We start from the raw sequence: 69,245 nt of genomic DNA on the forward strand, positions 1-69,245 counted from the left end.
TAAGCCATCCAAGTTGCCTTTCACTTTCCGCTCGGCTCGCAGCAAACAGCAGCAAACCAGCCGACAAACAAACAAACATCTCCGACTGGCTAGCCAGTCACGAAAGTGTCGTCTTTACTTGTGCTCTTTTTGCGCGTTTTTTGTTTATGGCATTATTAACCCGTTTTCCTAGTTTCTCAGGGCGATTACGTCGCCGCTCGCAGTCTAGCATAATATTGCAATTTACCTGGTCGAGGAAGCGCCTCAGATGCATTCGGCAATTCGAGTTCACTCATGGGGATGGGTTCGAAAGTTGGGGGCACTCGGAATGTGGAAAGTGAATGGACAGGGGAAGATTTATATTTCAGGTGTCTGCTTTCCGCTTGGTAATAGAATTTCCATTACAAAATTGTATTTCTGCTACTTAAGGGAAAGTAAAAAATAAATATCCTATATAAAATATTGTAGATCATTCAAAATAGGTTAGATTCAATAACAAATAATTCAAAAACATACTATTTTAAAATTAATATTTAGTTATTTTAATACTAAGGCAAATGTTTTCAACAAGGGTCAAATATTTTATAGCATACTTTTTGACTAATAAATTCATTTTTAGTTTCCTGTTTTTAAAATATAGTTTTATTAAAGATTACTTTTTTATACTCATTAAGAAATTATTAAAAACATTGTAATACTGCTGCTGCTGCTACTGATTTCTTTCTATATATATAAATAATCCTTTTTAAATTAATTTCTCTACATTTTGGAAACTTAAAAAAATGCTCAACTTCAATTGGGATGCACTTGAGCGATTACCCCTTTTTCAGAAGGATATAATACTCATCCCCAAGAAGTCAAAACAAATTCGAGCTCATCATCAAAATACAGCATAATCAGCGGGAAAATGGGTGCCAAAATCTTATCAAATGCCTCCAGACGGCTGTCTAAACAACAAAGGATAAGGTGGAAATAAAAATCCTTGGGATGGGAGGAGCCTGCCTTATTAATTTTCATGGCACACACACACTTCCAGCTCAGGCGACAAAAACCCCATTTTATGTAAATTTCTGCGAGGCATCAGAAAGTCAAAATGCCAAGAAAAACAAAAATATTAATGATTTACCCATGTATAATCCATACAAATGGCACAGCAGTGGGTGGAAGATCTCGTCCTTGAGCTTAATGTCAGTTCGGTTCAGTTTCCTCGCTGGGTACACAGACTTTACCACCCAAAAGCTGCCTTTGTCTTTTGTCTTTTGGGGATTTTTGAATTTTCAGCAGGGGGAATGGAACGTGACATATGCAAAAGGGTTAAGCGATTAATTTCAATAGACAATATGTGTTTGAGATATATATTTGTGTTCGGTTATTTCTGTGTATTCCATTCTGTGTGTTTTTGTGTAAATATCTGCATGCTAATATGAATTTATGTCGCCAGCCTTATTGGCAGTCATCCGACGAGTGAGTTTGAATTTTTATAATCTGGCAAATCGAAAGATCCCCTGGGAGTGAAAGTGAGACACAGATTCTAAATCAGAATGTGTGAGTAAGGAATTCTTGTTCCTTTTAGATTTTACTTAAACTGAATTAAAGGTTAACCATAAATTAGTAAAATACATACAATATTATAGCAAGTTATTATTATTTTAAAAACTGTGTGGAACGACGATAACAAAAAATGTTCTTTAAGGATTATTTTGATTAATTTATTAAATGCAATTGGTTCCCCCAAAAAAAACAATTTTTTAAATATTATTTAGGGACTTGGAGCCATTATCCTATTTTAATATATTATTTCTAGTTTAATATAATTACTTTTAAGCCAATATTTATTATATTTGTTTGAAGAGGATTTTATTAGGATTATATTCTTGTTCTACTTCGTATTCTTCAAAATTCAAGTAATACATAGAGAATTTAGAAACATATTATAAGGCTTGACAACTTGTTCCACTTGTCAAAGGTCGAAAACCCACTTGTAACGGTATTTGCATTTGAAATACGCAAATGGAGGTTTGCGCATGCGCAAAGGGGATGAGAGCAGAGAAGAGAGAGTTCTCTCCCAGAGTAAAACCACCCCCTAAAAGAGAGGAAGAACCAAAGAGAAGGAAGCCAAAGGGTAACAAAATACGGAAATGCGCGACAAAAAGAAGAAGAAAAGTTACTTCATCCAAAAAAGGAAAGACAACAAAAAAACAGAGAATGAGGGGAGGAAAACAACCCGAAACAGACACAAAACAGACAACTGGCTAAAAAAGTTCAGTCTGTCGAACGAAACGGGAAACGAAAGTCGCCGCGTTGTAGCAACTAACCAAATGATAAATTAATTAATTAAATAACTCGATGTTAACAAATTACACATAGTTAATCATATATATTTTTGTACACACGCCTTGTACAAACTAATCTAGCAAAACACCAAAACCAAAAACACCAAAGTGCATTTAAAACCAACAACAAATATGTGAAAACGCAAGCAATAGTCAAAAATCATACATCCATTACTCATAAAAGAAGTGATAAAATAACGTGTTCACATCGTATTTTTAGTGTAAGCAAAATGTGCAACTAATCAATGTTAAGGCATTTGCATTTGTTTGTGTTTGCGTTTGAGTTTGCATTTAGCATTCTGCATTTTGCACTTGGGAAGTTTGTTTGTTAAAAATCGAAGGCAGACAAACAAAGTCGAAAGGGGCGCGTGCCGAAAGCAAAAACAACAGGGGTGCCACATAGATATGTAGTATGTTGATATACAGTGGTCGGCATAAGTATTTTGACAAAATAAAAGTTAAGTATACTCATAACTTGAATTTACTTCTTGTAAACTATAGGCATCAATGGAAAGGTCATTTCAATGCCGTTTGAATGATACAATACATTTCTTTACCCATTCAGTACTTATTGAAAAGGACGAATTTGTGTAAATCAACTTTGAAATTTAAAAAAAAAACTTTTTTCCTCGTCTTGAAAACTTAAATTTTTTGATGCAAAAAGTTTCTTCAAACAAAAATAATAGTAACTGCAAAAAGAATTTTTCAAATATCATTTTGCTTATATTTTTTATGATTTTTTGAAAGTGACAATGTCGGAAAAAATTTGTATGAAAAAGACAAAAATATGGCTCAAATGCCTGTTTTTAAGCATTTTCAAAAATTCATAAAAAATATAAGAAAAATGATTTTTGAAAAATTCTTTTTGCAGTTACTATTGTTTTTGTTTGAAGAAACTTTTTGCATCAAAAAATTTAAGTTTTCAAGACGAGGAAAAAAGTTTTTTTTTTAAATTTCAAAGTTGATTTACACAAATTCGTCCTTTTCAATAAGTACTGAATGGGTAAAGAAATGTATTGTATCATTCAAACGGCATTGAAATTACCTTTCCATTGATGCCTATAGTTTACAAGAAGTAAATTCAAGTTATGAGTATACTTAACTTTTATTTTGTCAAAATACTTATGCCGACCACTGTATGTATTTACAAGTATTTCGGATGAAGCAGCTGATGGACAGTTTGTTATGAAGCCCCATGGGAAAAGAGCGAGAGAGAGAGAGAGCCGGGGTTACCCATCCAAAGTTTTGGCCACCGTTAATCGCGGGAGAGCGCCACCCTTACCTCAAAATTATAGAATTTCAGAGAGAATGTGAGAGAAAGGGTGTTACAGTGAGAGAATCCGAGGGAGAGAGCACCAAGGCCGGCTTCGCAAGTGCAACAAACCCAAAAAGAAAGAGAGCTTAGCCCCTAAGAAAAATATTGGAATACTCCTAGTACCTAAAAACCCTCATTATTAGCTATATTCGTATGACAAAGGAAATCATTTCAAGTTTATACAGTAGTTAAAAGATATGCATATTTAGATACAAAGATATATCAATATAAGTTCTGTGTGTATAAAAATAGTTTAGAATTTTGCTTTTAATTTAAAACATGTTAAAGCCCTAGGATTAAGAGGAAATTATTTCAAGTTAATGCAGTAGTTAAAAGACGCAAATATTTAGATACAAAGATACATTATTATAAGCTCTATGTGCATAAAGATACAATTTTCAACCTTTATGTCAATATGGTAAAATACATCATGTCTAGAAGCACCTGTCAAATAAATCAAAAGTTAGATTCACATAGATGTGTTAAGCAATAAACATTAAGCAACATCTAGATATAATTAAGTATCATTTGATTATCATAAATAATAATCAACTTCTGTCTTGGAAATACAATACAAATATGTGTGATTTAATAACTATTAAGCCATCAGTCTTTCCATAACAAACATACAAACTAATCGGCTTACATTAATACCTTAAAATTCATTATGACTTAAATTCTAGGCTCAAGTACGGACCACTTGCATTACTCAGCCTAATTTCATCAGGGAACTCTTTTATCTTACCTACCACATACTTAAGTCCTCTTCAAACGGCAATAAATCTCGTCCTTGCACGCCCACACAAAAACATATTGCTTAATTCCGTTTATCAGATCCTTTCGCAACGTCTTTCATCAGGACATAAAGCACACGCACTCGGAATCTTCAGATATCCACCTGTTTTCACCACCCCACTTTATCTTCCCCCATTTGACAATTACCATCCCATCCACTTGATATAAATTGCAACGAATTTCGGCGGTTGCAAGCAAGACTTCCTGCAGCACTCTTCACAAATGAAGTGACTAATGCAATTATGCATTAATTTGCGGCAGCATCACGCCTCCTTACAATATTTTCAACATTTCCGCCGGGTGGCATAAAGGCGAGGAAACTGACAGCGAGAACAGGAAACTTTTGCGCCAGCATTTGACAAAATACATTTACACTTTGATTTCTATAAGGCAGAGGGTGTGAAAGAAAGGGGAATAAAAAGAGATGCACTGAAAACAAAAATATTAGCACAGAAGTGCTTCAATGATCCGAAAAAGCACATTAACATTGGATTCTTTTCCATTAATATTTCAATATCTAATTCAGAAACTTAAAATGCTAGTTTACTTTTATTCGAAAACCCAAATTTAAGAAAAAATTTTGTTTATTTTGGCGTTTTGAATTTAATTTCGGTCACAAAAAACTCTAGAGCTTTGAGAAAAGGGTTTGAAAATTGAGGCTTAAAATATTTTGTATGCTTAGAAAATAATTTTCTCAGAACTATTTTCCAGCCGCGAAGTCTGGGCTTCTAGAAAAATGTTTGACAAAATATATCTTGAATAAAGGTTCTATACCCGCCTGCAGAGTTCAAGAACATTTAATGGATTTAAAAATAAGAATTTGCATGACTTGGAAATTAAACAAATGTGTGTTGACAAGCCTACACAGAGAGAATTCTAACGTTCAAATCTGAGTTCAGAATGTTCTTGAAAATATAACAACATTTTTGAAATGTTGAAAATGTTTTCATTGTGCTTAAATCAAGTTGAATTGGCGGTACTTAAATTGTATATCTCAACAACTAAATTATTAGTCCAGTCAGTAGTGTATACTTATTGAAAAGTTGTTAACTTCATTTAACTTTTCTCTTCTCACCATTTCGTTCTAAGGTTGAGATAATTGATACCAAAATGTACTTACACGGTATTTAAGAACAAATGTTCGCAAATCAAGAACATTGTACTTGGATGTTTCTCTCTGCGTAAGAGTTAATAAACCACGTAGAACTATTTTTTAAAATCTTCTACGCCCTTGTTTCTCTAAGTGTTTACTCACATATCGACTGGGGGAAACAAGATGACAGTTAAATGTGCAATGCAGTTGAGATTCAGCTGCCTTCAACACTGAGGTGAGGCACCCACGAACGTGTACACACACCCACCCACACTTCAGTGGCAAATGGTGTGCAATCAAATGGATGTGGATGTGGCCAGGCAGCCATAAAAACCGAGAAGAGGAAGAAGAGGGTGGCATCGGGAGCAAAAGGACTCGAGTCAGTAGCTAAAATGGCGGCAAGGGGAGGCGCAGCAGCACCATCTCAAGGAAGCTGCAACTCATGCAACATTTAGCCAACTTTTAATTATCGTACTTGAACTGAAAGTCGATTCGAGACATGGATGTGGCTGCGAAAATCAGAAAGTGTTGGGTGCAGCCACTTGGAACTGGTTCCTAAAACATTCGAAAGATACATTTCACAAAATAGATTTTCTTTTTTTAAAGTTACAAATATGGTGCTAAGACTATATATCTTAGTTTAACATTTTTATCATTTAAGATTCCATATTTAAAGATCCGAACTCATAAATATTATGGCAATCTTTATATATTTTGAGCAGTTAGAATTGGTTCCAATAAGGATTGTAGGCAGGCAGCTTAAAATATTTTGTAGTTAAGTGGAATATAAGAAATATTGACAGTTTAGTATGGGACAGTAGATATTGAAAAAGTTTTTAAAAAGAAAAAGACTTCAATATCTACAAATTTATTACAATTTGCCATAAATGTTATAATATTTTAGTTTTTGAAGAATTTTAAGTTCAAGAATTGTTTGTTCAACCTTAGGATCCATTAATAATGATCTAGATCCTAATGAGAATAAAGCCAGCACAGCTGCCGTCTGCAGCTTTTGCCAACTTTAAGTTAATTGTCTGAGTGGTAGAAGAGCAATGATGCGTTTGTGCAAATATATGTACGTCTGTTCCTATATGTGGCATGCAACTCCGGCTAACGGTATCCGAGTCCCACATACATATGCAACCCAATCTGTCAGTTTCTGCTGTTAGTTGGGTTTTCTTAACTTTTTCCTCGATGCTAAATGCTCTAATTACGCCTAATGGAAAACCCGCACGCACACAGCCAAACGTAGATACTGTGCACTTGTATTTGTGTAATTATTCGAGAATTCTTCAGTTCCCTACCCACCGCCCGATGGATGTGTGCATATTCATGACTTTGTTGCCTGTTCGTTGGGTTTTTAAGCCAATTTAAATGGGGCGGAGTGGGGCGGAGGATCTGGAAGAATAACCCACTTGTCCATCCTTCCTCTACTATCCTACATCCCTTTTTGGACTGCCCCACATACGCTATTTATAAATAAAGCACATATTTTTTTGCAGCAGCTGCATGTGAGAGAGATGGAAAAAGAAAAAGACAATCCAGCCAACTGACCATTGTTGCCCGGTAAAAGTTGCAAATATGCATAATTCAATTTGTTACTGCAATCTAAATGAATATTTCATTAGATGCATTTAAAAAACCAAGCCGAGAGAATTGGATTAAAAGCGAAAAAGCCATATAAAATAAACTTTGCTTAATTTTAATAATGCAAAAAGTAAGCGAGCCCACATCCATAAATTGGAGTTTGCAAAATGTTTTATTTATGCTAAAACAAACAAAAACTGTACAACCAACAACTTTTGAAATATTAATTATTTGAAATAGTAGCTTTGAAACTATAAAGTCATTGATTTAAAGCATAAAGCCAATGATTTAAATTATTAATTGTGGTAAAGTGTTAATTTTATACTAATTAACTCAGTTTTAAAATTCAAATTAAAAACTACGCTTTATTTTTATTGAAGTGATATGTGATGTATGTAAAGTCACACTTGTTATCGTAAAAGCAATCATAAATAAAATATGTTTACGCATAAATTAAATTTAATATTTTTGCCTGCAATTAAGGATTTTTCTTATGTAGAAATGCCTTATGCAGATAGCAAAAGTATTATAATCAAGGTTTTTGATATGCTAAAATGTTTTGAGTCCGCGCATTATAAATTTATGAATATAATGCACAACAAGCAAACACTTGATATCCAAAGAGTGCTAATTTAAATGCACAAAATAAAACTAAAAGCAAACCGCGTATTCTGCTTGCTTTCGATCAACTTTACCTACGTTCCACTAGAAGAATTACACTTAAAAAAATTAGACTCTTTTTAAATGATAATCCATTCTTGATAAAATGTTGCATTTGTTTTGATTTTAATACAAATACCAGTCACTACATTAATATATTCAATATAAGAAATAAAATCATTTCAAATTCCTATAAAGGTTAAATTCCTGATCATATATTTTTCTGGTCCACCAAAAAATTGCTGGATCCAAATAAGTTTCGATTGATTACCATTTTCTCCGTGCACCACAAGACAAAAGCTGTCTTAAACTTGGCTGCAAAAGCCCTCTTCTGACCAAACAAAAACAAAAGTCGTAATTTAATCAAGTCGGCGAAGAAGATATAGAAGATGGGGCGGTTCGAACAAGTTGCGTTGGGGCCTCGAACCGCCTCGAACGCAACTCTTATACGAGGGTTCCCTCAATGGGGCAGCATATAATAAAATATAGCCAACCACTGCGCTTTTGGCCATTTGTCGATGCGACGCCGTTTGCCGCGTGTCTCCTCTCCGGGAATTCCCATTTTCCGTCATTTTCCGTCTTGGCCTGGCCCAAAAAGCGAGCCCCAATAGTCGACGCTTTTTTTGGTGGCAAAACGCGGCTGCCACGGGCAGCGTTTGAAATCCAAAGCCAGCAAAAGTCGTGTTAGCAACAGTCGTTAAATCGACAAAACGGTAAATGTAAATGCAATATAATGAGAACAAGTGAATGGCGAATGGCAGACCGATAAAACAATAACGATAATGTTTGTGAAAAGACAGTGGTCAATTGTGGTCTATTTGTGTTGTAAATCAAGCCCAAAGTTTGGGTCCCAAACATTACAATAAATATGTATAGGAAAAGAAGTGAATTCTTATCTTATCGCTATGATGGCAACACGCTGCGTATGCGTAATGCCCTGACTGAGACCCAATTGAAAAACGCTTAAATCAAGTTGGCCAACATCTGCGGCTCACTTTCCCTTTTCCCACCAGCTGACCAGAAATGAACCATAATAAAACGTTACCGTTTTTGGAGTTAGGAGTGTTTAATTAGCATCCATTAAAAGTGTGTGATGTAATTTCGAAGAGACTGAGAATCGTTAAACTTTGAAAATAAATTTCAGTAGACTGTCAGCGTGGTGGAAGTCTTATCAGGTTCCGAGGTTTTCACCCTTTGATAAAGACTCTTGGATTAGATAAATTATACAAACAAACTTTTGTTTGTAAACTAAATAATTCAAGGTCTTTCAAAAAGAGAATGGAAATTATTTTTTGACAATCTATTAGAAATTATAGTTTGGCATTAATGTAAAGTTAAGAAAGATACGAGATTTAAGTTTTCTTTTTCAATTAAAAAAAATTCTTTTACATAGTTGACAAGGTTATGGATTGATGAAATTCATTATCACTTGAAAAAACTATCGCCACTTTTATAAAAACCACATCCGGTGAGCACAAAAACTCTCTTAATAACTTTAAATAAAACACTCTACATTTGCGAGAAAATCCCCGTGGGCCATTTATTTGTGAAAAGGAGAGAATTAAATGTCAAAACCATTTAAAGCTCCAGATAATCGGTTTGCATTCATGAACAGGCCTAATTAAATCGAATTGAAATATACTGAACAGAGTTGAACAATTAAAACGCAAACACAATTAAACCAAATGAATCGAGTGAAGATGAAATTGATTAAAAATAGTGAAAAGGAGAAAAAAGAATGAAAACACAATTGAAACAGATACGAAAATTTAATTTATATATATTGTTTACACACATCTCAATGCTTTTGTTCTGCCTCCAGTGAAAAACCGCATTATTCAATTGCCAAAACAACCACACCAAAAAGTAAATAAATAAATATCGAAGTGAACGTGATACGTCCTCCACCCAATTAGGAGTTAAATATATATACATAAACAGAAGCTGTCCAAAATGCGTCGCAACATCAAATTGATCGTATTCGTGAGCATCATTTGGATGTTCGTGATGGTCTACTACTTCCAATCCAGTACGGAGAAGGTAAGTTTCTAAAGTAAACTATTGACAAAAACTGGTGAAATCAACTCAACTGGAAGGAAACGGAACGCCTAATTTAAAAATCTAAGATTAAATATACTTTTCTGAATTTTTTTTATCGTAATAAATATCTTTTTCAATGAACATTTTTCCGTAGTATTCAATTAAGTATCTTTTATATTACCTTTTTATTTATGTTCTACTTTATCTCTTTTTTCTTATCTACCACATGCATCTCATTTATTTCACTTTAATTTTGCGTCCACTGTTCTTTTTTTAGTCTTTACATCATAGAAAAGATTAAAAAGCTCAAGATAAAATACGTGTTCTATATTTTTCAATTAGGTATCTTAAATTTTACCTTTATATTAGCCATCTCTTAATCCCATTCAATCTCATCTACACCAATCTTCTCTACTCTTTCACTTTCATTATGCGTCACGTGTTCTTTTATTTTTTTGCCTTTGAAGCATAGAAGTGAGTGGTTAGCACTTTTTGAGCTTACTTTTCGATTCGGGCAGTACCGCCAAAAAAGACCAGTCCAACTTTAAAGCGGATCCACCCTTCAGTAGTGCCCCTTCCTCTTCCTCTTCCGTCTGAATCATCATTATCTTTTATCTTTTTCAACGTACAGCCCGATGATGATGGCATCGCAGAGGTCCGTTGCGTATGCCGCCCTGCATAGTAATTATTGGATTGCTACCGTATATAGCCTGCCACCAACTTGATAACCCATTGTTTTCTCTTTTCCTCTTTCACACCCTCTCACCCACCTCGTAATTAGCCCACCTGTATTTTTGTCGCTTACTTTACAAGTTTTAATTAAGTTTTTTTTTGGCCTGTCAGCTGCCAGTCATATAACGAACTCACATACTTATTGCTAGCATTTTGGGGTTATTTATTAGGGAGATTGTCGCTGTTTTCGGTTGCACAAAGATACATTTGCGAGGGTCTTCTTATCAGAAGTTGTGTTTTTTAGTGCAGAAAACAAAAGACCATTTTTGTGGCTCATAAACTACACCAATTAAAATTATCTTTATGAGCAAAACCCCTTTGCATAATGTGGACCATATCATTTGGGTCATGGATCAACAACTTTAATACATGTAAGGCTGTTTCAATAAAAAAAAACAATTTTACTTTCTATGAAATTTTCTTCTCCATTTTTTTACTTTATACCTTGAATTTATACTTACTCTATTTTGTGGTTGTAAATTGAATATGTCTTCAACACACGTGTTCTTCAATTGAATCTGGTTTTTTGTGTTTACTTATTTGTCCAAGAGCAACGACAAATTTCGTTTGTGTTTTCTCCTGAAAAAATAAATATTATTCAGCACGACACGAAAGAAATTCACCCTCACATGAAGAGAAATGTCAATTTATTTCAGCAATTTCGAATATCGAATTTCGAGAGGAGGAAAGTTACATACTCAATAAAATAAATAAAACAAAGTGAGTGGTGGGTGGTAAAAAAGCAGTGTATGCAGCACCTTTTTTTTAATGTTTTAAATGTGTTAAACAAAAAATCCTTTTAATTTATTGACCACTTTGAGCGATGTTCTGCCATTCATAGCATTTCTGCTATCTGCAAAAACTTTTTATGGCATCAAAAAGCGTAGCTACTGGGCACAAGCACTTTTTTAAAACAGGCAAATATTGAAAATGACACAAACAAGTATAAAATTATTTTAAAAGGTTTTTAAGACTGATGGCACATCGGGTTATTTGTGTTGGCGGGTCGACTTTTGAAGATACACTTGTTTAGGGATTACTTATAAGCAAATCTTTTTGAAACTAAGCAGCTAAAATAAAATAAATAGGAATACAATAGAAACTATAGGCTATATACTATAATCAGAGAAAAATTAAGTAAGTGAGAAAAACCAGTTCCATAAAACTCTCTTAATTAAACTCTTGATCTCTTGGAATGATTTTTAAATTGATAAAGAAAATATAATTATGGCAAAGGCAGCGGAAAAGCAGAGTGCTTAAACATTGAAACGTAAATCTGCACAAATGAAGCCGATTATGGTGCAAATTCGCACATACAATTTCGCAGGCTCACGCTTCGACGTCATCATCATAGTCATCGTAATCATCATCACCATCATGGTCAAAAGCGGAGTTCCAGCCACTTGTGGTCCTCGCATTTCCCCCTTGGAGCCCCCATAGCAATCATCTTCTTTTTGCCACCACAACGAAATAATTTTTCATGTAAACTTGATTTATTTTCCTTTTTGCTCTGCGTATGAAATGCAGGAAATGCAGCCACAGTCCACTCACTTCATACTTGGTCATTGGATTTTTGATTAAACATTTTTTCAGTAGTATTTCCCTCTTTTGATAAGCTGACCGAACCCCATTTATATATTAAGTTATTTTTGAACAAGCTAAATTAATGCGACAAACTTTTTACTCAACAGTTTTTAGATAAGATAATGCTTGATTGATGATGCGTGTTTAAAATTAAACATTATCATAGATAGATGATAATAACAAGAAATCTTCAAGTACTTGGGTTTTTTTAAAAAGATTGTAGTTGCTTTTTGCGGATTAAAGTTAAGAATCTTAGACAATTAAGTGTGCTAATTTAGGAAATATGACGATTCAAATTTTACTGATCCAAAAATGGTTATAAAAATTAATGGAATCTAATTTAATTTTCAACAAAATTTTCATTTAATTTATATGATATTGCTAATAAAATTAATTATATATGTTCGAAACCATTTAAACCTCTTATCCAGTTTGCCATTACCATCCATTTTGAGAGCCAACCGATCGATGGCTTACATCTTTCTTCTCCAGTTTTGCCATTCGATGACATTTCATTCATAAAAACTTATCCAAGTTTTCTGCCATCTCACGCCCGACTCAAATCGAGAGCATCAAATGATTTTGAAAGGAAAATAAATCACAAAAAACTACTTGCACACAAGTCAATCACACATTTAATTTACTTTAATTGTTAACAGCGGGGCGTTGGTTACATAACCGATTGATTAGTTTTCGCCTCTTTTTGTTGGTCTTCTTTCTTTTTGTGCGTTAATTACTTTGGTTAACCATTTCATTTGGAATTCCCGCAGCTTCTCGAAATAGACTTAAAAATTAAACTTTCTCTTTTGTTGCCAAAGTTTTCCACTTTCGTCGGAGGTCACAGATGGGTTTACTCGTGTTTTTGAGGTGATTTAAATAAAGAACACTAAAAAAAAGAGAATTCCCTTGGAATGTTGTGAGAAACTGTACTCGAAATTGCAATACTTTATCTCTCGTCTGTATAAAGGCATATAAAGTTGGAATTTATTTCCAATGCTGTATGCAATATTTTCCATTTTCTTGACACTCGAAGATGTTCCATATGCAAATGAAGCCATCATAAATGCAAATACAGCCAGAAACTTTTTTCACAAGTTTCCATTTCGATTTTCTCACATGCAGCACTCCAAAAATCTATTATAGCGACTGCCATTTAACTTTGATGGCCTTGGTGGAAAAAAGAGGGAAAAAGAACCGAAATGTGTTATAAATATTTCAAGTTCAAACTAAAATACTTTCAAAGACCTTAACGCCTCATGAATTCGATTTATAGCTCTGCACAGCACAGAGTGGACCATAAAAAATAGCACTCTATATATATACAACTTAAATCAGTGGATAAAAAAGCAAACTTAAAAACTGCGTGACAGAGCAAGTTACGCTCTGGTTGACAATCCACATCGTATAAAAAACTCATTCGAAAAGAATGCCAAAGATCCAGCAAAAAAGTAATTTACTCTTGAAAACGTTCGAAATTAATTTCAATTAAGTTCAATAGACGGCGATGATCGAGCTTAGAAATCAAACTGGTTTTTATGGTGGATAATAACTTGTGTGAAACAGATGACGAAAGCAGAGCGATAAAAGAAATTTAATTTGAAAATGCTTACTTCTTTAGAATAGTTTAATTGGAGTTTTCTGGGAACTGACTGTTCCACTTATTCGAAAAGAACAAAAACTTATACATTTGGAAGTGGTGTGCCTTACCAATTTACATTTAAAATCAATTTTATGCTTTTTTATATAATGGATTGATATAAAATAGTTTTTTTTGAGCCCCATATCAATCAAAAGCCTATACCAATTATTTTTACCAACCACTTTAAATGTCAGTTGTCTTGGCCAACGGATAGATTAGCATTTTATCGAAAAACTTGTCTTACACACACTTTTTAAGTTTCAGCTGTCAATGACAACAGGCCTACCCAAGAAACAAGAAGAACATCTCAAATCGCCCAGTTTTATTTACAAAGTTTAGTTGCCTCTTTGGCATTTGGTGAACGCTTTGATTTACTATGAATAATTAACGATGTTTATCTGCAGACAGGCTTGACTTTTGATTTTGTTTGACTAATTTGTGGCCGAGGGAATGAGGAGAGTTGCTGGGGGAAAGGGGTTGGGCCCAGACTAGAGGTCACAGTCGGCGTAAATGACAATCTTCTCGTTCGACCGGCTATGGGTATACATTTTTGAATGGGCTCAACCGGTTATCTGTTCCTCAATTTGCCTCTGGTCCCTTGTTTTTTTCATCGGACCATCTGCCGCTGCTTTTTGTGTTGCTGCCGGCTTTGTGTTGCTGCGGGGGATGCTGATGTTGCTGCTGTCACCGCTGTTGTCCAGCCATTCATGCAAAATGTATTTTATTATGTTGCAGCTCTTGTGTAACGCTTTTTGCAACATATATTGCTGATGGATGCTCATGTTCTATGTGCAACACATATTGCTGTGGGTGATATTGCAGCTAGGGTTCTTCCCTGGTTGGTTTCGTGACTTTTGATTTGGCTGTCGCTGCTGCTGTTGCAACTTTATCCTTGGCTGTTGCTGCTGCATCCCTACCTGCAACTGCTGCTGCTGTCACAGCAATTGCTGTTGCCGATGCCTTGGCCTTAACAGCATTTGCTGCTGCTGCGGATTTTTCCCTGGTTGCCGATGCTGCTGATGTTGCAGCTCCTTTGGTGGCTGCTGCAGCGGTTGTTGCTTTTTCCCTGGTAAATTCAGCAGCTTCGATGGCCTTTTGCTTCACGGCGATGGCAGCATTGGAGGCCTTTTCCTTGATTGCAATTGCTGCATTCGATACGGACTCTTTGACAGCAATTGCTGCTGCTGTTGTCTTTTCCTTGGCTGCCGTTGCTGCTGCTCCGGCTTTTTCCTTTGCAGCAGTTGCAGCTGTTTCTGCTTTTTCCTTCGCAGCAGTTGCTGTTGTTTCTGCTTTTTCCTTTACAGCGGTGGCTGCTGCGCTTGTTTTTTCCTTTACAGCAGTTGCTGCTGCTGTTGACTTGTCTTTGACCGTTGTTGCCGCCGCGGAAGCCTTTTCCTTGGCCGCATCTGCAGTTGTTGCCGCCTTTTCCTTGACCGCCTGAGCAGCCAGGACCGCAGATTCCTTGGCCGCTGTGGCCGCTTCACCAGCTTTTTTCTTGCTCTCGTCCATTACGCAACTTAACCGCAGGCCAACGCATCGAGACAAGGTCGTCTGGTTTCGCTTTTGGCCCCATCCACCTCATTCGCTGATTCGATGGTGTCGATTTACACAGCAAAAAAAAATGTATTAAATTTCATGTAATTTCGGTAGACATATTTTGTGTAAGCCCCGTTGATTTTGACAACTGGAGCATATAAGCCGGATCTTGTTAAGATTTAAAACAATTACTTCGGCTTTAAATTTTATTTGTTACTCTTAGTTCGATATTTAGACTTTTAAGAGGGCATTATTTATTGAGAGTCTCTACACTAATATCTTAAAGCTATTATAATAGTAATATTTATATATAGTCACTATAGTCATATCATAAAATCTCTGTTATAACTAACAAAAAGAAAATAATAAATATTTATATACTATTTTTTATATATCGCTCAATCTTTCAGACATTAGAAAGAAAAGCTTAAACAGAAATTAATACCAAAATTTATTTTTATAAAGGAAAGTTTATTTTTGTTTGGTTTTCTTAAAATGTATTATAAAATATAAAATTTACGTTAGTATTTTTTTTGGCTAATTAAGAAATTCCTTTAAAATGTACCTTTTAAAATTTTACCATTTTCTATAGTATCATTGTGGATCAAAAGATTTCTTTCTTTATCTGCAAAACCAGTCACGCAGCCATCGCTATCGCAAATATTTTTGGTAGTTGCCTTTGGACCACTTTCAATTTCGATTGGCTGATTTTTATTGTTATTTTACAACTTGTTTGGACTGCTTCCTATTGCGGCCAGCAGCAGAAACCCCGAAATGGCACAACAATGATAAATGCGGCCAGGGAAGTGATTTCTTTTGTGGAAGTTCGGATAATGGCACTGAACTATCCATAGAAATGTTTATATGTTAAAGAAGAAAGGGAATCGATAGTACATACTGCGATTTTAGGTCTCATACCGCAAGGTCTTGATCCCAATCCACTAAACTAAATGTTTAAAGCCCAAATGTTTAACCCTTACCCACTTGGCTTGGCCAACTGACACGCAAACCCCAAGTATAGTATCTCCAATGACCTAACATCACTTAACCGAGGCTCGTTTCGAAAATAATGTTACAAAAATAAGCATAAAATGCGAGGGGAGACTGAGACAGTGTTTGCCCAACACTCGTCACTTTGGTACGTCAACTTAACGTGTTTTGCGTCATAAAGTTCAAGTTCATTATGAGGAGAAGACCTGCAGCAACCAAACAAGCCAAGTAACAACCAGTTAACAACTCACATGATGAGGGAGTCCAGTGGCGCCCACAGGCCACCGAAAAGGAAAACAAAGGCAACACTTTGGCTAAGTGCTACTTGCCGGCGATTACACAAACAAACATGGCCAAAAGCATCAACACAACCATGGGTTTTTTACACGGGTATTAAATAATTATTATTTAATAATTGGCAGATGCCAAACTTAGGAAACAACGAAAAGTTGAGAAAGGGGCGTGGGAATGGTGGGTGCGATGGATGGTGCCTTAATGTGGGTCAAAAACCGACCCATTTTAGTGTTATGAAGTATGATGTGACCTTCATAAAATCCAATTAAAATTACCGAAAATTTCGGTTAATATGACAAAATTTTTCAAGTATCTAATAAATAAAGTACTTTATGTTAATAATAATATTTAATATAATATTTAAAATGCTTATATATGTTTTTACAATGTTGTTCAGTTTTTTATTATCTTATTCAGTGTGTATACCACAATTTCCAAATTCAATTATAATTTCCATACTATTTAAACATTAATTAATATTACTAAAAACGCCCTTTTCGAATTTATAGTTCCCTAAGTTTTAAATTTCCTACACAATCAATTATCGGCTTTCTCGCTGCTCATTTAAAAGGCAGCTCAAAAACCACTTTGACATTTTAATCCCAATGAGACCCCTTCTTTCGTGACTCATGATCAAAATACATTTAAATGTCAATTTAAAGATGATCATTTAAATGCGGTTTTCGAGCCCGGACAAGTGAAAGTACCGGTTCCAACGGCAAATGCAGACAATTGAACAAGTCGAGAAAGTCCAACCGTAGACAATTCAAATGCATGTAATACTGTCTCCAATTGTCGGGCAAAACGGTTCGTATTCCGTTGGTTTCTTATTTTATCTCCTCGCAGCCAGCTGAATACCAAAACTGCCTGATGGGGTTTTCTTTCCAGGCCCCTTTTAAATTTTTTTCCTCGCGATTTTCGGACATTTTCAGCCACTTAAGTAGTGGCATTCACCTCCGCGTTTTTTTCTGGTTTGCTTCTCCTTTTTATATGGCCTAAAGTTGTAGATGTTGATTTTTTATTGTTTGACTTTTGTGCGGTTTTGTTTGAATTTGGGGAGGAAAGGGCAAATGTCGAACGCTTGGCAGTGATTGCTCTTGCTTTCGGGTTGATCTTGTCGCCGTGTAAGTATTTATCTTTGAATACCCAATAAATTAAATTAGATTTTGATTCAAATACTTTAATTTACTTAATCATTTAATTATATGTTGGCATGTTTTCTCTTAAACAAGCTTTTAAAAATAAAAACCATAAATGACTTTACCGACCCCTGTTTGAAAAATAATAAATTACTGCACACATATTGGCAAATAAATCTCTTTCACAATAGACAATCACCAGCAATGCGGCAGCTTAAATGTTTAATCCGCTTGATTATCGTTATTGGCGCATTTATTGAAATGCGGTTAAATATTTAGCCGCATCGATGTTGCTAATAAACTAATTAAAACGTTGCCAACTGAAATGAATGAGCAGCAATTTCGAGTGCAAATAAATAAAGACCGCAGTGACCACGACCGATGGTTTTGAGGTCATCTACATTTCGAATTAGTTTCGCCCGAAGCGTATAGTTTCTATTTAAAATGAAAAAAATGGCAATATAACCAGAAGCTAGATAAAATTCTCTTCGTTAATATGACTCCACAGTTGTCGTCTCTATTTTCTATCTATATCCATGTGTGTTTTTGCTCCGATTGTCGCCAGCTTCTGGCAATTTGTCCCCCGGCGACCCTCTGCAAACAGTGCATCCATCAACTGATTGTTGAACTGTCTCGAATGTATCTCTTTGCATGCGATTGTATATCCCAGACCATGAGCTCACTCTAGCCTGACTGATGACATGTGCCGGCCTCACCAATTGCACACTGTACTAAGAGTGGTTAATAGGATTCTACAAATGTTAGAATTATAATACTATAATAAAATTATAGTACTGACTTAAAAAATTTCTACCTTAAATTATAATAATAACAAGTTCTTGCATTGCGTTGCATACTTTTAGACACCTTTATAAGTAATAAATAAAATGTAGTTATTTCTGTGCCAGCTTAATATTAAAATATTTTTAATTGAGCTAAAAATCCATTCATAGCACTAGTTAGAAAAACAATCAGAGTACTTGGTAAAATTTGAGAAGCTGTAGGTTTAGTGGTTTGAGATCTGTATTTATTTTTTAAATGTTTACAAAATTTGTATACATTTAGATAAATATATTTTTAAGCTTATCTGATATAAATTTAAGTTACAGAAAATTTATAGTTCTTATTACTCACTGTGCCTATCTATATATCTTGTATATCCTCCTTTTTTTGAGGGCGTTACCAGCTGCTGGACTCCTATTTGTGCTTAATCATTGAAAAGGCAGCATGCCCCTGCAAGAGTCACCCATTCACAGCCAGACCAAATGGAAAACAATCAAACAGAGACAGATAGAAGCTGACATAATAGAAAAAGCAAAGGAAAAAGAGCAGTATCCACAATTTGTAATGGTCGTCTATATGACTTCGGTTCAAGTCCGCTTTAATGGATGACCCACATTTGGGGCCACCAGTTGATTATAAAGTGCGTTAATGGACGTAAGGCGTGAATTTCTCGGGCTAATTTCCAAGTTGGCCTTAATTGATTTTCTTCTTTCTTTCGGAAAGTCAAAGGTTAAACTCAGAGGCGTGGCGACATGTAATAAGCCATTGCTAGAGACCTCAAACTTATGCAAAGCACTTCAATATATTTTATGGAGAGATCTCTTGTCGCAAACCGAGAAACAGAAGCCCCTTGTCTTGTGGGTTTTATGTTAGGCAGTTAGGCAAAGTCACTCACAGTGGCAATTTGGACGCAAAACATCCGCAAACACACACAAACAGGCCCAAAACCTCAAACATGCAACAGCTGCCGCCGGGCTGCAACTTGCAATTTATTGCAGCTTCATCTGCACGGACCACTAACTGCAAATGGTGCTCCAGAGGCGGGCGGTTCCGCAAAATGTTTGTGGAACCCCAGCTATAATGTGGATCTTAGGCCTCGGGGCACAGAAGTAGCTAAATCTTACTTGACAAACCATTACTTATAATTAAAAAACATAAAAAGTTATACTAAAAATGTTCAAAAACCACAAAGAGTTTTAAAATAATAATTGCTTCATCTTAAAACTAATATCATGTTGATGTCAGCTAGTTTTACAAAAGGGTTATATCATGTCATAAAACATAAGTTTTTAGGATACAACAAAAAAATCTTTATAACTCGAAACCATATTATAATTAAAAAAAGGTATAAAAACAAAAAATTAATTGCTTCACCTTTATAGGAAAAAATAGTGGTGGTGATAAAAATTCTTCTATTCAAATTTTTATAAGCCTAGGGAAAATCGTATTTTGTTCTTTGGCAATAATACCACACGTAACAATATATAGTTTATACAAAAAGGTGATGGTAAAAATGAATCATCTGCAATGCAATCTCCCCATAATTGGGAACCATACTCCATACATTTCGAGTAGTCCCAATAAAAATTACGATGTAAGCTCGTTTTTCTGACTGATTTACGGCCTGACCTTAGCAGAAATAGAAAGGAAGATCAAAGCCGGGGCAAAAACCAAATAACTATATATATTTAATTGAGTTTTGCAAGACGAGAGACAAACTGCAGCTGCTGTCATGAGGAACTAAAAACAAAAAAGCCGTGGAGACAACGAAGATGCCACACAAATTTTGCTACCAAAACAATTTGCAATTGTTGCTGCTGCTGATGCGGCCGCAATTCGGTTGGCATGGCATCGTGGCACACAATTTCCATGCCACAGAAGAGTTGCATAACGCAACTGCAGTTGCCACCGCATCACACAGTCGTCCATCAACAGGAAAATCGGCGAAAATCGGGGGTGTGTGTGCGGAAAATCGAGGGGGCGGGGGCACATGTGAGTTTTCCCATTAACTTGTTGGGTCAATCCATCGCTGGTGTTGGCCAAACATAACAGATAATTATGCTTCTGTTTGCCATGAGGATTCGAGCCGCTTTCACACTTCGTTGCTTTTCCACTTTGTCTAGCCATCGACTCATCGTAATTTTCGGCTTTGTCTACCATTTTCTTGTTGACATTAAACTGTTGTTTAAATTTGCCCCACGAAATGTCATTAAAAGTAGATAGAAATCTTCTTTCTTTGCGACGCTTTAGGAAATTAACCAACGGCAGACCTGCGTTTTATAATCAATCATAAGAAACCTAAGAGATGTCGGCGCGAAATGGTGAAATAATAAAAAATAGGAAGTGCCTGAAAGTGAAACTGTCGAAAGCTGATTTTTGTTTGATCTATTTTACAGTTTTTATTTAAATTTTTAAAGAATATATTTAAAAAAATATTCCGATACACTTTAAATTTATTATTTTTATAGTTTTTAGATATCGACATCAATTTAATTTACCTTGACAATTTTTAGAAATTTATTCACACTGAATATAGTTTACATATCAATTTTATTTCCTTACTCTGCAGTATTTAAATTAATATTGTGGTGCATTGATATTCTGCCGAAATGCTAGATATTCAATGGCAATTTCTAGGAAAACTTGTTTGATTATTCCAATGAAATGTGAAACCCCTTTTGGTAAACTAAACTTTGCCGCAATTGCTGTGCGTTGCGAGAGGGCCAAAATGTCTGGCCAACAAACTGAATAACAAGATTTCCAGACCCATGACATGTGGCATAAACAATTTTTATCAGGGTTCGAGTTCAATGGGCGCATTGTTTAGGTTGGTTTTCAGCCTGCCTGTCGGCAGAAGGAGCATTTGTCAATATTTTTGGTTTCGAATGGCGTGCATAGACTTTTAATTGAATTCTGTTGTTCTTTCGAGCTTTTCGAGGTGCCCCATTTCGGGTGTAGCGCCCCACAAAAATGAAGAAAAAAAGATAAAACCTCTCTCATTTGTAATGCAGAAATGGAAAAACCGAAACAGATTGCAATAAGTGATAAAGTTTCGCTTGTTTTCTTCGTTTCTTCGCATTTTCTTGTATGGGTGAAAACTAAATTTGATACGTTCCAATTACTAAATTATGCAGTTAGGAGCTCTTTCGATGTGAAAATCATTCAGCTGGAAGACTGCACACGTTCAGAGCATGGAGAAGTGGTAGAAACACGAAGCCCCCAATCGAGATTAAAGAAACCTCCGCTGTACTCTCTTCCAAACAAACAGACAGCGAAATAAAACCAAATAATGGTTAAGGTTGAGTGAATTAGGGGGAGAGGCACATGCACGTTCAGATTAAAGAAGCAAATTAAAATTGTGGTAGGAAAACAGCAATGAAAGAAATTAGGGAAACTTAGGAAATTGTGACTAATTAGAAAATGGAAATGGTCAATTGTAATAGAACCTTTAATTAAAAAAAGGTTTTTTTTGGGAGAAGCTCCTTCAAAAAAAGTTCATTGTTGATGATTCCTTTTATGAACAAACCAAATTATAAGGAGAAATCTATTGTTAAGTCTATTGATGAATTTAGAATTTAGAAAATACAAATTTTCAATTGTAAAAATGCTTTGAATAGTAGTAGATATTTTCGGGGAATAGATCCTCAAAAAAAACGTTTATTAACCAACCAAGTTAATCAGAACAAGAAAGAACGCTATAGTCGAGTGCCTCGACTATCAGATACCCGTTACTCAGCTAAAGGGACCAAAGGGAAATGGAAATAAGCAAGCAGCAAAGCAAGACTGAAATGCGCCACCTACCGGCGGTAGAGAGATTTAAGCGTTATGGGCGTTAGGGTGGGCGTGGCAAATTTTTTTTTTGGTCAATCGATAGGTATTGACGAGACCGATACAGTTCAGTTAAAATTTAGTATCAAGCATGAAAATTGTGGGCGCCACAGGCTTGGGCGGTTTGTGGGCGTTAGAGTGGGCGTGGCATATTCGCGTATCAAAATTGCGCTGCCTACAAAGCTACGGAATCTAAATCTGAAATCCTGATTCTATATCTTTGATAGTTTCCGAGATATCCACGTTCATATTTACGATTTTTTGAAGTTTGGGGGCGGTTTGTGGGCGATAAAGTGGGCGTGGCAAACTTTTTCTTAAGTCAATCGATAGGTATTGATGAGAACAATACATTTCAGTTAAAATTTTTATTCTAGCATCAAAACTGTAGGAGCCACAGTTTTGGGCGGTTTGTGGGCGTAAAAGTGGGCGTGGCACTCTACTGAAACAAACTTGCGCTGCGTAAGAAGCTCAGGAATCTGCACGCCAAATCTCAATAGCCTAGCTCTCATAGTTTCCAAGATCTCAGCGTTCATCCGGACAGACAGACGGACAGACGGACAGACGGACAGACGGACAGACGGACAGACGGACAGACGGACAGACGGACAGACGGACAGACGGACATGGCTAGATCGACTCGGCTAGTGATCCTGATCAAGAATATATATACTTTATGGGGTCGGAATCGCTTCCTTCTGCCTGTTACATACTTTCCGACGAATCTAGTATACCCTTTTACTCTACGAGTAACGGGTATAAAAATCTATACTTTGTTTGTTCTGTCAAAGCGAACATGCAACGTTTTTAAAAATGGTTAATTAAATTAAAATGGAAATGGAAATAGTCAATTGTAACATAACCTATTATTAACGAAAGGTATTTTTTTGGGAAAAGGTCCATCAAAAAAAAATTTAATTGTTGATGATTCCTTTTATAAACAAACCAAATTATTAGGAGAAATCTATTATTAAATCTATTGATGAGATCATTAATTTAGAAAATACAAATTTCCAATTGTAAAAATGCTTTGATTAGTAGTAGATAATTTCGGGGAATATATCATAAAAAAAAACGTTTATTATCCAAGTTATTCAGAAAAATCTATACTTTGTTTTTCTTTAATTAAAGAAGCTATTAATTAGCAATAAGTATTTTCTTCGAGTAGGCTCACAAATATATTAATGATTATATTTTCTATAAACAAACGGAATTATTATACCCGTTACTCGTAGAGTAAAAGGGTATACTAGATTCGTCGGAAAGTATGTAACAGGCAGAAGGAAGCGATTCCGACCCCATAAAGTATATATATTCTTGATCAGGATCACTAGCCGAGTCGATCTAGCCATGTCCGTCTGTCCGTCTGTCCGTCTGTCCGTCTGTCCGTCTGTCCGTCTGTCCGTCTGTCCGTCTGTCCGTCTGTCCGTCTGTCTGTCCGGATGAACGCTGAGATCTTGGAAACTATGAGAGCTAGGCTATTGAGATTTGGCGTGCAGATTCCTGAGCTTCTTACGCAGCGCAAGTTTGTTTCAGTAGAGTGCCACGCCCACTTTTACGCCCACAAACCGCCCAAAACTGTGGCTCCTACAGTTTTGATGCTAGAATAAAAATTTTAACTGAAATGTATTGTTCTCATCAATACCTATCGATTGACTTAAGAAAAAGTTTGCCACGCCCACTTTATCGCCCACAAACCGCCCCCAAACTTCAAAAAATCGTAAATATGAACGTGGATATCTCGGAAACTATCAAAGATATAGAATCAGGATTTCAGATTTAGATTCCGTAGCTTTGTAGGCAGCGCAATTTTGATACGCGAATATGCCACGCCCACTCTAACGCCCACAAACCGCCCAAGCCTGTGGCGCCCACAATTTTCATGCTTGATACTAAATTTTAACTGAACTGTATCGGTCTCGTCAATACCTATCGATTGACCAAAAAAAAAATTTGCCACGCCCACCCTAACGCCCATAACGCTTAAATCTCTCTACCGCCGGTAGGTGGCGCATTTCAGTCTTGCTTTGCTGCTTGCTTATTTCCATTTCCCTTTGGTCCCTTTAGCTGAGTAACGGGTATCTGATAGTCGAGGCACTCGACTATAGCGTTCTTTCTTGTTTTTAGAAATCGAAACATACCAAAATTGTAATCCTAAAAACTACCCCAAATTTCATTAATAATTTAAAAAAAAACCATCGCAAAATGTGAATTAACTAATTCTTTATGAAAGATTTGAAAGGAAGTTCGAAAGTAGAAATTATGTAAAACCTAGTCGGCATGCTCGCCATGACCAAGTTCCTGGCTGGCCCTCTTCTCGGCTCCGATCTCGGCCAGCAATTGTTGTGTCTCGCGGGCCAAGTTGACCAGGTTGCGAAGATCCTGCTCCAGGGTGTCGATCCTTTTGCGCTGCATGTCGATGACTTGCTTATAGCGTATATTGGACTCCCCAAGGGTCTCGGCGAGATCACGCCAGTAATCCACATCCCCTGCCTTGTTTCCCTTCTTGAGGTTTGAGTTTAGCATCATAACCAATCTGGCCAGAGCTCGAAAAGAGATGCGAGATGAAGGCTGCTTGGCCAAAGGAACTTCCTCAGACTTCAGGGACTTCGAGATGATCTCATTGATGACCGAACCGGTGGAGAAATCCGCTTTGGGAGACATATCCGGGGAATCCATTTCAGATTTATGCTGCAACTCCTGGTCCTTCTCGGTGATCAAATTGTTGGCCATTGCAAAATGGTAGAGGCTAATCAATTTTGAATATATTTTTTAAAGTCTTACGATTTGTTAGGTTGTGAGAGATTCTGATCAAACCAAAAAGAGGTCTTATTCAGGGCCTGCCCAGCTCAGCTGAAGTTTTAAAAACAATTTTTAATACTCAAATAAATTCACAGCACACAAACAGACAAACAAAGTCCTTATAATCCCAGTCAAAAACCCATTAATATCATCCTCTTGAGCTTTCTGTTATTATTACTGTTTAATTGAGTTGGTTCTCTGTTGTTTATTATTTCAGCTCTGCTCACAAATCATAAAAATGGCAGAATAAAGACTATTTCTACCATACCGCCATAAAAATCTTATCGAAATTTCCATATTTTCTCTGTGACCCCAAACAAAAAAACAATCAATGCCAGAGCAAATGGCTCTGAACTCAATTCAAAACAATTCGTTTTTCTGCTTGCCATCTCATCTCTATTTGGCTGGAAACATTGAACTCGAGCGATAAACCCAGAGTTGACCAAAAATAACGACAAACTTGTTGCTCTCGTTTAGTTGATGATAGTTTTTGGCCAAAAGTTAATAACAAGTCCGAGCAAAACTAGAATTTAATGAGCTCCAAGTGGATGATTTGGAGTCTTGACTTTGAACTTTCGGGTGGGCAGCAAAAAGTTTCATCTTTCCCCTGACGTCAGTGGCATAATTTTTCAGTCATTACTCTCCCGAGGATTTCCATAAATAGATACGGTTTGCAATGGGAGTTGGTCGCACCCAAAGGACAAATAAATTTGCAAATGGAGAGGAAAGTTTGTATTTTTATCCACCACCATCTTGGGATAAAAATAGCTCAGAAATTTGAGTCGGAATTGTGATTAATTTGCGCTGGTTAGCCAATATTGTTAAGTGCTAACGGATGGGAATTTGGCCAATCAACGTACGCAGTTTCCACTTTAAACAATGCAACTAATTAAGATGCCATTGATATGCGAAATTAACCTCCATGAATGGGGTCCTGCCACAATGCATTGCCGTTGACCTCTGGCTCACAGGTTTAGTTCTTGGTGTTTACGCTGCGTATGCGTAATACGTTTGAATATGGAAGGGTTTAGGTCACAGTTTGATTTTCCAGCCAGCCCTGAGGTGTTTGCGATATGAAACTGAGACTGCTTTGAATCAGAAATTGCGGGGGGGGGGGGGGGGGGGGACTTTGAAATCTAATACATATTCACCAGGTGGGTGAAATTGATATCGCTTGAACCTAAGCTCTGAGAACACTTACTAACTTTGTAAAGGGAAATTAAATTCTAGTTATAGCATATTGGATCTTCTTACTTCGCCATGTATAGAAAGATAACTTATGGTTTATAGATTAGATTTTATTCACCTTAATAAGTTTAAAAAAAAAAGGATTTGGAATATATCGCTTGAACCCTGAGAAAATTTACTATTTTTGTAAAAGGCAAATTTAATTATATTTAAGGACAATAGACCTTATAAAATATAAATTACTATAAATACTTATCTTGTCTACTCTTGAAAAGGCTTTCAACTGACTTCCCTCCAAATCCAACTTAATCAATGGACCAAAAAAGTATTCAACATCTGCTACAACTCAGAATGGAGAGCTTCTTGAGGGCTCTTTAACCCCCACTTGGCTGGCTAACTGACCCAACTAAATTGACAAATGAATCATTTCACTCCGCTAAACAGTGACCCAATTTCTCAGGTCCTGAAAGAGGATTCGGCTACCATGGCCCAAGTCGATTATTAATTGCCCTTTTGCGTTGAATCTATTTGTCAAGAGTTTTGTCGGGAGCCTTTTATCGGGGGCTCTTCTAACTCTGATTTATGTGTGGCAAACGTATTGAAAGCGATTTCTTTTTCTACTTTTTCAGCTGACTTTGGCACTTTGTGTTGCACGCTGCGTATGCGTGAATTTAATTTTAAGTGGAAAGCTTTTTTTCTGGCTCTTTTGTGGGTCTTTCAATCGTTTGGCCTGTAACATGTTGCCTTTTAGCAAAAATTGCAAAGGCGTTTTTAACACTAAGCTACCCCATAATATATTTTAATGTGCCTTTATGCAAAGCTCAATTTGACATGCAAGATTTCATCCGACAGCTCTTCAATTTAAAATATTTCGTGCCTCAGCGTGTTTGCACTTGTAAATTATTTACTTAAAATGTCCTCAAGTAAGGACTCCCATCAATTCTCTTCAGTTTTATTAGGATGAGTGTTATAGGGCTTGGTCTCAAGGTTATTTGAGTGTCTGCTGTGTGACGTTGTAGTCCCTGCTTTGTCTGTATTTTTAAAAGAACCAGACACATTGTTATTTTTTGTTTGCTTATCGAAAGTTGTCAGGTCTGGGCTTTGTGATTTACTTAAGGGCGAGGTTTTATATTAAAGCCAGAGCTAAACAATAATACCAATTGAGCTACAATATTTGAAAGACGGAGCTTCTTAAATGTCTAACGGACTTAAAGAGGTCCACTTTCCGTTAATTATTAATGCATTTTCCGTTTTAGCCACTCTGAGATATTCTTAAATACAATCTAAGTTTTGGCCACTGGGAGCAAACGTTTCAGGCCTTGCTCCTAAAAGGTTTTCCGTGTTATTTCAGCAAAATTGTCGTCGAGAAATCTTGGACATTGTTTAAACTGGGTCGTGGTGGTGGCCTGGGCTTTTGTTTCCCGCTTCCTGGCAACATTTGCAATTTATAGATTATTAATCTTGGGGCAAACACGAAAACTGTTCCCAATGCTTTGCTTTTGGCTCTGTTTTGTTCTGTTGTGTTGCGAACTGAAACTTTGGTGAAACTTTGCCATAAACCTGCACGAAACCCCAACCCTTTCCATTGCCTCTTTGCACTTGAAAAAAATGTGTGATTTGTTTTTACATTTTAGTTTTTTGTTGGATAGAAAAATATAATTATAGATAGGAACTCATTAAAAAATAGTTTAGGTCTATGTATAAAATCACAAATAGATTAGCTTGCTAGAAATTATGTTATATGTTGTGCTATGGGTTTAAAAATGGTTCTTCAAAAATATGTACACATACATAAAATATATATACCATAAAAATGTATATCTTACATTGCGTTTCTCTGAGTGTTAGGGAATTGCTCCCAGTTGAGTTGAGTTATTGCCCCGAACGGGCGTCAACGTCGCCAATGTGGCGCAGATTAAAGAAATAAATTAAAACACTTGTCTCCCCTCGTGGACCTTGTGTCCTTTTAGGTGGAAAATCGAGCGCTGCGGCTACGTGAGGTGGCCACCGCCATGCAGCAGTACCAGGACGACTCCTCCTCGGCGGCGGCAGCCTCCACCGCCCGCCAGTGGGCGCCAGCTGGCGGAGGAGCAGGAGCAGGAGGAGGAGCCGGAGGAGGAGGAGGAGCGGGAGCAGCCGGCAGCGGGGCCGACGATCCCGGTGGCAATGTCATCCTAATCGGGTCGGTAAAGGACTTCGAGCGCAATGCGGTCCACGGCCTCAAGTTGAATGGAATCGTGGCCCTAGAGGAGACATCACAGGTAAGAATTAGAGAGATGGGGAATATGATTTAAGTTTTTAAGGTATCATTGAAATACCCGTCATGCATGAGCTTAAAAACTTGAAATATAAATTTTTAAAAAGAAACATATTAACATGTTGAAAATTAATTTATAAAGTAAAGTAAAAAAAAGTAAAAAGTTTAAAAATCGCATTTATTCAGATGTTTGGATTTTTTAAAAGGGTTTTATAATCGACATGTTCCCAAAAATCATAAAAATAATGTGGTTTAAAAAGGGTTCTGGATATATTGTAGTTCATATGTAGCTTCAAATATATATAATCTAAAATGCTTTTTAAAAAATTTTAATATTGTGTTGACCTTAAAAAATAAAATTAAAAGGGAACATATTAACCTGTTAAAGATTAATTTATAAAGCAATCTTATTGCTGAACCGTATTGCAAAGGATGTTCCTTAAAAAGTTTAAAAATTGCAATTATTTAGATGCTCTTTTAAAAAGGCTTTTTTTAATCGACAGGTTCCCAAAAATCATAAAAATAATGTGGTTTAAAAAGGGTTCTGGATATATTTTAGTTCATATGTAGTTTCGAATATATATTATCTAAAATGCCTTTTCAAAAATTTCAATAATATGTTAGCTTTAACAAGAAAACGCCGTATATCGCTTTAACTAAACAGCGATTAAATACAAAACTTAATCCACAATTTTCAGGGTCTCAGTGGAGGAACTGGAGGACCTGGTGGTCGATTACCAGTGGCTCCAAGTGGTCGAGGCACCGAGGTGGAATACTTTAATGAGGCGGGCTACATTCGAGCCGGAGCCCTGCGCAATGGCGAAGATCCCTATATCCGTAATCGCTTCAATCAGGAGGCCAGCGATGCCCTGCCCAGCAATCGTGATATACCAGACACCAGAAATCCCATGTAGGTTTCAAAGAATATATTTTGGAATAGTAGAATTCTGAATTGGACCACATTTTACAAAACCAGGTGCCGAACCAAGAAATACCGCGAAGATCTGCCCGAGACGAGTGTCATCATTACCTTCCACAACGAGGCGAGGTCCACTTTGCTGCGAACCATTGTGAGTGTCCTTAATCGCAGTCCCGAGCACTTGATACGCGAAATCGTCCTGGTAGATGACTACAGTGATCATCGTAAGTGGTTTTCTTTATTTTTAAATGCACAAAATAAAAACACTTAAGGATCAATTTGATACTCGCAGGGTAAATTTATAAGATATTATTTTTCTCTCTTTGTAAACTCTCTCAGATCGAAAAAGAGAGAAAAATGCTAGATAGCACCAAAAAATACTCTGACTAAGAGCGAGACAGCAATTTTTGCAACTCTCCGACATAGAAAAAGAGGGAAAAATCTAAGATGGCGAATATATCAAAGTGATACAACCCATATCTAGATGGAATTGATACTGCATTTCATCAAAATTATCATCATATCCTATCAATTTTTCTCTGTATAGAACTACATTGAACTACAAATTCTTTAGATTGCGTTTCCTAAAATATTTTAAACTTAATTGTATACCCACATTTTAGCTGAGGATGGTCTGGAGCTGGCAAAGATCGACAAGGTGCGGGTCATTCGCAACGAGAAGCGCGAGGGTCTGGTGAGGTCAAGGGTCAAGGGTGCGGATGCGGCCGTCAGCAGTGTCCTGACCTTCCTCGACAGCCACGTGGAGTGCAACGAGATGTGGCTGGAACCGCTTTTGGAACGCGTTCGCGAGGATCCCACCCGAGTTGTTTGTCCCGTCATCGATGTGATCAGCATGGACAACTTCCAGTACATTGGAGCCTCGGCCGATTTGCGAGGTGGGTTCGATTGGAATCTGATCTTCAAGTGGGAGTACCTCAGTCCCTCGGAGCGGGCGATGCGGCACAATGACCCCACCACGGCCATCCGGACCCCGATGATTGCCGGCGGGTTGTTCGTCATCGACAAGGCCTACTTCAACAAACTGGGCAAATACGACATGAAGATGGACGTGTGGGGCGGCGAGAATCTGGAGATCTCGTTCCGCGTGTGGCAGTGCGGCGGCAGCCTGGAAATCATTCCCTGCAGCCGGGTGGGTCACGTCTTCCGCAAACGGCATCCGTACACCTTCCCCGGAGGAAGTGGCAACGTCTTCGCCAGGAACACGCGACGTGCGGCGGAGGTTTGGATGGATGACTACAAGCAGCATTACTACAACGCCGTGCCCCTCGCCAAGAACATTCCCTTCGGCAAGTGAGTACACTGATACAAATCGAACGATTTCATAAAATTTTCTAAGTAAATTCGGGGGCGTTTTAAGTTTAAGGAGGTACAAAAAGTACCCTGTTATTATGCTGTGAGCAAGAAAATGTCTCAGACAACGATTATGAAATACATAAAACCATTATTTCCATTGGGTTTTCGAATTAATTTTAAATTCTAGAGAATCAAAATTGTAGTATTCAAAAAGTATTGAATGTCTGATAATTATCTAAATTTCTTAAATAATAATTTTTTTTAACACAATTAAGTTACGGTTTTTTAAATTTAGTAGTCAAATTGGAATCTGGAAATATGTCTAAAGTCCTTTATTCCTTCAATTTCAGTGCATTAAATTAAAAATATAAATCAATTTTATTTTAAAGAATTTAATTTTTCTAAATTTCTGGTACTTACATCTTTGTTATAAGCTTAGCTTTTCGTGAACAAAATACTTTAGCCAAGTTATTTATTTCACATTGTTTTCGTTCTGTTTTCGTTCCGTACCTTTCCCTCGCTTAGCATTGATGACCGTCTGGCTTTGAAGGAAAAATTGCATTGCAAGCCCTTCAAATGGTATCTGGAGAATGTCTATCCCGACCTGCAGGCCCCCGACCCACAGGAGATTGGCCAATTCCGACAGGATAGCACGGAGTGCTTGGACACGATGGGCCACTTAATCGACGGCACTGTGGGTGAGTACAAAAAGCCCCATATCGCTTGTCCGGTTTTAACAGTGTGGATAAAAAGGATATTAGATAAATAAATAGATCCAGGCCTTCCTACAAACAAATTATAAATATGCCTAAAAGTATGCAGTGAACAAATTTGCGTCGACCTTTTGGGATACATACATAGAAATTCGGACTAAAAATATATTGTTGCATACTTTTAGATACCTTTTTTATGTAAGTTGAGTTGAAGGTTTATAAAAACCTATTTGGTGAGACATGTATCTCTCGGTCTTTCGACTGCACTTATAAAGGTCTCTAAAAGCAGTGAAAAAACAAGGAAGAACGCTATAGTCGAGTACCTCGACTATCAGATACCCGTTACTCAGGTAAAGGGACCAAAGGAAAATGGAGATATGCAAGCAGCAAATGCGCCACCTACCGGCGGTAGACAGATTTAAGCGTTGTGGGCGTTAGAGTGGGCGTGGCAAAGTTTTTTTTTTAAATCAATAGATAGGTATTGACGAGACCAATACATTTCAGTTACAATTTTTTATCTAGCATGAAAATTGTGGGCGCCACAGATTTGGGCGGTTTGTGGGCGTTAGAGTGGGCGTGGCATATTCGCTTAACAAACTTGCGCTGCGCTCAAGCCTACGGAATCTAAATCTAAAATCCCGTTTCTCTATCTTTGATATTTTCCGAGATATCCGCGTTCATATTTACGATTTTTTGAAGTTTGTGGGCGGTTTGTGGGTGTTAAAGTGGGCGTGGCAACCTTTTTTTCGGTCAATCGGTAGGTATTGATGGGAACAACACATTTCAGTTAAAATTTTTGTTCTAGCATCAAAACTGCAGGAGCCACAGATTTGGGCGGTTTGTGGGCGTTAGAGTGGGCGTGGCATATTCGCATAACAAACCTGCGCTGCGTACAAGGCTACGAAATCTAAATCTGAAATCCCAATACTCTATCTTTGATAGTTTCCGAGATATCCGCGTTCATATTTACGGTTTTTTGAAGTTTGTGGGCGGTTTGTGGGCGTTAAAGTGGGCGTGGCAAACTTTTTTTTGGGTCAATCGATAGGTATTGATGAGAACAATTTATTTCAGTTTAAATTTTTACTCTAGCATCAAAACTGTAGAAGCCACAGTTTTGGGCGGTTTGTGGGCGTTAGAGTGGGCGTGGCACTCTACTGAAACAAACTTGCGCTGCGTAAGAAGCTCAGGAATCTGCTCGCCAAATCTCAATAGCCTAGCTCTCATAGTTTCCAAGATCTCAGCGTTCATCCGGACAGACAGACGGACAGACGGACAGACGGACAGACGGACAGACGGACAGACGGACAGACGGACAGACGGACATGGCTAGATCGACTCGGCTAGTGATCCTGATCAAGAATATATATACTTTATGGGGTCGGAAACGCTTCCTTCTGCCTGTTACATACTTTCCGACGAATCTAGTATACCCTTTTACTCTACGAGTAACGGGTATAATAAAGTCCACCCTTGGAATGAATACATAGGACTTTGGGATAAAGAATACATTGTTGCATACTATTGGACACATTTTGAAGTAAACTAAGTTTTTATTATATATATATTATTTTTATTTAATAGTAATATATTTTTATTTCTTTGCCATAATCTCGTTAGGTATTTTCCCGTGCCACAACACGGGCGGCAATCAGGAGTGGGTCTTCTCGAAGCGTGGCGAAATAAAGCACGATGACCTCTGTCTGACCCTGGTGACCTTTGCCCGAGGGTCCCAGGTGGTCCTGAAGGCCTGCGACGACTCGGAGAACCAGCGGTGGATCATGCGAGAGGGCGGTCTGGTGCGGCACTACAAGATCAACGTGTGCCTGGACTCCAGGGATCAGTCGCAACAAGGAGTGAGTGCCCAGCACTGCAATTCGGCACTGGGAACGCAACGCTGGTCCTTCGGGAAGTTCGCGTGAGGAAGAGGTCTTGGTTTCGAGTAAACTAGCGGAGGATAATGCAGATCGGTCGTGATATATGTGCAAGTTGATGGGAGGAAGCCTACCTAACGCGATGCGGATTGTATGTGTACTGTACTGTGTACTTGTAATGATTTATCCATGTTGATTTGTTGCTGAACGGAAAACACTCAAAAAACCCACATTCTATATATATATATATATTAACTGCATATATATGGTATAAGTTCAACTTTAGTTTACCAATCAAATCAACTGCTCCCGGGGGGGTTAAAGTTAAACACTACCTAAACAACAAAAAACCAACATAAAGGGCATGCAAAAAATGTACTTAGACTGATTAATTTTTTGTATATGTATAAAAACTATATGAAAATGGAATAATACCTTAACATATATAACCTTTGGCAGCTGATAAAAAAAGTAAACTCTAACTGATTTGCATTCTCACACAGCACACACATTCATTAAAGTCAATTAAGATCTATACAAAAATGCCACAAATTAGTATCCACATATGGTCCGTTTCAGATAATCCTAGTTACCCAAGCTCAGAGTCTTCTCAACCTTGTACTTAAAATAAAACATGAAATGTTATCATTAGTTCTAATTATACACCTAAGTGAAATCATTTAAAAATCATTGACAACTATATGAAATACGTATGTGTATATATTGAGAAAGAAATATTATTTGAATGTTTATCGAAGGCCAAAAAAGTAAACATTTCGATTGAATGTATTGAATATTTAAATATTATAGGCAAAGCGGAAAAACTAAATTGTCTCTTGTGTTTCACCATCAATTGGTTGTTATCCCAAATGCATAAATCATTTTAAGTTTTCAAAGGGAAATTTATTTGCTTTTTATCGCAGACAGACAACCAAATTGAATTGTGAGCATATTTTTTCACATAAATGTATTTTTATTTGAAAGGCTGGCAAAACGCGAATGATTTGAAATGAATAAGGAAAAACAAACCAAATATTGTATATTTGTTTGTACACCCAACAAAAAATGAACGATTAAAAGTGAATTTTAATTTAAATCAACTAGAGAGGCAACAAAAAAGGAAAACAATAAATGGAAACATTTAAAAACACAAAGGCAAAGAGCGTTTTCTTTCGCGGGGGGCAACAGTGCGTATGCTTAATGTAATTGCTTACAAGCTGTGGGAAGTTGGCAAATGGGGCACAGCTGACATCAAATCTGGCTAAGTACTGGGGGCTCACATGTAGGCTAAACGACTTAACTTTCAACTCCGAAATGCCTGCCAGGGCACGTCTAGAAAAACCGGCTCGCAAGATGAAAACTTGGCACATTACGCATACGACACGTAAACAAGAAAAAATATATATATGTGCATACTTACAGGCGAGTTCGTTGCGCTAATTTTGGCGTGCTTAAAATATGACACAGCGATGCTCAAATCGCAAGACATTTTAAACCAGGGCAAAAAGGTTTTTTCTTCTATTTCTGGGTTGTTAAGGGGGGTTCTGCGATGAGGTAAACATGCCCTGCATAAAGAATAACATAAAATAAAGTGTCATCTTCTCTAGCGATTTCCGAGAAGATAAGCCAAATTGTTTGGGGTCGCAGCATGCTCTGGAAAAATATTTCAGGGGAAAGAGCTTGATGAAATTTTTAATGGATTTGATATTTGAGAGATTTTTTGCGCAGAATGCGGCAGGGACAAGGCAATGTGGAATAAATGAGATTTTTCCAAGAACTAAAATACTATCTAATTTATTATGGTAGTAAATAATACCATTCTTTAACAGATAAAATATTAATAAATAGGTTTTCCATTTCACATGCCTTCAAAACATTTTACAGATTTATAAGTTAACCAATACTTGGTCCTTAAAAAGACTTTCTCCTCATAATCATCCTGTATACATGACATGTGCCGACCTTTATGTCGTGTGTCATACCTCTGCATGCCGGAGAAAATTCCCCGACCTGGTGATACTCCATTCAGCTCGTTAGCCAGAGCAACGCGCACCTTTCCTCGCTTCTTGTTGACTTGCTGGAAATCATAGAAATGCAGGAGTAAAAGGATGTCGCTGCCGGAAGACAAACCGATTTCCTTGCGAGAAGCCTTAGAACGGAAGCTGAACTCGACAGGGCTCAGATGCTCTGCTCCTCGCAATGCAGTCGACAAGGTTAAGCCCCATCCCCCGAAAAAGTCAGCCAAATCGTTTATGTCTTCCATCTTACCGTCATGTAAAACCCCTCAGACCATGCCACACATGCCGGGAAATTGTTGAGGCGGGTCCTTGCGGCCCTTGTGCGTGGGTAGACAGGTGAATAACAGTTTTTCCCCATTCAGCCGGCTTCCTTATTTAAGACAGCGTGTGTCAGGCATACGCAAAAAGCCAACTCCTGGACGAGAGTTGGCCCCAACTGACTGGGCTGAGTCGGGCCAACATTCTGCAGCAGCTTCCTTTGTAGCCTGCTTCGGTTTCTTTTCCCGCTTCCCTTGCCCCAAGCAGATGCTATCGGCATTTTTTCCACTTCCGCAGTTTTATCACGGGGCATCTACTTCTGCCCCGTCCTCTATGCTCAAAAAACAGAGGGTATACAGGGGGTTATTAGACTAATCAATTGGTATATACATCACTAAAAAAAATATTGCATTCCTAAACATTCTACACCCTTAGCAAAAAGATGTTTTTAGATAAATATATTTGTGGGATATACAATCATTTACATATTTCTAATGTAACTTAATTTTGCTATTATCACTTTTTTTTGAAAAGGTTCTTCAAAACATTGTATATATTATCCCTTCTTTTTAAAAAGGTTCTTCAAAATATTATATATATATATTATATTATATTTCTAAAATATTATCAATTAACGTTTTTAGAAATCAACGTAGTTAGCACACTTTTTTTGCAAGACTATCCCTTATTTTAATTGTATCTAAAACTCCATTACTTCCATTACTTGTAGGTATATAGATATGAGTTTTCATTTATAAATATATTTTAACTACAACCTTTACTAAATATTTATTATTTGCAATGTTTTTCTATTTACCGTTATAGGGAATACGGTTGCGTACTTCCATTGACACTTTTTTTTTACTACCCCACGTAGAGATGCCCCAATACGTTGGCAATTATTTTTTCAATTACCCTGAAGTAGTTACCCAACTTTGTGCCCAACCGCTTTACCCACTGTCCCTTCTATTAGTTGCCTAACTAGTTTAATTACCACTTTCTGCTAATACTCCTCTCCGGTGGCTTTTCCGTGGAAAGTTCGTTCCGCTTTTCCTTGCCTGCTGGGTGTCTAGAGTTCGCTCAGTTCCCGGTTTTCGCAACAGGATCTGCCACTTCCACACACTCACATAACCCGAAGCCCTGATGGGCCTGGGCCTGGGGTATTTGTATTTATATTTGCTTCGTTACGTCGTTGGTCTTACGTCATTGTCGGTTTACGTGGCGTGTTAATAACCGACGAGAACACATCTGTATAGCACCTTCCCTATCTGCCCTCCTCTGATAATCAGCTGACATTTTGCAACATGGGTTCGCAGGTTTACAAGTTATCACAAAAGGCTGGAAAATTGGGAATGGGGTTATCAAAGTTACCTGTCCATTATACCCTTCCAAATGACAAGGTATAACGCAAGGAGATACTGATACCTGACAAATATTTTATAACCCCTTTGAATGGCTTACTTATATGATCCAAGCCAGAAACGAAATGGCACCGAGTGCTGAATAGAAACAGGATATTTACATTATGATCGAATACCGATCTGAACTAACTAACTAAATTAAAGTCTGGAAGGGTATTTAAAGGTGTACCTTATTTTTAACATACATATTTCCAGACTTTTGCAGTTATTTGATGTATTCTTTTTACTTCCCGAGTTCATACATTAATCATTTTAGGGTCTTATGCTGTTTACCTCATACACATGGTCCGGCCTAAGTAATGAGGCTGTCGTTTCCAGACTGTCGCCGGAAACATAATTAACAACACGTTAGGATATCCTGCTCAAAACGACGATAAGTGTTATTGTCGTAAATAACGTAAATGTTTTAAAACGTATGTTACAGATCTAAAAGACTTTTGAAATATTTCACATTTTTTGCTTTAAGAAATAAATTATGGGAAAGCCCCACATACATTTTTCCATTAATCAAATCAACTACTTTCTTCAACCTCGTTCCCCGCTTCCATTTATTCTTCAAAATAAACACGACCTTTCCTAATCTTTCCTTTTCATCCAGGGAAATAATGCAAATGACTTATTTGTTATTGTTGGCTGTTGTCGGCGTGAATGGTTACTCAATGTTCGCACCAAATTTGCACACATAAGCGGATTACGAAGTCAGCTTTCTTGACATCGGGACATTGTAAGAATTTATCAGTAAAATGAAGAATAACATTTAATATGCGACCACAAAATGCTCTTAAGTTATATTAAGAAGAAACTTTAACAGCTTAAAAGTGCTTAAGGCAGTAATCGATTTTAGTGAACACGAATGATTCCAAGTACCTAAAAAAAAACAAACTTGTGTAAGATACCAAATCTTAATCAAAAGATTTGATACACAATATAAATATCTTTAAGGAATTTTATAAATTTGTCATAATTTATATATAGCTAGAAATTAAAATTTGCATAAAAAGTTTGCAAACTGAAATTCTATTTTATGTTTACTCCCCTTTTGTATCTGTATGAGTTCGTAATCGATATCTAAATCCGCTTAGCTTAATTTGGTTCTTTTATTTGCTCATTGAGTATGGCCCATCAGAAATCAAATTACAATAAAATGACATTATTTTGCTCTTCATGATTGATTGAACTTTTGTTTGTCTGACGAAAATGTTATTGGAGAAAAAACAGTTGTTACATTTGTTCGAGTACTTTATTTTTAAGAACGTCAATTACTTTTCACTTTGGCCTGCTTAACACCATCGAGTCCCCAAGGTCAAAAACTCATCAACCGAAAAAATCTCATGAAAAACCATATTTTCCCCGATAAGCATAATTCATTAATATTAAATGGGCATAATTGAGTGCGTAGGTTGCGGAAAAAAGAAAATTTTTCACATAATTAAGTTAAGTGAGAGGTTTGCTCTTATATGGCAGATAATTGGGAGTGGACTTTTCTGAGAATGAGAAAATTATTTATAGGAAATGGATTAATTGTGAATGAATTAGGTAGAAAATAGTTATGGATCTTTACTCTTAATTCAGAGTGGCCTAAGGCTAAAAGATAAGACAATATGTATAATGAAGTACATATTTTCTATAGAAACATTATAATGTTTATTGCCCACAACATTTTAAGGCGTTTGAATTTCTAATTTTATTTATTTTAAAAACTTTTGTATGTAATCTATGTAAATAAGATTTATACTTGACCAGAAAGTTCTTACTTGTTCTATATCATTATTTAATTATTAGCATCCACTAATAAGAGTTGTCGCAGGTTGATAAAAAGCTCAGAAAAGTAATACTTTTATATAACGCTATATAATTACGTATAGCATCCGGTAACAAAAGTTGCACGAAAGATCTGGATCGCCTTGAACTTGCCTTCTGGACTGCACTTTCTTATCGCCTCCCTAAGTGGAGGAGTGGAGTGGAGTGGAAAGAAAAGAATTATTCGAACCTATGCCTAGAATAAAAATTGTAACGACCAGTTATGTTTGATAATATAAATGGAATGCAAATTATGGAGTTAATTAAATGAAGTCTTGATTAACGTATGTACAATATTTTTGTGAATTTAAATTATATATTCCAAATTTTACGAGGACATTGGGCTCTAAATTAAAATAATAATTAACTAAACATTTTGTGATCTCATTGAGTACCTTAACAGAAAAGAGGGATCTTTAAATATTTCGACGTAAGCGCGATCTACAACAGCCGCAACAACCCACCCAATTCCTCCCAATAAAATGTCGCAATCACGTGTTAGTTTTAATTTCATGGGCCAGTATGTTATCTCCAGAAGGCGAGACAGAAAAGGCACAAGGCGTGCGTTAGATTTTTTTATTGATTATACTCTCTTCAACGGTTGATAATAATAATGTTGATAGGCACATTTAATGTTTCAGTACTTAAGTGCGTTTCGTGAAATGCAGTCATTTCAAGCTCTGTTTTGTTTGTTTATTTTGTTTCCGATTCGCCTGAAAGCTTGTCGGTATCTCGAGGAACCCTGTGGACCTTCTCACTTAACTCACAGAATATTCAATGGCACGAATGCTGAACAATCAGGCTGAATGGCAGCCATATATATTTCAAATATGTTTCTGTGTGGCGGGTCGCTGATACACAAACGTTTGTATCTTTAAAAAAAACCCCTGAGTTTATTTAACTACGTTTACTTTTAGACTTTATATTGACAGCTGCTCATTGTGTAATTGATCGACAAAACTTGTCGCGCGCTCTTTGGTTGTGTCGTACTTTTCGCCTTCCTTGCTTCAATCGCGCATAGCCTGGCAGAGATTTTCAGTACGGTGGGACAGTGCAGACATTCTATCGCTACCAGCAGCAATGCATTGGCATTTGCTTGTTAGAAATAATCTAAAAACGGGAAGTTGCTAGTCACAATGGGTGGAAGTCGGAAACGTATTGGCAGAACTCCCTCAGCGGAGGACGACACAAACGAATTGCTGGAACAGCTTGAGCGGAATAAGAATCATATAATTAGAATTGAAGCCACAGTTCGTGGTCAAGTAACTCCCCATAATGCGTGCGAAATGGAATGTCGTTTAGGTATTTTAAATGGATACATCGAAAAGGCGTTCGAGGTGATAATGAATTAGCATGTTGTAGCGGCGACTGAAGCATCGAAATTTTCCTTATTAGTTCGGCCCAGAAAAATATTTTTTTTAGGATTTTTGTAAGCCCGGCTTAGTATTTTTTTTGAGATGACAACTGACCGTGGCGATAGTAATCGGCTGTACTAGGGTAGCGCGGTTATGCTTGGTTTCAAACTACAGATGTTAGTAAGCCCAGCTTAGTTAGTATTTTTTTTGTTGGGAATGCCAACTATCTAGGGCTGGCATAATCAGCTGTACCAGGGGAGCTCTGGACAGCTCAATTACCAACATGGCGTGATTACCGGCTGCGATGCATTTCCGCTGGCAGCCTAGACCAATATTACCCGGTTCCGGGTCGCGGCGTGCACATGTACTAAAAATTAAGTTCCCAGTCCCAAGCAAGTTCGAAACTTAAACTCGGGTACGCGTGCATCTCGCAAGTATTGCGATTCGATAGTGGAAAATTTAAATAAAAAAACACCCGCCAAAGCTTAGAACGAGTAAGTTTCCCGGTGAATTGGTTTTCTTTCTGTGTCTAACCCCCGCCCGTGTCTCAGGCAGCTGATGTGGAAAAACTTAGAGTCGTCCCGGCTATACGAGTGTGTTTCGGCCAGCAGGCCAGCAGCAAGTTATATTAATTTTGATTGGATTGGCGATTTTTCTGCCGGCAACGTCTCGAAAAAGTCCTAAAACCCTTAAAACTGTTTTGGTGCACAATCGTAAGGTAGATATGCTCGAGAATAGTGTATTTTATTAGGTATTTGCTGTAACCGTTCCCCAATCGTCAGGTTGTGACCAGTTAGCAGTATGTAAAGTCGACGAGACGAGGAGCAAGTAAACCAGGTATCACCAACGAAAACCCACGTGCATGTACCGAGGAGCACCCCCTGGCTGCAAGCGTATATAACCTGGTACCACCGAAATCCGGCGCCTGCACCGCACTATGGGGAATTTGACCACTTTTCTTGGCCAAAACCCATTTTTTAAAAGTAGTTAAAATTTGGTTTTTATTATCACAATGCATCAGGATAACATCAATATCTAATGTTACTAACAGAAAAGTTTAACAGTGCGCCCCACTGTTAAGTTATCAGCTGTTAAAGCCTGTTTTTATTTCAACGAGGTGGCAGCGCTGTTAAAACGCCTATTATTCTTAATAGTTTAAATTGTCAAAAAGTGTAAAACTAAACATAGCACTGAAGTTTTTGAAATACCATCCAATCAGAGGGACTTATATCTTGTGTTTGTGTTCTTGATATTGTATTTATTGATTGTGGTGCTCGTATATTCGTGTTCTAGTTCTAACCTCAAAAAAAACAAGATCTTTAAGTTAATTTGTATTTTTAAATGGAGCTACAAAGTGATTCCAGCTGTTTCCACCTCTGAAACCTTTTTTATCTTGTAGAGTATTTAATTCTCATTGAGCTCGGTTAGTATAAAAGTGCACTTTTGCGCACTTTCTCTAAAATTTAGCTTTAAAGACCTCTACCTAATATGGTATATTTCTCGCATTTTTGTCTGGTAAATGCCAGTTTCGATGTTATCTTAAGAGAAACAGTGTGCAATTATATTTCTTATTAAATAACGATTATTTTAAAATTATTTTACAACATCATTTCACTTACTAACCGTTGATATAAAGGATTTTAGTATTTTTGTTAAGAATTATAGTGATAACAAAACAAAAAATTACAATTTCGTTAAGAAAATGAAAAATAAAAAACGCCAACATTTTTTTTTAAATTCAGTTTGGTCTTCTATAAAAAAAAAACTAAGAAAAAAAAATGTTTATTTGATTGACAAAAAGAAAAAAATTTTTTTTTTTCTTTTAAAGGCGGGACCACGCCCATATTTCTTAATTTACTTCCTTTGGATTTTATATACTTAATTCAAAAAACAAAACTTTGAAATGTTGCTTCGTTTTTAAGTTATTAATTAATGCCACAAAAAGTGGGCAAATTCCCCATAGTGCACCGTGGAGCACCCCTCATAAACGTCATGTGTACCTAACCCGGCACCAACGAATACGCATGCGCAGCTAACCCTTTTGCACATGCGCGTATTTACGAGCAACTACTTTTACACATGGACGTGTAATCTTTTGGCGCACACTTACGCAGCTACACCGCGGGAAAGGTCCTTCGTTTTTGTCCATGGACTCGACTCATTGGCCAGTTAATCAGCACTTGGCTGACACGCCCCTCGAAAGCCAACTCGAGATGAAACCGCCAGTAATCGCCGTTGCTGTTGTCTTAAATCATCCGCTGTTACAAGTAGTTGAAAATTCTTCTTCCTATGTGAAGGTTGTGAGAACTACAACATTTATCTTTTGTTTTGTTTACGGCAGGGCCTGGAAATTGTGGAACGACCACGTCCTATCAGCTACCGAGCTTAGTTTTTCGTTTTCTTATATCGCGCAGGCTGTTCAGCGTGAATCGTTTGCAGACGAATTCAATAAATTAAAGAAAAATTGGCCATTAACCAGTTTTTACCAAAAACTTAGCCCATTTAACATTGGTGCGAGTGGGGGGTCGACTAGCGCACGCGGATGTAGAACCCAGTGCCAAATTCCCAATACTAATGCCTAAAGGGAATTGTTTTGTCAAATTGTACATCGAGCACCTGCACTATGCTAATTGCCATGCAGGACCACGAGCACTAGTCGGCCTGCTTCGGCAGACAATTTGGTTGATCAATGCACGACGCGAGTGCAGTGCTGTTGTGCGCCGATGCACGCACTGTTTCCGGTATAAGCCACGGTTAATGTCGCAAATAATGGGAAACCTGCCTCTTGACCGTGTCAGAATCAGTCGACCCTTTAGAATAAGCGGAGTCGATCTCTTCGGTCCAATCCGAGTGTCGCTAGGAGTGCGTGGCAAGGCAGCTTTAAAAATGTATGTCGCAGTATTCATATGTTTTTCAACGAACGCGGTTCACCTAGAACTAACTAACTCATTTATCCTCTGTCTCAGCAGATTTGTTGGGCGGCGCGGCCCGCTCGATCGACTGTACTGCGACAATGCAACCAATTTTGTTGGTTCCTCACGGCTGCTTAAGGAGATGGCCTCCGATGTCCGCAGCACACTGGGAACGTACGGCGTCCATCACCAGGTTGAGTTCGTCTTCATTCCGCCCGGTCGCCTCATTTCGGGGGCCTATGGGAGGCCGCCGTCAAGTCCGCCAAACACCTCTTTTTGAGGGCCGTCGGTAACGCCTTGCTGAAGGAGGACGAAGTCCAGACGATCCCGGTTAAAGTGGAAGCAGTGCTTAACTCGCGTCCGCTAGTAGCTGACAGCAGCAACCCTAACGACACAGAGGCTATTACTCCAGCCAATTTTCTGGTAGGCACCACGCTCGCTGCTCTACCCCCAGGATCGGCACCTCCTCATCCGGACGACGACCTAACTCATCTATGTACAACGCTGGCAGCTTATATCAGCCATCAAACGACGGTTTTGGCGAGACTGGTCCCGTGACTACATAGCGGGGCTGCAGCAAAGAGTTAAGTGGACAAAGGAATCGGCCAACCTTCTACCAGGAACCATCGTCGTCATCAAAGAGGACAACTTACCGCCCCAGAAGTGGCTGCTCGGCAGAGTCACCGAAGTAACGCACGGATCGGATGGCAAGGTGAGCGTTGCTCTAGTAAAAACCAAGCAAGGCGTATACAAACGATCAGTACATCATCTGGCACCTCTTCCCATTAATTCAAGGCCTGCGATGCTTGGTCATCTCACTGTTTATTTTGTTTTCTATGGTCGTTGCGATGCCGACTATCGAAAGCTGCGAGCAGGGGCGTAGCACAGCTGATTATCGCTAATAAATGACCCCCTACAGGTCGGCAAGCAACGATCACAACAAAATACTAGATTAACAAGAAAGGAAGTTAGCTTCGGCAAGCCGAAGCTCATATACCCTTGCAGCTATAATTATTAAATTTAAAAACACAAAAATGATATTCCCAATAGTATAGTATAGCTATAATTTGTTTCATATTATTTTCCTACCAATTTTCTGATCGTTCCTATGGCAGCTATATGATATAGTCCTCCGATTTTGATAAATTTAAATTCGAAATTCAGAACTAATTAAAAAATGTTATTTCCAAGCGTTGGAGGTTATATGTTGAAAAACACCGAAGCTATAATTTGTTTCATATTATTTTTCCACCAATTTTCCGATCGTTCCTATGGCAGCTATATGCTATTGTCGTCCGATTTCGATAAAATTTAATTCAAAACTAATTAAAAATGTTATTTCCAAGGAAAGGAGGTAATATGTTAAAAAACACCAAAGATATAATTTATTTACATTTTTTTTTCCGATTATTCTTATGGGAGCTATAAGATATAGTTGTCCGATCCGGCTGGTTTTGACTTATATACTACCTGCAAAAGATATAAGACTTTTGGGAGAGTTTCCGCCCGATAGCTTTAAAACTGAGAGACTAGTTTGCGTAGAAACGGACGGACAGACGGACAGACGGACATGGCCAGATCGACTCGCCTAGTCATGCTGATCAAGAATATATATACTTTATGGGGTCGGAAACGTCTCCTTCACTGCGTTGCAAACTTCTGACTGAAATCAATATACCCTCTGCAAGGGTATAAAAACACCGAAGTTATAATTTGTTTCATATTATTTTCCCACCAAATTTACGATCGTTCCTATGGCAGCTATATGATATAGTCGTCCGTAGGAGGTTATATGTTAAAAAACACCGAAGCTATAATTTGTTTCATATTATTTTCCCACCGATTTTACGATCGTTCCTATGGCAGCTATATGATATAGTCGTCCGAATTTGATAAAATTAAATTCGAAATTCAGAACTAATTAAAAAATGTTATTTCCAAGGAAAGGAGGTAATATGTTAAAAAACACCAAAGATATAATTTTCTTACATTTTTTTTTCCGATTATTCTTATGAATTATAGTTGTCCGATCCGGCTGGTTCCGACTTATATACTACCTGCAAAAGATATAAGACTTTTGGGAAAGCCGAAGTTTGTACACCCTTGCAGTTATAAGAAATAATCAATGTTAGTAACACCATGTTCAATTTTTAAGGATTGTTGCTAGCTTCAGTTTTTTTTATGTAATAGATAAGCGACAGCTTTAGTGGTATAAGAAAGCAGGCGACAAAATATAAGCAAAGAGCGCTGCAGGTGCCGTCGTACACCTATGCGCGCATGACTAGGCGCTGGCGATCTGCTCCGAAACAGTAATGCTGAAAGTTAGAATATTCTATATCCCAGAGTAGAAAAAAAAACGATCAAAACCAACAAAGCACAATTTTTTTTGCTAAATAATTATTTTATTAATTCTCTGACCGTTTCTTTGGCAGCTATATGTTCGAGTCGTCCGATTTTTATTAAATTTAATTCGGAATTCTTAAAAATACACAAACTGTTATTCCCAATAGTATAAGATAATATGTCAAAAAACACCGAAGCTATGATTTGCTTCATATTATTTTCCCACCAATTTTCCCATCGTTCCTATGGCAGCTATATGATATAGTCGCCCGATTTCGATAAAATTTAATTCAAAATTCAAAACTAATTAAAAATTGTTATTTCCAAGCTTAGGAGGTTATATGCTAAAAGACTCCAAAGATATAATTAAAAAAATTGTTTTTCCTATAATTCCTATGGGAGCTGTAAGATATAGTTGTCCGATCCGGCTGATTCCGACTTATATACTACCTGCAAAAGATATAAGACTTTTGGGAAAGTTTCCGCCCGATAGCTTTAAAACTGAGAGACTAGTTTGCGTAGAAACGGACGGACAGACGGACATGGCCAGATCGACTCGTCTAGTCATGATGATCAAGAATATATATACTTTATGGGGTCGGAAACGTCTTCTTCACTGCGTTGCAAACTTCTGACTGAAATCAATATACCCTCTGCAAGGGTTTAAAAACATATATTTTGTAATGCTTGACCAGAATATACTTACTTGTTTTATATAATTATTTAATTACGTATAGCATCTGCCAATAAAGGTTGATATGAGCTTAGAAACGTATTACTTTTTATTTATCGCTTTTTAATTACGTATAGCATCCGGTAATAAAAGTTGCACGACAGTTCTGGATCGCCTTGAACTTGTCTTCCGGAATGCGCTTCTTATCGCCTTCTTGGAATTTTCTATGACCAGACCGTTTTGCATACTATTTATATGCAGTAACAAAACAATTTCAAATTCTTATCTTTTTTGATTTTACTCTCTTCTACTGTTAATATTAAAGCTCTTTTAGTGGTTTGAAGCCTACATGGGCACATTTGGTGTTTCAGTTCTTAAGTGCGTTCCGTGAAATGCAGTCATTTCAAGCTCTGTTTTGTTTGATTATTTTGTTTCCGATTTACCTGAAAGCTTATCGGTATCTCGAGGAACCCTGTGGGCTTCACTTAAGTTACAAAATATTTAATGGCTCGAATGCTGAACAATCAGGCTGGATGGCAGCCATATATAGTTCAAATATGTTTCAGTGTGGCGGGACGCTGATACACAAACGTTTGTATCTTTAAAAAAAACCCCTGAGTTTATTTAACTACGTTTACTTTCAGGCTTTGTATTAACTGCTGCTCATTGTGTAATTGGTCGACAAAACTTGTGAGTAATTTCAATAGAGCTGTAGAATTGTAAAATTAAGTAAAAGAAGAGTCAAAAAGTATATAGTATGTTTTAAAAAGTGGCGCACCGATTTTTTTTCGTTGTATATCGATGAAAATTGTACCTATCGCACTACTATTTTAAAAGTTATGAGTAACAGTAGTATACAGTAGTATATTACTTATTTCTTAGCTTCGTTATTATAATTGTAAAAGTGAGAACTTTTTCCAAGTTCCTTCGCTCACGAAGATTTTGGGATACACTAACCGAAAAAATGTACATTGTAATTTTCTGGTGATCATATCACCAATTTTTGTGTTAGTCTCAGCAAAATTGTACTCAATAATAGAGATTTCAATAATTTTGATCATTTTAGTGTTTAACTTACTTAGGTTAGCTAATAATATGGTTAGAAATATTTAAAATGATTCTTAAAAGGTCTTATTTTTGGGCTAAGAAACCCGTTGTAACGCACGCCTTGTAGGAAAAGTCTTTTCTGTCTTACCTTCTGGAGATAACCTACTGGCCCATGAATCCACAACTAACTCGCGATTGGGACCTTTTGATACCCTAGCTTCAGCGGGAGGAATTGGGTGGGTTGTTGCGGCTGTTATAGATCGCGGTTACGTCGAAATATTTAAAGATCCCTCCAGAATCTAACTAATCGAAATTCCGCACTAAAACCTCAAATTAATAATGGAACTGAACAATGAATGTCGGATGAACTAAATCGGTATGCAGCACATAAGTTGAATAGATAAAAGCGGATGGGACTGAGATGTTGTTCGTCCTACCCTTCTATACCCTCCCAGCCTTGGTTCTTTTTTTTGTGTGAAGGTGTTAAATAAGAACCCCAAAATGTATAGTTAATTATTATTTTATTTTAGAGCCCCATGTCCTCGGAAAAAAATTTAAAAAAAGGGACTTAGCCTTTCATCATGGTATATACATATATAATTTAGTTTTACAAACAAATGTTGTAGGGGTGTAATTAACATACATTATTTAAGATTTCATTTACTTAACTTCATGATTTCAATTTAAGTTATATTATCTAACAAAACTGGTCTTTTAAATTTTTATTCTAGGCATTGGTTTTCTTAGTTTTAAGTGCAATTGATTGGTTTCTTTGTATGGGTCACATCTATTAATTCATTTCTTTCGTTTTCTTCATCAGGGTTGTCTGTTTACAAATTTGTTTTTCTTTTCTTTTTTTTTCTTTGATTTACTTATGCAAGGCAAACCGTAATTACACGCAATGAGTTCCCTTCAACTCATTTTTAAGGGCAGCCAAAATTCTCCAAGACGAATAACGCAATCAAATCCAAACCAGATCATCACCGAAGGTTTTGTATTTTGGGACGGCAGCCGGTTATTCGTTTTGGAGGGTTTTAGCTCACCCATTCGCTATTGGAGTAAAATTTTTTTTCAATCGGCGGCTTGCCCGAAACAATCAAAACTAGAGTAGCATGCGATCACTTACCCTCTGAAAATTCCGATGAAGCGCTCCATGGTTCCAGGGGTTAACTAGTTGAAATTCCTTAGAGAGACAAGTTTTAATTATTTCTTCGCAACCGCCGTCGATACCCAAGACTTAGTGCTGATTCTCGTGCAGACATTTACAGGTGAAAGAAGAGAGTTATGCAACGCTTGTACCAACTTGGGTGCGTAAGTATTTCAAATAGCGTAACACGATCAATTGCACTTTGATTTACATAATTATACCCGTTACTCGTAGAGTAAAAGGGTATACTAGATTCGTCGGAAAGTATGTAACAGGCAGAAGAAAGTGTTTCCGACCCCATAAAGTATATATATCCTTGATCAGGATCACTAGCCAAGTCGATCTAGCCATGTCCGTCTGTCCGTCTGTCCGTCTGTCTGTCCGGATGAACGCTGAGATCTCGGAAACTATGAGAGCTAGGCTATTGAGATTTGGCGTGCAGATTCCTGAGCTTCTTACGCAGCGCAAGTTTATTTCAGTAGAGTGCCACGCCCACTAAAAAAAAAATTTGCCACGCCCACTCTAACGCCCATAACGCTTAAATCTGTCTACCGCCGGTAGGTGACGCATTTCAATCTCGCTTCGCTGCTAGCATATCTCCATTTTCCTTTGGTCCCTTTAGCTGAGTAATGGGTATCTGATAGTCGAGGTACTCAACTATAGCGTTCTTCCTTGTTTTTAGATAGATTTTAATATTTTGTTTGGGGGTTATTTCCAAGTGATACTGGCTAACCTCTCTCTCTAATCTAGGAGCAGCTGCCCTGTCGGGGGGGTTGGCACGTGGCGTTCGCAATTGGGGGTGTAGGTGTCTGGAGGTTCCGTTGGGAAGTCGTCGATGAATCTTGCCGACCCTCCGCATTCCCAACTGAAGGGATCCTATTCCCTGTTGACGAATGATTTTACCGCCGACTATCCTAGCCTGGATTGTGAACAGCTTGGTTCCGAACCCCACGGACAACCTGCTGCCGGCTAGATGTTTATAGCCTGATCTTCTGATAGAGAACTATATGTTAATTTCACGTTGGCTATCTCCTTTTACTATTACTTACGTTCAGTTTGTCTTCCTTCAATTTATGTGTTGTTTCTTTCTGTTTTCTGATTTAGGAGCTTGACTAGTTGGTTATTTTATTGTGTTTTAGCCTTAATAATCACTGATGAAAAAGATGTATGTGAATTTCGACTGCACGTGGTGTGGCCAGAATTGAAGTTGGACTATCTTTTTGAAGCCAACCGTACACTTAGAGTTCTCGAAACAGAAAGACTGAGTAGATCGGAATTCAAAAGCTGGGAGCTTAAACATCCGACAAAAATCTAAATTTTGACGTTTCGCTTTGGATCACTTTCCGTCTTTATTTAGGCCATTTTGCTTGTGATTACATGGGGTTACATTCTCCGGTAATTAACTCGGATAAGTAACGAGTGCTAGCTTTATTATCAGTTACTTTTCAAAAATTTCGTTTAAAGATCTTAAGGCTGGTACATTACACCGTATAGCTGCTTATTTTGTATTAATTTTTAAACAATTTTTTAATTAAGACTCGTCTACTTGGGAGCATACAACATAAGTCAACCCACTGCTCAGTACAATGTCGTCCACGTAGAGGTGCACAGTTCATATGGATTGTATGTGAACGATATAGCCTTACTTAAGCTGTCCAGTAGCGTCGTCTACAATGGTATTTAAGCTTTTAACTTAGCTCCAAACAAATGTAACTAAACTATTTTCCCACAGAATCAATCTACCCAATCTGCATTGTTCTGGATAAGGAAATTAAAAACCAAGTAGAGAACACATGGCAGTTCAAAACTTTTGGATGGGGAAGAAAACGTGACGGCCAGACTAGCGACATTCTTCAAACGGTTACACTTAACAACTTATATCGATCCGAGTGCGAAAGGATCTTTGGAGTGCAAATTACTTTCAATCGGATTTGTGCTGGGAGTACTACTGGAGATACGTGCGGTGGCGATTCAGGTGGTCCATTGACCACTGAACACAATTTTCGCCAAACCCAGATCGGGATTGTGAGCTACGGTTTACAATATTGCAATGGAATAGGAGTTTATACATGTGTGACTAGCTATGTAGACTGGATTGAGGGTACTATAAAAAGGCTGGATTATGCGGATGACGATAACTCCCAAGGCTTACGCAATTATGAAAATATTTGGTTGTATAGAGATTGCGGTGGTAACGATATAAAAGATCACTTGCACGCGTTCATTGCTGGACTTATTTTCAAAACCCAGGGCGTGCTGATCACAGACCGTAAGTATTTATATTAGACCATGATCAAACTTAATAATTCTTTTGGTTTCCAGAATTCGTCCTTACACATGTCACAGGCTTGCCATGTATCCGAATATTTATGTAAGGAGTCTGAATTATTATTTGTTAATTAAAAGTAAAATATCTAAATTAATTTGCAGAACTGTGACTGTGAAGCATGGGAGTAGAGTCATTGGAGAGTACGAAGTTGACTCAATCTTTAAACATCCGGAGTATTCTTTTCACTCAAATGATATAGCTCTGCTAAAACTTAGTCGACGAGTGAATTATCCCTGTAACTAATTCTGCAAATCTATAGCTTCAATCGCTGACTTCCTTTATTTGCAGATGGAGTTAAACCGATCTGTCTGCTAGCAAGAGAAAACCTACTGGTTTCCCTTGTGATGGATATTGCTCCCGATTTCATTGATCCCTTCGATTGTAAACTCAGAACTGGAAATTCCATCCAACCTACGCAATTTTGTAAGCAGTTCGAGACCGATAACATCGACACTGCTGGCCTTATTGTTGGCAAAAATGTGCATTATTTGTCAAGGAATTGGCTAGTTTTGCATGGTATTGTTAGCTATTCATCTAATGGTCTTTACGTTTTTGAAAATGTTGTAAAGCACATGTATTGGATTGCTAGTACTGTAAATGAAAATTAAAATATAACTCTTGCAACATGCCAGGAACCGCAATGAATTAATTTAAGGAACTGATTCAAATACATTTTCGATATAATCTAACTCGACTATTATTATACCCGTTACTCGTAGAGTAAAAGGGTATACTAGATTCGTCGGAAAGTATGTAACAGGCAAAAGGAAACGTTTCCGACCCCATAAAGTATATATATTCTTGATCAGGATCACTAGCCGAGTCGATCTAGCCATGTCCGTCTGTCCGTCTGTCCGTCTGTCTGTCCGTCCGGATGAACGCTGAGATCTCGGAAACTATGAGAGCTAGGCTATTGAGATTTGGCGTGCAGATTCCTGAGCTTCTTACGCAGCGCAAGTTTGTTTCAGTAGAGTGCCACGTCCACTCCAACGCCCACAAACCGCCAAAAACTGTGGCTCCTACAGTTTTGATGCTAGAATAAAAATTTTAACTGAAATGTGTTGTTCTTATCTATACCTATCGATTGACCCAAAAAAAAGTTTGCCACGCCCACTTTAACGCCCACAAACCGCCCACAAACTTCAAAAAATCGTAGGTATGAACGTGGATATCTCGGAAATTATCAAAGATAGAGAATCGGGATCTCAGATTTAGATTCTGTAGCTTTGTACGCAGCGCAATTTTGTCACGCGAATATGCCACGCCCACTATAACGCCCACAAACCGCCCAAACCTGTGGCGCCCACAATTGTTATGCTAGATGAAAAATTTTAGCTGAAATGTGTTGATCTCGTCAATACCTATCGATTGATCCAAAAACAAATTTTCCACGCCCACTCTAACGCCCAGAACGCTTAAATCTGTCTACCGCCGGTAGGTGGCGTATTTAAATCTCGCTTTGCTGCTTGCATATCTCCATTTCCCTTTGGTCCCTTAAGCTGAGTAACGGGTATCTGATAGTCGAGGTACTCGACTATAGCGTTCTTCCTTGTATTTTTCAATAAAATTGTACTTCACCTTAAAATCTTTAAAGTATTTTTTTAACTATTGAAATGGTTTTGCTCTACTCATAGTGAATTTAGTATTTTTTTCGTAACGAATTGACCATTAAAAGTGATAAATGCTCATCTTTGCTTCCCACCATATGGTAATCTTATTGTAAATTTCCCTAGACTCTCCAACATTTCACTCGTAACCTGAAGATAAATGTAAAAACAATTTTTATTTTGAAGTACATATAAAGGGTATCTCATATTCGATAGTGTTGCTTTAATTTTCTGAATAAATAATATGATACTAGAAAAGGCATAGTATTTATTGCGTAAATTACATCCATCGTTTCATGTAAATGTGAAACCTTGCTAGTTTACCAGAAGCCCAACATTCCGTTTTTCTTATTTATGATTTGCTTTCGAGAGCTCGAGCTCTGGCAATTTATAGTTAGTGTTATAGCCAAACTTTGGGTGGCTTTCAGTCATTCTTAGCCATGATTAACAATCCCTGACATAAGCTGCTTAATTATGTGTGTATGTGGCATTGATACCGCACGACACAGGCTGCCATTCAATCGATTTCCATTTCGCATTCGCAATCTCCGAAAGTTAACTACTCGGAATGCGCCTGAAAGCAGGCAGCAGTTTTCCCTTACTCATTCGCCAGGATGATGGGCCCCAAACTAAAGTTGTTTTGACAGGCAACAAATGGCAAAGGACAACAAACAAAGTCAGAATTGCGGAGGTTGGGAGTTGGGAAAATTTACTTTCTCCAGGCTTTCCACCTTTGTTCCAGCTTTTGTTTTATCTCCCCAACTTAATTGGAAAGCATGAAGACGCAAACACAGCGCGACGTGTTGGCATTAACACACGCACGAGCAGGAATAACAGGCCACTACCAAAAATGTTTGTCCTTGGTTGCGGACCACAGCTGCCACAGCAGGAACATCCACCACTGCCACCCATCACCCACCACCCACCACCATCACCACCCACTGAACACCCCTCGAAGGCCACACATAATTTGCGAGTGTTGCTTCAAGTGGCTCCACAGCTATTTATAGTTGGAGCTGGGCAAATTTATAGTGGCATTTAATATTTTATTTTATTTCCCCATACTCCAGCTTCTGCTGGCTGCCATATGCATAAGTTATGACGACAATAAAACGATTTTCCGATTAGGGGGTACGGCTAAATCAACAGTTGTCTTCGGGTAAACAAATAAAAATAATGACACTTCGAATGTTCACTTACTAAGGAAGATATAAAATAATTTGTATTACATAATTATGTTCTTCATAATTCAAATTTTATATATATTTTATTTATTTTGTAAATCACGTATAATGGTGTCTTAAAGTATGCTAGGAAAAATTAAACGTTTACTTCCAGAAAGCACTTAATTGATTTTTGGATTCCAAATATTTTGTTGCATACTTTTAGACACTTTTATAAAATACTTAAAAACCCTAGTTAATTTGCAGCCTCATTAGTTTTAGTTTCAAGTACATACATTTCTTTTTCATAATTTATTTTTATATTATTCTATTTATTTAGGGGAGTAGAGATTAAATACATATCTTATCTACTTTATACATCTCTATATAAAATCACTTATAATGGTGTCTTAAAGTATGTTAAGAAAACCCCCAAAAGATTTTTGGATTCCAAGTATAGTGTTGCCTACTTTTAGACACTTTAAAAACCCTATTAATTTCTGCAGCCTCATTAATTTTTAATAATTCTGTTAATTAAGACGAACAGAATCCCCTACTGAAATATTAACAACTAGCTCGTGCATTCTCGAACCATTAGAAACTAAATTAATTATATAACGAAGTCCTGCATATGTAATTAATTTTAGAGATAACATGAAAATTGCAACATCTAGAACTATCTAGAAAAGGAGCGGATTCAATTACAAGCACATTTATTGATTGAAAGCCCTTGGTAAACCATAAACCATAACCCTTGGACCATAAAATCCCCTCTTTCGCTCCCGCCTGCACAATCAAGCAATGCAATGCAAAATTTGCTCAACTAATTAGCTACTTGGAGAGCAAACACTCGGGTAAGCCCCTTGAGTTCAGCACCGCAAGCAGAATCGAATCGCATGATTGTATGCAAATAAATCGTTAGCCGCAATTGCCAGTAAATACAAGTCGAGTTCAGGGATCAACAATGGGAAAAGGCGGCAACAAAAACGACACCTGCTGCCAATTACAAGACTAATTAATGTAAATGAAAGGGGATAGAGAGAGAGAGCAGAGCAAACCCGCCAAAGCCATCAATCCGGGCCAATCAAAACCGGAATTCAAGAGCTCCGATCCGGCAGTCAAATCAATGTCCGGCCCAGACGCATCCCAAAGTTATGGCTTGTATAAAAGTCAGCGTCAATGATAAATGAATACCCAGCCAGGATTTGCATCGGCATGCATATATAATGGCCAAGACGACGCCAAAGGGGCCAAGTGGATATGGCCGAGTGCCTTTGGGAGAATATCCTTCTAGCTAGCTTCTTTTGGCTTTTCGGAGATGCTGCTGAGATTCCAAAGACGAGGAAAGAAAAATACGTATTCCATTTACGAAGCGACGGGAATAAGCCACCGAGCGAAAGGATAACAATGTCGGTGACACATGAGCTACGAAACGAGAACACAAATTTAAGGGAACTGAATATAAGCGGGTTAAGGAGGAACGAAATTCCTTAAGGAGAGAAAAAACAAACGTTGTAAGATTTATAATAGCGCTTGAGGAACTTCTTAAACTTTGTCAATCTTTAATTAAAATGTCAACAAACATTCAGGGGTCCAACATACTATGACTAAAAAATATCTTTAAAAGGTGCATAAAAGTATGCAACAATGTATTTTAAATCAGCATATCCAATATTCTTTATTTTACTGCATACTTTCAGAGACCTTTTGGTATAGATTCTTACGTACTTGTGATATGAGTTTAATTAAATGTCTCAGTGACCATAAAACTTTAAGAAATATTAAAGTTTTATTAGATCTTTAAAATATTTAATCATTAGACGTAATGACTCGTATAAAAATATATTTAATAGTATTCAAAATTTTATTGAGTTTCTAACATATTTTTTGAATGTTTATAGGTATAAGCACTTCTTTAAAATATTTAAATAAGCTAGTACAACACAGTTTGAATGCCATCTGTAAAGTAGGTAAGTAGAAATCTATGTCATTACAAAATAAATAATGGGTTATCAATTTATCACCCCAGGGCTGGCTAAACATCTCTTAACAACTAAAGCAGTAAACCCTGAATATAAATTTCTCCAGTTTGCATTTTGCAACGGAAATTGGCAAAAAAAATGTTTATGAGTGAGTAGCCTCCAGCCAATAACTGAGCAAATTCAAAAGAAAAATGCAAATAGGAAATCGGAAAATAAGCAAAGTCTGCTACACATGACATAACTTGAAAAGCAAGATGTCCTAGCTGATCTTTCCATGTTCCAAATGGAAAAAGGAGTTGTGCAAAACGGGCTCTAATTCAGTAATTTCCTATTGTCTAACAATTTGCGTTCTCCCTCGCTTGGCAAATGATTTAATGAAATCAATTACAAGCTCTCCTCCCGTTTTCCAGCTCCTTGAAAAGTGGGTGGCAAATGAAATTAGTGGGCCTCAAGGATCCAAAAGGACGTGGTGAAGCGAACAGACCGGGAAAATAAGGATGAAGGAAAATTCTTTCGTAGAGAAAACGTTAACTTGAACAAATTGTTTGTAGTCTGTCTGCCCTGCCATATTCTTCTATATACGTATTTTATTGCCTTTTATTGAGTTTATATGGCCGTTTCTTCATGTTCTTGCCATTTTCTTGTGGGAAAATTAAATTTGAAAAAATATTTGTGGTTGACTTTAATTTGATATGTTGTGTAAACGTGTTCATGTTTGTATGGATGAGCTGCATGTAATTGAATTTTAACAAGCCAAGTTTATGGAGTCGTAGCGAACATTCGTATCCATCATAATTCAATTTTTTATATTTTCGAAACATGATTGAAAATGTCGCTTATTTTTATGGAACATTTCTATTAAAAACTCATTTTACTTATTGGTTTTGGTATCTGTTTTTTCGGACTTCTTGGACTTTTCCTTCCTTTCCTTCTTGGGGGCTTCTATGCATGGGGGATTGCACTTGCTCTCCTTGGTTTCCTTCTTGGACACACCCTTGTTGCACTCCTCATGAACGGGTCGAGGCTCCTGATACCCTGTATCTGGTGAGCATGGTGGGCAGTCGCACTCGGGTTTCAGATCCGTACAACAGCTGGGTGGCGTGGGACCAATATAAAATGGGTTGAAGCGGCACACCATTCTAAGGAAGGAAAAATAAAAGTCCTGGTTCAGAAACTGAAAATTTAGACGGTCAAAATGTATAAATTTAGAAAAATTTCAGCCTAAAAGTGACATTTTCTTGACAAATATTGCTGTAGAAATGTAAATCAAATTCTGTTAGGCAAATACAATTAAATTATTCTATTTATCCCAAAATAAACATTTAAAAAAATATATTTTAACAGGGAACTTTAAAGTTTTAGCTTTAAAATAAAAAAAAAACATATTTCGCACTCTTGGAATGCCCTTTTTAAAAATCAGTCAAGATCACACAGGTATATAACTCTATAAATGGAGTTGAAACAACAGCTAACGGAAAGCTGATACAAATTAAATTTAACAATATTTTCCAACAGCAAGAATTAGTATGGTATTTTAAATAACACATTGTTGAAAGATAAATTGACACCTTAAGCTAACAGAAATATTTTGGCATCGCAAAACCTAAAATTAAACAATTCCTAGGGCTAATGCTCATGTCCATGGGCAGTTGTAATTATTTACGAGGCAGAAACACCAAATTAGCATTAAATCGAGAGCGGTCGAGACCGAACAAACAAACCGAGTTTGCTGGCAAATATTTGCTGGCGTATGCCGGCCTATAAAGCTGCAGGCATAGAGAGCTTAAAGCTGATTATGTGAGTTTGCACAACAAATACGGAAAACATACAACAAAATCCCAAAGAAAGCGGGGAAAAAACCACAGAAAAATAAACATTTAATGGCGGGAGAGACATAAAAAAAAACCCGGCTAAAATGACGCGCGGGAAAAAAGTACAAAAATAAGCAGAAGGCAATAAAGCAAAACACATAAGCCGCAACGCCACAAAAAAAGGACATGGTTGTTGGGGGGAGAAAGGAGATAAAGGACACGCTCACATGCTTAGAAAGTTTTCAATTTTTACGACTTCATTAGAAACGCTTGATGAGCAATAATGATAAGAGGGAGCGCCAAGAACCGGAAGCGGAAGTCGAAGAAGGGTGTGAAGGAAGCGGAAACGCGGAGGCCACACACAGATGTGGCTGGAATTACTCAACACCACTACAACTACCGAAGATGCCACAAAAATCCTGCAAATTTCACACAAGAAAGTGAAAGAAGGTCCGTATAAGTTTACTGGTTTTCTAAATACACTTAGAGTTCTGTTTTAAAATTAAATTTAATAATAAAATTCGAGCTTAAGTTTCTGACGTGTTCTTTGTACTTACATATTTTGGATACCTTTTTTTTAGAGTTGTAAAATAATTTGTATCTAAGCAAGGTAAGAGATATATTTCATTAACATCTCTTAATAACTCTGTGCAATTTGTATAAAACCCATCCAAAAGGGTATGAAAAATTCAGAAAAGGGTGAAAGAAAGCGACCAAAACCCCGGGAAGAAGTCGAGCTCAAGGATGTGAAGCAGCTGGAAAATTACCCCACTCGCACTTCTCAAAAGACTCTCGTATTTATGAATGAGTGTCGCTCAAGTGGCCAAATGTGGGTGAGGGCCAAAATGGTAGGACAAAATGTGTTGACTGTAATGAAAGTTTAAATTGTTTTTCCCACTGAATGCCTAAGCAAATGTGACGGAGCAGAAAAAATGTGTGGCTCTGTAAGGTCATGCCCCCCTCTGGTATTTAGCAAATAAATTGCATTTTCATTCATATATATACCAAGGACTCGAGTAATAAAGTTTATCATAACATTTTGGGATTTCCTTTCCTATATGGAGGGTTGTTCTGGTGACTGTGAATGGAATACATAAATAGGAGACAAGTTATGGTTATGGTTATGGTTATTGTTGAGTTTAAGACTGTGATATGTGAGGGGATTTTAAAAATAGAGAAGGATATATAAAAATAATAATAAGAGGATTTATCATATATATCATATACCCTACTAATAAAGTCTTAATATTATTTATTATGTTATTATTATATAAATCACAAATAGTTTAGGTTTTAAAGTTGTAGGTAGATACTGAAATGTTAAGATTTTTTTTTAAAAAGACACTTAATAAATTAAATAAATATATTTTTAAATAATTTTTTGTAGTGCACTATTGACATTAACATACAAGGGTGGTCAAAAGTATTTTCACAAAAAAAAAGTTAAATATACTCATAATTTGAACTTACATCTTGTTAACTTTGGCATCAATGGAAAGGTAATTTAAATGCCGTTTGAATGATACAATACATTTCTTAACCCATTCAGTACTTATTGAAAAGGACGAATTTGTGTAAAAATGTCCTTTTTGAACTTTTTTCCTCGACTTGAAAACTAAAATTTTTTGATGCAAAAAGTTTCTTCAAACAAAAATAATAGTAACTGCAAAAAGAATTTTTCAAAAATCATTTTGCTTATATTTTTTATGATTTTGTAAAGGTGACAATGTCGGAAAAAATTTGTATGAAAAAGAGAAAAATATGGCTAAAATGCATGTTTCTAAGCATTTTCAAAAAATCATAAAAAATATAAGCAAAATGATTTTTGAAAAATTCTTTTTGCAGTTACTATTATTTTTGTTTGAAGAAACTTTTTGCATCAAAAAATTTAAGTTTTCAAGTCGAGGAAAAAAGTTCAAAAAGGACATTTTCACACAAATTCGTCCTTTTCAATAAGTACTGAATGGGTTAAAAAATGTATTGTATCATTCAAACGGCATTTAAATTACCTTTCCATTGATGCCAAAGTTAACAAGATGTAAGTTCAAATTATGAGTATATTTAACTTTTTTTTTGAGAAAATACTTTTGACCACCCTTGTATATTTTGGGCCTTAAGTAGGCCACCTAATTTGTGGCGACTATAAATTATATTTCTTAATTGGCCTTCTTAAATTTCCCTTTCGATTCCATTCTGTCTAATCCCCAGCCAAAACAAAAGCCACACATTGATGTGAGTGCAGTGAAAGGCCGTTTCACTTAATTACAAGTTTATTGAATTTAAAATCAATACGGTGCCCACGGGTCGAGAGCGTTTTAATCACATAATTACAGGGGATCCCCCGAGAGCGGGTCGAACACCACGTTCGATGGTAATCTTTCTCACTTTGCCGTATAAATATGAATGGAAATGAATTTGTTTCGAGTGGGCAACCAGTATAAATGTGTAATTACGCACACGCACGCACACCCAGGCAAGTACACACACACACACATATATATATGTATATATATGTAGGCATTTCGGAAGGACATGAGCTTTGTCCTGGTCACGTTGGCTCATTTTCGCTTAATGTTTTATGCACAACTAAATACAAATGCGCTTTAATGAGCAAAACTCGAACCGGCCATGCGGTTAATTTATTATGCACAACTCGGTTTCACAGGGGGCGTGGCAGGGGGGGGCGGGGGGTTCCAGGGGCTGGGAAAGGATAACTAATAATATGGCATTGTCGTGGCACTAAATTCCCAATGTGTAAGGGCCGGGGGAAGGGAAAAGGGGGCTACAATGCACTATGGGGAATTTGCCCACTTTTTGTGGCATTAATTAATAACTTAAAAACGAAGCAACATTTCAAAGTTTTGTTTTTTGAATTAAGTATATAAAATCCAAAGGAAGTAAATTAAAAAATATGGGCGTGGTCCCGCCTTTTTTAAAAAAAAAAAATTTTTTTTCTTTTTGTCAATCAAATAAAAAAAAAATTTTCTTAATATTTTTTTTTATAGAAGACCAAATTGAATTAAAAAAAAAATGTTGCCGTTTTTTATTTTTCATTTTCTTAATGAAATTGTAATTTTTTGTTTTGTTATCACTATAATTCTTAACAAAAATACTAAAATCCTTTATATCAACGGTTAGTAAGTGAAATGATGTTGTAAAATAATTTTAAAATAATAGTTATTTAATAAGAAATATAATTGCACACTGTTTCTCTTAAGATAACATCGAAACTGGCATTTACCAGACAAAAATGCGAGAAATATACCATATTAGGTAGAGGTCTTTAAAGCTAAATTTTAGAGAAAGTGCGCAAAAGTGCACTTTTATACTAACCGAGCTCAATGAGAATTAAATACTCTACAAGATAAAAAAGGTTTCAGAGGTGGAAACAGCTGGAATCACTTTGTAGCTCCATTTAAAAATACACATTAACTTAAAGATCTTGTTTTTTTTGAGGTTAGAACTAGAACACGAATATACGAGCACCACAATCAATAAATACAATATCAAGGTCACAAACACAAGATATAAGTCCCTCTGATTGGATGGTATTTCAAAAACTTCAGTGCTATGTTTAGTTTTACACTTTTTGACAATTTAAACTATTAAGAATAATAGGCGCTTTACCAGCGCTGCCACCTCGTTGAAATAAAAACAGGCTTTAACAGCTGATAACTTAACAGTGGGGCGCACTGTTAAACTTTTCTGTTAGTAACATTAGATATTGATGTTATCCTGATACATTGTGATAAACAAAACCAAATTTTAACGACTTTTAAAAAATGGGTTTTGGCCAAGAAAAGTGGTCAAATTCCCCATAGTGCAATGCAGATAAACCGCAGCAAGTCAACCTGAATGCATGTAACAATTACTCGCTCGCACACATATACAGACGCACTCACAGATACTCACACAGACATGCACACCACTGCAGCAGAGTCATAAAATGCAGGCAGCAAAAAAGCGTAAAAAGCGACATTTGCAACGGCAACAACGTGGCATACTTTTCGGGGCATGTGGCATAGGGACTTAACCGCAAAACAAGGCCAAGCCGTAACTTATAATATGGCGGGCATTCGAGTGCGATTTGGGGAACTAGCTCAACTGCCGATGAACGCATTTGAATGGAAATTTAAGTAACTGGGAGTGTAAATAATTATCCTGAAGTATTTACTGTATTTATTGTTTCATGAAGCCTAATTGCACTTGAAAATTAACAACAAAATAAAACGTGGAATTAATAATACATCATTGAAGTGGGAAATTTTAAAAATAATTCAATAATTTATCCAAGAATTTGCAAAAAAAAATGAAAATATATGCAAATTTAATATAATTATTTTCACTAAAATATTTGCCAATTATAGAAAGCTAAATCAATTGCGAAAATGAGTGAAATTAATTAAAGTGAGAAATTTCAAAAGCCATGCATTAAAGTTTAGGTCAAATAGAATTTAATAATTTAACCAAGTTACTAATAGCATTTATATTTTTTTTGTATACTAAATTTATTAATTATAAAATACTTAGACCAAATACTAACAACAAGGTAACATTACATTTTGGGCGTTTTTGACCCGGGAAATATTAAACAAAATTTGAAAATGCCATAGTTTTAGGGGCGAAACTCATGAAGGACGGACGAAGCGAAGCCCTAGGGATTTGACCACTGCCACCCACAATGTGTTTTCCTCTCCGGACATTTATCATGTGGGACACACTGCCCATTTGATTAACACCTCTTGGGAAGGTATGGCCAGACCGAAATAAAATTGCGCAGAATAATTTAAAACTAAAGCCGTAGTCAGACCAAGCTAGTTGTTGCTCCTGTTTCACCATTGTTGTTTGCGCATTTCATTTCGGTGGCATTTTGCATGCCTCGTTGAATTTAGTAAAAAAAGAACATATATGCACAGAGAATATACACATATAGCCATATATGCTATTCCATGACTGCCTGATGTGTGCGATTTTTGCGTGTAAGCGCTGACTAAGCTCGTGCAAGTCGGTTTTCTGTGCGGAATATAAGTGGGCCATATAAGGACTTAAAAGTGGGGGTATTGCACCCATGTTCCGCTGCAACATCTAGTGTGGAAAAAGTGTTAAACCTAAAAGGGTTATAAAGAAGCGAGAAAAGCACAGAAACAGATAAGCAACTTGATGTCCACACAATGAGCTGTTTTATGTCAATCGGGGAGATGTATAAAAAAATTTGCGGTATTTTTATGAATCCTTCTCTTACTTTTTACCATAAAAATAATATTTTTATGAACTGTTAGATATTCAATAAGTAAACAACGTAATAAACCTAGATGAGCCAGTGCTATTTCAAATATCAACAAAGATATTAGTAAGTACATCAAGTCGACAATTTAATATAATTTTTTTTATAAATTTAATTTATTAAAATAAAAATTAATTTAAGCCTGCACAATATGCCATCAAAGGCTCCTTTGTCTAAACTTATCAATAGAAAATCATCCAAAACAAAAGCAAAATCCTCTAGAACCCTGCCTCCTAATTGAAATAAATTCCACAAGCTCAGCAGATTTCTATCGCTTTCCCAAAATTCAATATGAAATCCAACACTGCCAGGGCAACGCCATGGATATTTTCCTCCATTCATGAACTCACATACTCGTGTCACCACCTCATTAATGACTAACCAAAATCCAGGAGTTCAGTTTAGCTGATAAGAAAGAGTGTGGAAAACCGAGAGCTTTGCGAAAAGCCACGTGGAACTTAATCCCTTATCTCGACTTGGCTAACAAAGTGGAATCAAAGGCCGCCATGACAACGGGCCAAATCCGTTCAACTATTCGATGAAAGCGAAAGGGATAGGAAATAGCCACCCACACCACATCATTACCATCATGAGCCCGCAACTTTAATGCAAAACACTTTATGGCTCATTATTTCCAATGCAAGTCGCTGCTCATTTGCAGGTCGTGTAACTTTTCATTAAGCAAAAAATGAATTCAAAATGAATATTTAAACTGGTGCATAATGCACACGGACAGCCATTAACGCTAATGACGTCATGAAACTCAATGCACACCACAGGGTGTTAACCTTAGTACACCACCCACCGCCCACTTATAGCGAAAAAAGGGGGTGTGGCCACGAAATGGAGCACAAACATGATGTCGGCCTCAACTTTCCCGGGGCTATGCACGTAGGGAACACATTTGAGTTGAATTTAATCCTCCTCTTACGAACAGATATTGGAAAGTTTCTAACCAAGACCATCTATTACAATAGACGCTTCCATAGTTGGCTCCACGATTATTAGGGGTCTGTTGGGATTGTGAATCGATTTAAGTTAGGTAAATCTAAAAGATTTTATAAATCACTTTTAAAGGTGTCTAAAAGTATGCTATGAAAAAAATTACGACGCGCTTTCGCAATTAAAATTTATTGTTGCATACTTTTAAACACCTTCAAATTTTGTGTGATTTTTTAGTAATTTGATTAAATCTCAAGCTTTTAAGAACGAATTCCTCAATGTTTTTTGCAGCCTAACTACTTTTAAATTCATCCTACTTTTTTAGGCCAAGAGTGTGTAGAGTATATCCATTTCTTTCACAGTTGGCTTCAGCTCAACAATATCTGAATCCCCCCAAACTCGCCAGTTTTTGACCAGCGCAGCATATGATTTTAATGACAGCGGCCACATGCTCTCGACGGCAACTCTCAATTGAAACATTCTCAAAGGTTAGAACCCAAGATATTCAAAAAAATATGAAAACAAAAAATAGGAACAACTCTTGTAACATGAATTGGTAAAGGGATCCCACTCTGTGTTGCCATTATTGGGTCACAACTAAAGCAGTTCCGAGCGAGGAAATTGTTTTTTCCGTTTTCTGGTCCACGTACGCTGCCTTTCAGATAAAACGACTGTAGGGCAAAATGCGGAAAAAAGCTGAAAGTCAGATTTTGACCCCGCTTGGCACGATTTCCATTCCACATACTGTTAGTGTGCCAAATGATTATATTTTATTTACAGCTCAAAACTTTTGTGAGAGACAAGCAAAGCATTATTCTTACTTCGTGTTGTTTTTGCAAAATATTTTACGAGCCGGGAATATGGAATTGAATCAATTGTTTGGAAGGGATTTTAAGATGAAATATGGGTAATTTCCTATTTGGCGGCCTTGGATTGACTGTGAAAAAACGAAAATATTTGAAAAGGTGTCTAAAAGTATGCAGCAAAATAAGTTGAGTATAAAGTTGCATACTTTTAGACAGCTTTTAAGTGATTTCTGGTAGGTGGAATTTCGGGAAAATTGGTATACCAATTGTAAATATGCAATTTTCTCAATATACATTTCCTTAACACTTCCCTGCACTCAACCCAAGCAATTTAATTGGCCCGCGGAAGTAGCAAAATAAAATTGAGTTGTGCTGCCGAGGTCAGAGGCTATAATTCCGCCAAAAAACCCTCCGCGAACCCATTTCCTTGGCCACTTTTTGGGGCAATTCGCGCCTTGGCGCCCCCTCCGAACTGCAATTACCAGTTAAACCAACTAAGGCACACCGAACAAGCCGAAAAGGAAGTTACTTCAGCATCCTGCTGCTTCCAAAAAGCCCCAGGAATCGCAGAGCCCAAGTCCTTTTCGTCCCGGGCTACTTACAAAGTTTTCACCAAGTTTGTAGTTTGTGTGAATATTTTTGTGGGACTATTTTGGATAATACCTTGTTGACTGCACGTTGCGTATTTCAATTTGCGCTCGCTTAATTATATTTCCCAAGCTACCAGATAAGTTTATAGCTGTTTTCGAATATCTTGTCGAGCGGAAATGAGAAGGAATTGCTTGGATGCAAGTGCTAATATCCAAATATCCAATTTAAAATAAACAGAGTACATACCCACAATAATAATTCCTAAATCATATTTTAGGCGTCCAACAATCTAGCCAATTATTTCCATTCTTGGAATCAGTTTTTCCGGCAACATTCCCACATTCCAATTAAAATTGTTTACTTTTGTTCTGACTATAATCGAAGGATGCTCCATTACAGCTCTTTACCACACCGATGGGCTTATCCGTTTGATGATTTTCCATTTAATTCATAAATATTTGATAACATCGACAATCGAACCTCTGCATCATTCATTACCCATCAATGCAAATTGGCGTTGAAAATGTCAGACTGTCGGAGTGGAAAACAGAATTCCCAAAAGAATGGCAGACAAAAACCAATGGCAACATCATCATCATAGTCGTCATGGCATGCAAGCAAAATAAATTTTAAATTATAATCAATAATTTATATTGAACTTTTGGTAGCTGAAATCAGAAGTGAAAAAATCCTATCGTGCATCTGCATTGGCTGTGGATGAACTCAATTGGCATTGATGAAATGGAGCATTTTCGTGGCGATTAATTTATAAAATGCATATTTGTGGGTCAGACATCTGCAGCGGGAATTTTTGTGGTAATATGTTGTGGTAAACCATTGGACATAAATCAAATTATTGAAAACACATGTTCTTGTAAATACAAAATGGGGTTTTCTTTACAAAAAGTATGTATTAAAAAAGGAAATCACGTTAAAGCTCGCATTTATAGTTGAATGGTACCAAAACCAGACTCTTAAAATCATTTTTAAATGCTATGCAGTGAATAAAGGATAGTAGTTTCTTCTGCGTTTAAAATATATTGTTGCATACTTTTCGATACCTTGAATGTAATTTAAAAGTTATTTTAAAGCAGGGTTTTAAGACCACATTTAAAAGTAATTTTAGGTGTCTAAAAGTAGTTTTGTGGGTTTTAAGTACGTTGTTGCATTCTCTAAGACACATAAAATGACATCTAAAAGTGATTTCAAAACCCTAGTGATTTCTAGTCACCCCCGTATATTTTAGAGGACCTTTATCTTCACTTTTGTGCACTTTTATCTAGTACTTGTAAAATGTTGTAAATAAAATCTTTAAATTCCAAAGTATTTTCCGCATGCAGTGCAAGTGCCAACTTTTGGCAGCCTGAGGCCACAATGGAGCTCTGGAATCCGAACTCTGGAATTCGGTCCAGTCGACGACGTGTTGGTCCTCAAATCGAGCCACTCGGGAGTTATGGGACGAAAACACAATGCAGAAATGCGCAAAAATAAAAAGTAAGCCGAGAGAAAAACCCACAACAGCGGCAAAACAAATGGGCCCAGTTCAGCTGCCTTGTTTCTGGGCTCCTCCCAGTTTCACTTTTGCTGCACCCTGTGGATATTTTTAATTAAACCAAGCGACAATTTGACATCAATATCGAAATTAAGATCTTGCTGAGGCCGTAAAAAATAAAACAAATAAAAAACGAGCTGAAAAATGAAAGGGAAGTTATCAGAGCGCCACCTCCATTTCTTTAATGTGAGTGTGAGTGTGAGTGTGAGAGCGGGACAACAACTTCCGTCACATGCTGAAAAAGCGGATATCCGGTACAACAAATTTCTGTTGTACTCGCTTCGAACTTCTGTAAAGGGGCACACATCGATTTCAGGGTATCTAGGGCGTAAAAAGAAAGTCAAAGGTCCTCTTAAATATTTGCTCATCCAAAACCTACTTTTAAAATCGTAATAAATACAAGCGACTTATAAAATTGTAAAACATGACTTTGATAACAAATTTATTATTATATCATATCATTTCTGTACCACTACAAAACGCTCAGAAAGAAGTAAGAACCCTTTGAAAAAAATCTTGAATACTTTTTGGCTGACCTTTATTAATTGCGACCTTAAAAACCGAGCTTTCTAATATATTAAACATCTTTAAAATGTAGTAAAAATAGCCGGCTAGATGGAAAATTTGTTTTTCCTAGTACACATTATCCCTGATTTTTACAGAGCATCACAAACCCATATTTTCCCTCAACTTTCCCCCGACTTTCTCTTATTTTCGCAACATTTCAGTTTTGTTTTGTCGTTTTCAATTTGCTCCCGTCCTTCGTTCGCTTATTGCTTCTGTTTATGTGTAAATCGTCGACTGGGGGCGGAATGTGTGGGTGGGCGTGGCCGGGCCGGATATTGATGTGTTATATGCGATGTTGTGACTGCAATATATTTGCCAAATGACTGTTGATGCCTCCTCGTCCTCGTTCCCCAGCAGCACCATCAGCATCCCCGGAAAAAAAATGGGAGATAAAGGTCCACACACGCGGCTGCGGATGCAGGAGCAATAAAATTTTCGGTTCGCAGGACTCGAGATGGGGAAATAATTGCGGCCCAGGCCCCTGAAAGTGTTGCCATAAAAATGCAAATGCCAAATGCCGCAAAGTTGCGAATGAGCCCGGGGAAACAAATAATAATGAAACCCTCGACAGCGGCAACATAAATCCATTCTGGCATATATAACAAATGACAAAATGAAGAGTTGAAAGGGAAACAAATCGAGCAAAGGGGATCAAAAACCCACGCCTTTGGGACTTTAATACATTCACGAGTGGAAAATCGAGGCAGGCAATTTTAACCATCGATATTATTATTTATCACTCAAAGCTATCAAACCGTCATAAAAAAAATCCAAAATTAATCTATGGTTCAGTGTCAGATCATATAACAACAGCTTGGTCAGACACCAATCGAAAATGAATAATTAAAATATTCCTACCGGCGGATTAAAGTTTATGGGATAATGATTACTAACAAAATGTCATATTAAATATTACACATGTGATTTAAAATTGATAAGTGGTAAACCATAAATTAAACCAAGCTTAAATCCCATATGGAAGGTAAGCTACATTTCTAAACCTACTCTTTGGAATGGCGAAGGGATTTTAGAAACTTTAGAAAATAAACGTACTCATATATGAATCCAACTACAACAAAAGATTTTTTTTTGTTCACAACTTTAATAAGTTTTTGCATTTTCTATATCATAATCAACTACTTCCCCATCTTTTCATTTAAAGTTATACTATGTGTGCCATTTGCCTATGTAAATTTTCTAATTAAGTTGAGTGACTGGAAATTCCATGGTTGGCACATCAACAAAAAGGATATGGTATTTTATATGACTACAAGTTTGAGCACACATTGAGTCTAAGTTTGCTTTCATCAGTCATACAAAGTGAATGTGGGTCTTATTTAAATTATAAAATCGTTTTTTGTATGTCCCCTATTCAAAGAAATATTATATTCAATTAAAGGCGGTAATTCTATACTAATTGTTTTTGTTTATATATCTTTAAATAAGGCACCAACTAAATCTCCCTTTTCTAAAATTCTAAATGTGGGTGGGATGCCATGGAAAATGGGGAAAATGGGGCGTATGGATTTCAGTTTAGTTGCCTTCAGCTGCGTTTTGTTACATAATAGCTAAAACTTTGCCAAAGCGAAGTTTTTGTATCTCAGCTGCGTTCATGTATCTGTATAAATTGCATTTGTATCTGGTTCTCAGTGTTGCAATCAGAATAGTCTGTGCTGTGTGTGTTTTCTCTCATCTAATTGCAGTTGGAAATTGTTAGGCGGCTTTTGAAGTTTTTAATTGAATTTCGCTTATTGCCCGGTCTTGGCTTAAATGGAAAACATTCATAGAATAGTGGGATTTAAATGTATCATTTATTTGTGAAATTTTCTTTTTGGTATTTCTAGTCCTTGCAAATGTGCCAAAAGCGAAATAATACAACTTTTCGCTTTTTGTGTGTATCAAATAACAATTACTGGGGCAAAAAAAAATATACAAAAAAACAAATAAGAATATATTTGCTTCTCAAATGGTTCCCCCTTTAGCATATTTATATTTGCTTTATGCTATTTGGCCTCGTCTTGAGTTGTCCTTGAGGAAAGCTTACCAGGGAAATATGAGAAAATTTGCACAAAGCTTTTCGCAATAATGCCCGGGGACTCGAAAAAGACAATCACCTGGCTGTTCAGGGTTGAATGGGGTTGCAGGTGGGCTGCCGGGGGTTAAGTGTTTGTTATCATCTGTTTATTGAAATTGCGTATCAAATGTTCGTTTTCAATCAAAAAGGCAGAATAAATCCATGTGGAATTGTG

General features: G+C 37.0%; 4 protein-coding genes across 6 annotated transcripts; 2 read left to right on the forward strand and 2 right to left on the reverse strand.

Annotated features, from left to right (window-relative positions):
* Window positions 1-2,236: 2,236 nt before the first annotated feature.
* Window positions 2,237-33,830, forward strand: LOC119547366 (polypeptide N-acetylgalactosaminyltransferase 2). Of its 3 annotated transcripts, none has more exons than XM_037854186.1 (8): window positions 2,237-2,533; window positions 9,585-9,802; window positions 28,285-28,575; window positions 29,270-29,481; window positions 29,548-29,714; window positions 30,114-30,801; window positions 31,330-31,502; window positions 33,135-33,830. In XM_037854186.1, the coding sequence occupies exons 2-8, from the start codon at window positions 9,716-9,718 to the stop codon at window positions 33,434-33,436; spliced, it is 1,920 nt and encodes a 639-aa protein (XP_037710114.1). In that variant the 5' UTR covers window positions 2,237-2,533; window positions 9,585-9,715; the 3' UTR covers window positions 33,437-33,830. The 3 variants fall into 3 exon arrangements, with proteins under 3 accessions (XP_037710114.1, XP_037710115.1, XP_037710113.1); XM_037854187.1 differs by lacking the exon at window positions 2,237-2,533 and adding an exon at window positions 8,267-8,481; XM_037854185.1 differs by lacking the exon at window positions 2,237-2,533 and adding an exon at window positions 8,267-8,475.
* LOC119547367 lies at window positions 24,528-25,159 on the reverse strand. Its single transcript, XM_037854188.1, has one exon. The coding sequence runs from the start codon at window positions 25,055-25,057 to the stop codon at window positions 24,596-24,598; it is 462 nt and encodes a 153-aa protein (XP_037710116.1). The 5' UTR covers window positions 25,058-25,159; the 3' UTR covers window positions 24,528-24,595.
* Window positions 33,831-43,740: 9,910 nt separating the features above from the next.
* LOC119547020 lies at window positions 43,741-51,375 on the forward strand. Its single transcript, XM_037853689.1, has 8 exons — window positions 43,741-43,864; window positions 46,619-46,759; window positions 46,813-46,858; window positions 49,899-50,038; window positions 50,095-50,631; window positions 50,685-50,733; window positions 50,793-50,926; window positions 50,980-51,375. Exons 2-8 carry the CDS (start codon window positions 46,702-46,704, stop codon window positions 51,297-51,299), a joined length of 1,284 nt encoding a protein of 427 aa, XP_037709617.1. The 5' UTR covers window positions 43,741-43,864; window positions 46,619-46,701; the 3' UTR covers window positions 51,300-51,375.
* A 4,904-nt stretch (window positions 51,376-56,279) lies between these two features.
* Window positions 56,280-56,689, reverse strand: LOC119548139. Its single transcript, XM_037855237.1, has one exon. The coding sequence runs from the start codon at window positions 56,579-56,581 to the stop codon at window positions 56,315-56,317; it is 267 nt and encodes an 88-aa protein (XP_037711165.1). The 5' UTR covers window positions 56,582-56,689; the 3' UTR covers window positions 56,280-56,314.
* Between the last annotated feature and the right edge of the window lie 12,556 nt (window positions 56,690-69,245).

Source organism: Drosophila subpulchrella, chromosome 2L, assembly GCF_014743375.2.
Source record: "Drosophila subpulchrella strain 33 F10 #4 breed RU33 chromosome 2L, RU_Dsub_v1.1 Primary Assembly, whole genome shotgun sequence".
Classification (NCBI taxonomy): Eukaryota; Metazoa; Arthropoda; class Insecta; order Diptera; family Drosophilidae; genus Drosophila; species Drosophila subpulchrella.

Bases quoted from the DNA above. Each gene is read 5' to 3' on its own strand.
- LOC119548139 (XM_037855237.1), bottom strand. From the start codon at position 56,581: ATGGTGTGCCGCTTCAACCCATTTTATATTGGTCCCACGCCACCCAGC.
- LOC119547367 (XM_037854188.1), bottom strand. From the start codon at position 25,057: ATGGCCAACAATTTGATCACCGAGAAGGACCAGGAGTTGCAGCATAAA.
- LOC119547366 (XM_037854186.1), top strand. From the start codon at position 9,716: ATGCGTCGCAACATCAAATTGATCGTATTCGTGAGCATCATTTGGATG. The intron at 9,803-28,284 runs GTAAGTTTCTAA...GTGTCCTTTTAG, and splicing joins TCCAATCCAGTACGGAGAAG to GTGGAAAATCGAGCGCTGCG. The intron at 29,715-30,113 runs GTAAGTGGTTTT...CCCACATTTTAG, and splicing joins AGATGACTACAGTGATCATC to CTGAGGATGGTCTGGAGCTG.
- LOC119547020 (XM_037853689.1), top strand. From the start codon at position 46,702: ATGGCAGCCATATATAGTTCAAATATGTTTCAGTGTGGCGGGACGCTG. The intron at 46,859-49,898 runs GTGAGTAATTTC...TTTTTAATTAAG, and splicing joins GTAATTGGTCGACAAAACTT to ACTCGTCTACTTGGGAGCAT. The intron at 50,039-50,094 runs GTATTTAAGCTT...ATTTTCCCACAG, and splicing joins CAGTAGCGTCGTCTACAATG to AATCAATCTACCCAATCTGC.